This window comes from Schistocerca piceifrons, chromosome 6, assembly GCF_021461385.2.
Source record: "Schistocerca piceifrons isolate TAMUIC-IGC-003096 chromosome 6, iqSchPice1.1, whole genome shotgun sequence".
NCBI lineage: Eukaryota > Metazoa > Arthropoda > Insecta > Orthoptera > Acrididae > Schistocerca > Schistocerca piceifrons.
The window spans coordinates 417,989,299-418,061,387 of NC_060143.1; positions in this window are offsets into that span (position 1 = coordinate 417,989,299).

Genomic DNA, 72,089 nt, shown 5'->3' on the forward strand with positions numbered 1-72,089 from the left:
TTGCTGCTCTTGTGGGTCACAATGATAATTAAGAGTTCATTATTGCACGATACTGCAAAGCGCGTAGCTGTAACGGAACTAATGGTACATAAAATAATGAGTAAAACAACGAATTTAAAGATGAATGCAGTACAGAGGAAGTGTGCAGAAAATGATCATGTGGTGAGATTAATTTTCGATTACATGCAAAATGTTTACACTCCTAAACTCCCTTCACAGGAAGAATTTTATTTGCGTCAACTTAACGTTCATACACGTTGCATTACAGACCTAAAAAGCAACAAGTCCAATCTCCATCTGTATCACAACGTACTGCCCACAAAGAACTTAACGAAATATGTTCAGTTTTGCTTCAATACATTAACACAGAGATTCGTAAATGTGTTACTGAATTATACCTGTTCTCTGACGGGCGCCCAGCACAAAACAAGAGCAACGTAGTTGATCAGCTATTGATCTGCCTTGTAAGTTCTGGCAGATTCAAAGATGTGTTCCAGCACCTTTTTTTTGTGTGCGTGGTCATTCATTTTTGTCGTGTGATCGTACAAATCCTTCCATAAAACAGTTGATACGAAAACAAGACAGAAAATATTCTTTGAACGAATACGTCGAATATATGGTCATATGCAAGGTAAAGTTTGTTAACACATAAGGGCTTTTTGAATACAATGATTGGTGGCCCCGATTTCGTAACCGATCCTGTTTGTCTGACGACCGATATGAGAAGTGTGTGGACCGTAACAACAAAGCCAAATTCACAGTGTCCTCATTTATGAGTCTGCAACACAGTGGAATATTTGTATGAAAGCTGAGTGTCACTCTCATGTTGATACTCTCATAAAATACCGCTATTCATTGCGACAGTCTTTACAGACAGAATGAGGTATAATAAAAAAGCTGCACTCAATGTCAAAAAACTGAAAGATGTTGGACAACTAATTTAGTATATTCCTGAAGAACACAAAGCCTTTTATCTGGAACTGGCTCTGTGCCCTTCCGTGGGCATTCCTAGAGATGATTAACAGGCAAATATATTGTTTAAAATAACCTTTCTCTACTGTTCATCCATGTTATTCTGTTAAGTGAAATACGAAATTTAGGTCATAATATCGCGATTCGCATTGTGATATCTTCAGTTAATTCATACACTATGTGCGTGCATTAACTTTTTTGCCAATGCCTCTTTGTAAAAAAAAAAAAAAAAAATCACACGAAGTGTAAAGGCATCCTGGATGTAATATTGTATTTTAAATTTATATAATAAAGCACATTTTGCTGACGTAAACGAATTTTGGTATTAGAATGTTCGTTTAACATGTTCGTCCTGGAATAACGAGGTAAGTCCACAAAATTTTTTTAAATCGGACATGGTGCATTTACAACTACTTAAGGTATTGTAAAAATTTATCTAACAGGTATAGCTGATTTTAATATTAGTCTATGTATCCTACACTTCATCATGTAGTGTGTATACAGTATTTTTTTTCAAAAAATTACTTTTTTTCACTAATATTGTTTTTGCAGTTGCTAATTCACTTTAGAGTTTAGTTTATAATTAAAGTCCTTCTTTACTCTTCACTTAAATTGCATTGATATCGTGAATGATGGATTGTTTTTGTTGAAACTAAAAGATAGCATAACTTGCTAGAAGTCACCATTCTGGTTTCCGAAGATCTCATAGTTCAGCAGCAACTCCTCTCGATCACCTGTAATTTATAAATTTTCTTTACTTGTCCTCATAGAAGATTTGGACATTTTTCGTGACATCGCAGGATTTCATAAATCAGAAAGGGGGACTATAATGTTTCCCACAGAGTAAATGATGGTGCGTGCAGATTTGACATTTGAAGCACCTGGCAAACATCGTTCTGAAAACTCTATTGATGTAGTCTATAGCCACAATAGCAACGTCTCAGTCTATGGAAGTAAACTCTTTTATACCTTTTCGACTAAGAAAATATTGGGTTGGTGCATAAGTTAGCATCGGCTTTCCTAAAGTTTAATAACAGTAACAGTGCACCTAATAGAGACTTTAGTCATCAATAATACATTCTTCTTCACTATTTACAACAGTCTGCCGACACTGGGTAACGTTCTGACTTCGTAGCTCCAGAAATCACGTAGTTTTGAGTCGAAAAACTCATCGAGCCATTCAGAAAGGAGAACAGTTGTAAATCCGAGGGCACAAGATCAGGTGAATAAGGTGAATGCTTCCCAACCCAGTTCCTGAATAGTGTTTATTGTCAGAATAGCTGAATGCAGAGGGGATATCTCGTGAAGTAGCATCACTTCAAGCAGTCTTGCTGGTCGTTGTTCTTGGATTGCGCCTGCAAGACTTTTCGTTTGTTGACAATAAATGCCACCAGTGAATGTTACAACACGGGAAAACAATTCGTTGTACATCAAATATCGCTGTTTCCCCAGATGAGTAATGTCTTTTGTGGATGCGCACAGATATTTGCTGCTGTATTTGGGCTTAACCATTCCTTTCTTTTCCTTATGTTACCAGTAACGACACATGATAGGAATGGTCAGTGTTGTTCAAGAGCCGACGGATGACGAGCAAGCAATGATGAATAAGAACACCCGCTGGTTTTTGTGATTTTAGCTTAGAGGATGGGGTCTCCATAAACCAGATTTATGAACCATCCCCATTCCATGCAAATGTCGTACGGTGGTGGACTGAGTACTGAGGTGGATCATTGTCGATTAATGCCTTTAAACGATCGTCATCAGAGACTGATGGTCTTCCTGAACGTGAAGAGCCACAAACGTCAAAATGATCCTCATTAAAACGAGAAACTCATTTTCTTGCCTTCCTCTGTGCAGTGGCATTATCCCCGTACACGGTGGAATGTTTCCGGTGGCCTCAGCTGCTGTCCCCCCTCGATTGAACTCAAAGAGAAGAATTTGTCGGAAATTTTCAGATTTCTCCAGTTGGCACTCCATTTTCTAGCCTCCGCAGCATCTCTCACTCTCTCCAAACGACAAATTGACGATTCGTGAACTCAAGGTAAACAGTGAACTACAAATAAAAAAATAACAATCGATAAATAAACCCGCAGTAATTGAAATATCAACATGCAAAACAAAAGCGTTACGAACTTAGGCACCAACCTGATATATTCTTCATTTTATATCAGTTTGGAATGAAATATTAACTAAGACTGTATGCGTCGTTGAAAGCGAATTAACTTCCAACGATTAATGGCTGCCGGCAAGAAAAGCCATATTACACAGATTGAAACTAACTCTGGTACATGTACTCTCTCATCAAACTTAAGACAAAAGTGAGTCTCTTCATTACCTTACCATAACGCGAAAATTTAGTCTCCACAGAGTAGCGCCAGAGTTGTAATACCGTGGAGCTCTTTCGCAGGCGAATTCTACTTCTTGGGCTACAATTAGTAAAATCCGTTTAAGAAGAGCGAGAAATCATTGTGCACGCGTGAGTGTGGCCCAGTTCACGTTTAAAATATATAAATGACATCGACACGACGGATGAAATGCACTGGTGGCATTGTCGTGGAGCGAATACATCTTATCTTTCCGACGATGTTCCGCTATGCTCCAGCTGCACACCTCCCTAATAAAATCGTTCAAGGAAAGAGACACCATGAGCCATTTTCAAATATCTGGGATTGTTGAAAAAGATGTGTAAATAACCCTGATGCGACTAATTTGACGTAGAGCGAAGGACCTGACGCAGTGGTTAGCACACTGGGCTCCGATTCGCGACGACGACGGTTCAATCCCTGTCCGGCCATCCACATTTAGTTTTTTCGTGAGTTCCCTAAATCGCTCCAGGAAAACGCCAGGATGGTTTCCTGAAGAGGGCGTGGTCGATTTTCTTCCCCATCCTTTCGTAATCCAAGGTTGTATTCTATCTCTACTCACAGCACTGTTGGCGGGACGTTGAACTGTTATTTCCTTCTTCGTTCTCTTACAAGTCCTAGCATACTTCAATTTTTCCACACAAAACTGAGACCATAGTACTGAATCACATTAAATTTGGTTCATGTATTTTAATGTAACATGCAAACTGTTTTTCACCTGAATTTAGAAAAAAAGCCTTTAGGGAAATGAATTTCGGGCATTCGTAGGCTTTCCATGCGTCCGAAACTAGCCTGGACCGTCCTGGTTTTCTAGTGCTGTACTGGATAATGTCCGTGGTTGCAAAAATGTCCGGTGTTTCAGACTGTTACGATTGGTGAGAATTTTTTTTTAAATTTTAGAGCTATCTGCTAGACACAGCATTTTTAAACATTCTATTACGGGTGTGCCTCTCTGAGACGACTTTACAGCAAGCGCTGATGTCGACGGGGATGCGTGGCAACAGGCCGGCCGAAGTGGCCGTGCGGTTCTAGGCGCTGCAGTCTGGAACCGCGAGACCGCTACGGTCGCAGGTTCGAATCCTGCCTCGAGCATGGATGTGTGTGATGTCCTTAGGTTAGTTAGGTTTAACTAGTTCTAACTTCTAGGGGACTAATGACCTCAGCAGTTGAGTCCCATAGTGCTCAGAGCCATTTGAACCATTTTATGCGTGGCTACTGGTCCGCTCATAACTGTTTCACTTAGCACATGTAGAAGTACGAAACTGGAATTTGATTTCAATAATTACACGTCTGTCATTTTAAATTGATAAACAAAATTTTATTCACAATAATCTCAATTGTTTTCTATACATTTCTTCCATATTTTCGGCAGGCTATGAATGCCACGCGAAAAAGCAGTTCTCCTTTTGAAGCGGACCAGTCAGCGAGCCATGTTCTTTCATTTTCATACGAATTAAAGTGTTGTTCAGCGAGAGCGTGTCCCAGTGTTGCAAGTCTGGAGAATAAGCAAAGTCTGGACAACAAGCCGCGTGCCCTAGTATTTCCCAACTGAACGCCTCGATCGTTTCCATGACCCGCTTTGCTGTGTGTGATGGGGCGTTATCATGGAGCAATATGACTCTGTGTTGCCTTTATCCATATTCTGATCGTTTTTTATTTAAATCGATCATTTGCTATTGGTAGAGATCAGTGTTAACCATTTCGCCAGGTTTTAGCAGCTCATAGTAGATGACGTCCTTCTGATCCCACCAAACGAAGAGCATTGTCTTCTTTCCAAAGCGCTTTGATCTTGCAATCGATGTCGATGGTTTGCCAAGATTCACCCATGATTTACGACGCTTAGGATTCTCAAAATATAACCATTTTTCAACACCTGTCACTATTCGATGGAGAAACGACTTTCTTTTGCATCTGGCGAGCAGTATTTCACAAATGGTCTTTCGATCCGCTTGCTGTCTTTTGTTTAGTTCATGCGGAACCCATTTTCCCACTTTATGCACCTGTGACATAACTTTCAACCGAAGAGAAACGGCTTTGTGCGTTACATTAAATTTTTCCGCCAGTTCTTGTTGAGTTTGAGTATCATCTTCATTGAATAAGGCCTGTAATTCTTTGTCTTCGACCTTTTTCCATGGTTTCCCGCGCTCGTCGTTTCTCACTTCAAAATCATCACTTTTGAATTTTTTGAACCACTGTGTTTTCCCAAGAGCATATTCGCCGAAAGCTTCGACAAGCATTCGATGTGATTCTGCAGCAGTTTTCTTCAAATGATAACAGAAAACCAATGCTGTCCGTAAATTGTAGTTCGTAGGCATAAAACTCGACATGTTTACGGGTTTGAAATAGATACCGATGTATGGAACTTGAGTCATGCGCTGCAGACGTGGTCTCACGGGCCCTAAACTGACGGCTAGCGCGTTCTATAGCGAAATTCCGGTTTCATACTTCTATACCTGGAACCGTAAGTCGTTTGGCAACACAGAAGGGTCAATGCGATTATATTGTTCTCGAGTGAAATAACTCGTCTATACGTTTGTGATCATTTAATCTCTGTTTCTCGTCTCATCGTTTAGCAATGAAAAAGATAAATGTATGTTTAGTGTCAACCTGCTACCGGAATACAAATGTTTGAAATTGTCTAATGGCAGTAACGATGAATGCGTATATTGATCGCTATGTACTGGAGACCTTTCTGTTGCACATAAAGGAAAGGGTGACATTAAAGCTCACGTGAAACCAGAGAACCGTAAGTGCGCTATTAAAGTGACCACTTCAGCAAACATAAGACATTTTTTTAAAAATCAAAGTTGGAATAATAGTCATCTGCAGTGAGCAGCTGAGGAAGCTACATTTTCATATCACACTCATAGACAAGAACTCACTTTAAAACATCGGACTGCACATGTAAACTCGTTAAAAAGTGTACGACCAAAAATCCTCATCTGCTAGAATGTCAACTGAGGCATTTTTATTTCAGAATGTGTTGCGTTCTTTGCTAAACATAACTCAGAAATAAGTGAAGTAAAACTGGTTGCGATTGTTGTAAGATATTTCAGTCTCGAGGAGGTAGTTGTACTTGAACTTTTAAATTTCGATGAAGCGTCGGGAGAAACTGCTCAAATTTTGACGCAGCTTTTTATATAGCGCGTGAAAAAATACAAATGCGAAGAAAAGTTGGTTTGTTATGCTGCTGGAACATCAACATTAATTTTGGTAGTGTGAAGTCACGTGTAGTGGAAAATACAACTGTTTCAATAATGTTTAAAGGTTCAAAAATAGTTAAGACTTTTAAGTAATTATTTTCATTATGGCAGCGACAACAGCAACCGTTACAAATTGTCTTATATCATGTTAGCGCACTCACGCAATAGGGTGCTAGTCGCAGAACTAATGTGAACCATTGGCAGTGTGGCTATGTATAACGACTACGATTGGCTGGTAGAATCAGCCCTATAAGCTGTTACAGCGTATAATGTAAGCTGAAGTTATATTTGCATATGATAGTCTCGTTTCTGAATCATGCATCAAATTGTGATACGACAAACTTTGTTATATGGAAGTGTTAATATTCTACCACTCTAATGATCGTATGCAACAGTATTTTATCTGTTGGAAATTCTTATTAATAGTATATGCTCCTTTATTTGCACATGTAGGCTTGTTATTAATTTACTGTCGTACATATTCATTAGTTGTCTGATAAACGGTGCGACGTAGCTCACTGTGGTGAGCGCCACCTATGGTGCATGGGCTGCAGGGTATTTGACGACCGTTCGCCCAGTGTAACAGAGGTAGTGGCGGAGGACATACGCTGCCATATGTAATTTTACATATATTCGAAACAGGCTTATGTCTGTTATTTTATTGGTCTTGACGCAGACGCTGGGCTAAGACATTTGTCATTTCTTAGTTTGTATGTAAGTAATATGTTAACACGTACGTAGTTTTTATTTGTAGATTGTATCACTGGTCTAGATGGTTCTTTTGATAGTTTTTAGGACCTCTAAAGAAGGCTATATTATTATAGCACAAACCATAGTCAAGGTTTAAAACAAAAATAATTTAGTGCAACTGTGGGCTGTTTTTCATTCGAGATATTTAACTAATTTCAAAAATGGGTTTTGGGTTAGACCCAAAATATATCGTAGTGTGTCCTGTGTCGGCCATAAAAATTTGTAGCTAAGGCTAGCCATCGGGTTTCACTTGTTCGAGAAACTTACAGTTAGACGAGGTGTATTGCAGCGTGTTACCATCACCCGCAAAATTTAAATGGCTCTGAGCACTATGGGACTTAACACCTGAGGTCATCAGTCCCATAGAACTTAGAACTACTTAAACCTAACTAACATAAAGACATCACACACATCCATGCCCGAGGCAGGATTCGAACCTGCGACCATAGCAGCAGCGCGGTTCCGGACTAAAGCGCCTAGAACCGCTTGGCCACCCCGGTCGGCGCAAAATTTAAAACAGAGTCCTTTCTAGAATCGGTAAAAGAATGGCGTAATGATAATTGATGTTCAGGAAGGCTGAAAAATTTATGTCAGATTTTGATCAATAACTATCGGAAACGGTTTGTGGGAACCAAAGGAAAAGCTGAAACAATTACCTTTCCTTACAAGTTTACTCAGTTGAGTTCTTAAGTGCGATCTGTAGTGATTACTTAGGAGAACAACTTCTTAGCCGAGCTTGTACTCAGTTCGTCTCATGAATTGGCTATTGACAGTCTTGAGGCGCCCTGGTGGGCATGACATGATATGTTATGAGAACGATATTTTGGCGAATTGTGATGTACAAAGTAATTTTAATATTGACGTGCCAATGCATCGCTCATTTCACGTTTATGTATCTGGAAATTCAGTGGAAAGATATATAAATGTCAATAGATGTTTATAATAGTCTTTTTGAAGATGGTACTTAGTTTTACCGAAACCAGTTATCTACAATAAATTTTTTTATCGATCTCGGCTATATTTCTTCCTCCCCTAAGTAACTTGGTGATGGCATGTGTTTGCAGTCAACAGACATTGGATGGCTAGAGCTGTGACAGACAACAGAGCTGAAAATAAAAGGAAAACGTTATATCGTCGTTATGAGTCTGTATTGGGTATCTGTGCACAGTTATTCAGGCAATATTTAAGCATTCGTAAAATAAAAAAGAGCTCGAAAAGTAGAAGGGGCAATTTTTTCATAAACACACTTCAACACGCTGTAGTCATGTTTTCGGCCAGGCCGTTGTCATGTCCTGACGGAAACGTGATGGAAATTATCTTGGGCAGAGTGGCAGCTTGAGTGGTGCCCCGTAGGAGGAACGGCCGTCGGCATTGACTAAAACATGATACACGATTCGATAGTTAGGCTGGAAGCGAATTCCCGTGTTCACAGCGCCGCCATTATAAGCCTCCGGTGTCCAACATTGGAACTCGCGACGCGACGGACGCCACAGGTAAGCTGCTTGCTCGACGGCAGGAACAGCTGGTCGCACAAGTAAAAGCGCGCGTGCCAGTCTGGCGGTGTGTTAGCGTCAGCATAACGAAAAGCAAGAGCACTCCGTTAGCAAATGCTCAACTGGGTATCTGGAAAGCCCAGGCCAGGTAACAGCATATCCGTTCTGTTTAAACAGCCAGTTTCGAAATACAGCGTTCCACTGAACGCAAATTCCTTAACACTTTTCATCCAGGAAGCAGATAAAGTTTCGAAATAAAGCATTACACTGATTGCAAATTTCTTTTCAAATGAAACTGTGTAAAATGTAATATAGTACGGAAATTAACTGAGCTAAACTTAGTTTATTTGGACCAGTCAATTCAAACCTAGAGCTAAAATTGTTGTCTTAGTGCTAGGTTCGAGCTGTAGCATGTAATTATTTATTCCACTAGTTGTGGGCCCACGAGATTAGCCGGCCGGGGTGGCAGAGCGGTTCTAGGCGCTCAGTTCGGAACCGCGCGACTGCTACGGTCGCAGGTTCCAATCCTGCCTCGGGCATGGATGTGTGTCATGTCCTTAGGTTAGTTAGGTTTGCGTAGTTCTAAGTTCTAGGGGACTGATGACCACAGCTGTTAAATCCCATAGTGCTCAGAGCCATTTGAACCAACCCACACGATTAAACGCTTGGCAACATTGCCCGAACTTTTAATTCGCACACTGTAGTACCATCACGTGATCGAGTACATTATCTGAACACGTCATTAGTAGTGTTATGACAAAATTGAAGTCTTTAGCGAGTAAGAGCCTATACCGAGTATGAATTGGTCGTGTTATGTCGTCTCCTAAAATGATTTCGTAAGAATTGTGTTGTAGCCTGTTTCCAGCAGGTAGTCAACTACTGACGTACAACATGGTGTCGTAAATATGTAAATAATATAGGAACCTTCTGTTAGTTTTCCTGTGCAGTGATATTTACTTCGTGGAGGTGTTCAGTTCCATCTTTAATAGGAAAATATTTTTAATATCACTCTCCCGGAAAAGAATGTAAAACCATCAAGGACAAGGTAATTGTAGGCGTATATGATAAAAAAAATTCAGTCCAAATGAAAGATAATGAAATGGGGCCATGATTCTTGCAAGACTTGGAGAACGAGTAAGTTCTCGCTTCGTCATGTCCAATACGCATCCAACTGGCTAAATATCTGGTGTTCTTGGTGGCTTGAGCAGTTGTTCCATACCACCAAGAGCACATTGCGTCGCCCCAGGCACATGTGGCCATGCATTGTCTTGCTCAAGAACCACATCATCTTCCTGTCGAGTAAATAGCGCCAACACGGGGATAACAATCTGTCCAAATTATCAAGCACTGCTTACTTTCGTGGTCGTGCGGTAGCGTTCTCGCTTCCCACGCCCGGGTTCCCGCGTTCGATTCCCGGCGGGGTCAGGGATTTTCTCTGCCTCGTGATGGCTGGGTGTTGTGTGCTGTCCTTAGGTTAGTTAGGTTTAAGTAGTTCTAAGTTCTAGGGGACTGATGACCGTAGATGTTAAGTCCCATAGTGCTCAGAGCCATTTGAACCATTTGAACTGCTTACTTTGTATAAACACCAAATGTAGCCGCGAGTTATCACTGGAATGAGGTAGGGGGGGGGGGGGGACTTACCAGGTCAACGCCCTAGACGCTTAGGTCCATCACTCGCAAGCTGATGGGGCCTACTCTCATCACTGAAGCCAACGAAGCGCCTTTCGATTTCCCAGTCAACTCTTTCACAACACCAGAGTAGCCATGCGTTTCGATCTTATGGTGTCGACCACAGGCAAACCTGCTGCAAGCCTGTTGCAAGCGGACGGTTCCCAATGTTCCTGATGACACAGAACGTGCAGCATGTGCCCACACTTCGTCCCTGAGTAATGTTCGCTCGGCCACAGCTCCTCGCACAATGCGTCGATCCCGAGTGCGTCTGTATTACGTAGACATCGAGAACCTGGTCTGCAGGTACGGTAATGTCCCACAGACCACCGTTGAAAGCAGCGACACATTACTCATACACAGTGCCCAGCGTATGCACCAATCAGTCCGTACGTCTATCCAGCTTCCCGAAGGCCCACAGTGCGTCCCCGGTCAGATGGCTGAAGCTGCTCGTCAGGAGTACGTACTCATAGTGGGTCATGGTTGTAGTATAGAATGAATGGTGTCACTACTGTTCACCTCTAAACTCAGCACAGTTATTGCACGCAGAGCAAAAACAGAGAATGCACGGACAGGCCATCTGATCGCCAATGACGGTGACAAATGAATCACTAAGACTACAACCCTCAATATGCACGCATTATATCCTGCTACCACTGAACACAGTCCTCGAATGTGTTGTATCTCTTTCTGATAATGTATTTGGCTGTAAGGTAAATGGTTAGGACAAAACACGGGGCACCACACGTATGCTGCACTGTATGTTCATCCTGTTTCAATGTTTGGACTGCTGATTCTTCGGACGGATCCCATCAACTACAATAATGACTGTTATTTCTGTTTGGTTTCCCATGTAAACAAAGGAATCTCCATAAGGGAAAGACTAACAGTTCGACACATTATCTTTGTAGTTTTCGTCATACCTCATGACAAGAATTTGTAAGAAAGCTCAGTTTAGACGCCAAACTGTGACTGTGTTTCGACTGTGCACTCGCTAATAGCTCGTCTGATGAATCTTCGATAGCTAGTGCGTCATACCTACCAAACATCATTTGCCGTATAAGGACACACAAGCTGTTGGCTTTAACCAATTCCCAACTGACGATGAGAAATCTTCCACGAGAGATGCAGGCATATCCTCCCCGTTTAGCAAGGCTGCACAGGTTTGTGCTCTTGAGAATTGGAATATTTGTTTATAACTGAGGCTGATCTCACATGGTGCATAAACATGGCTCGTACTCTCGACATTGTCAGTATAATGAACAGTCCACATTAGCAACCGTGTATTAATCCTTCGTATGTTAAAAATAAAACTGGCAACCATTAGATTGGAGTGTGGAATGTTAGATCCCTTAATCGAACAGGTAGGTTACAAAATTTAAAATGCGAAATGTAGTGTGGACCAGTGAAGTTCTGTGGCAGAATGAACGGCACTTCCGATCAAGTGAGTACAGGGTTATACGTACAAAGTCAGATGCGAGTAATGGAGGTATCAGTCTAATAATGAATAAGAAAATAGGAATACGTGTATTCTGCTTTGAACAGAATAATAAACACCCTGTCGTAACGTGATGAGATAAAATAAATTAGTGAGATACTTAAGGAAGGGGAAAATTTAAATATGGTAGGCTGCTGGCATTAGGTAGTAGGAAAAGGGAGACAAGGAAAAATCATGGGTGAATACAGTTTGGGTGGAAAAGAGTGATAGAAGAAGCGCTGCACTGTGGAAGAATTGCAACCTACAAGTGTTGACGTAATTAGCCCTGTTGAAACGTTCAGGCAGCACCCCGTCCAAGTACTCAAGAAAAACGAGAAAAAATATGAACTAAATAAGTTTGGTAATTACCCGTGGGGAGGCGCAGTAGAATTCCATCCAACCTCTCACAAGAACACAGATTCCCAGAATCTGCGCACGAGCAACTATGTGGCCAATAAGTAGTCCTATGCTTGATCGAAAGCGTTGAAAAGTATATGAATTAAAGTATTTTCGTAACAGAATCTGCTCTTTGAAAATGACCATCTTTGATTTTAACAGTTCTTAGTTCGATTGTGTAGCTCTTATCGATGAGTTGAGCGTGCTTTCGCTACTTGCTGGATATCAAACTAGAACTTTTACTTTCTTTTTTAAATTCATTCCTTTTTTACAATTAGTCGTTGAAAGATCCTCATGGGTAAATGATAACCCGGGGACTAACATTTATTTTTAACGAATGAACTTATACTTTTCTTTCTTCTTTAAATGTAAATTCTGTACAATGACCGAATGCCAATTGCGAAGGTGCGACTGCAAAAAACTAACATCCCCACTCTGAGATTTTTCCCCAATGGTTACATGATCCACCCATCTAATCTTCAGCCTTCTTCTGGAGCATCACATTTCACAAACTTGTCTGAAATCTTTATGGTCTACTTTTCATTTTCATACAAGACCACACTACTGACAAATAACTTCAGATAAAACTTCTTCACACTTAAATCTATATCCGATGTCAAAAGTTCCTCTTCAGAAACCCTTTTCTTGACATTGCCAGGCTACATATTATACCCTCTTTACTTCGGCCATCGTCATTTATTTTACAGTCCAAATATCAAACACATCTACTAAATTTAATGTCTCGTTCCCTGATCTGCTTCCCTCTACATCGACTAATTTATTTCAAGTTCATACTGTTCCCCTTGCTTTCCTTTATTTATGTTTAGTATTATATCCTCCTTTCGAAGACGCTGTCCATTTGATACAACTGCCGTTCCAAGTCCTGTGCTACGTCTGGTGTCACCAGCACTGTCAAAATTTTTGTTTCCTCTCTCTGAACTTTAATTTCCTCTTCTAATTTTTCTTTAGTTCACTTTATTGGTTGCTTATTGTACAGATTGAGAAACATCGACGATACGCTATAATCCTGTATCACTTCCTTCTCAAACAGTGCTCCCCTTTTATACCACATTCTGGCTTCTGTACAAGTTGTATATAACCTTTTGATCCTAGTATTTTAAACCTGCTACATTCAGAACTTGAAAGAGTGTGTTCTACTCGACATTTCCAAAAGCTTTCTCCAAATCTACAAACACTATTATCGAAGGTTTGCCTTACCTTAGCCTATCTTCTAAAATAAGTCGTATGGTCAGTATAGCCTCGCGTATTCTTACATTTCTCCGAAATTCGAAGTGAACTTCATCAAGGTCGGCTTGTACCAGTTTTTTCATATTATTTAAATAATTCTTGTTAGTATACTGCAACCTAGTTCGCTAATATTCACACCTGTTGACACATACTTTCTTTGGAATTGGCATAACTACATTCATCTTGAAATCTAAGCGTATTTCGCCATTCTAATACATCTAGCGGACGTGGAGGAATAATTTATCCAGGTCCCATCTCCTTCATTTCTTACAGTCCTACAGTTTATTTAGTTTTAATGTACAGTGCATAAACCAAAACACCGGGCAAGGTTAAAATCTCCCCCATAAATGTCTTGCAAGTAGGCTGTTTAGGTTTTTATATTGGTAACGCCACGTATCGCTCTGTATGAAAATAGCTGGCTGTGCTGTGTGCAGTCTGTGGCTGGTTAGCATTGTAGTAATATTCGCTATTGTAGCGTTGGGCAGTTGGCTGTTAACAGCGCGTAGCGTTGCGCAGTTGGAGGTGAACCGCCAGCAGTGGTGGATGTGGGGAGTGAGATGGCGGAGTCTTGAGAGCGAATGATCTGGACGTGTGTCCATCAGAGAGAGTAAATTTGTAAGACTCGATGTCATGAACTGATATATATATTATGATTTTTGAACACTATTAAGGTAAATACATTGTTCGTTCCCTATCGAAATCTTTCATTTGCTAACTATGCCTATCAGTTGTTAGTGCCTTCGGTAGTCTGAATCTTTTATTTAGCTGGCAGTAATGGCGCTCGCTGTATTGTAGTAGTGCGAGTAACGAAGATTTTTGTGAGGTAAGTGATTTGTGAAAGGTATAGGTTATTGTTAGTCAGGGCCATTCTTTTGTAGGGATTTTTGAAAGTCAGATTGCGTTGCGCTAAAAATGTGTGTCAGTTTCAGCACAGTCATTTATAATTTTTCTAAGGGGACGTTTCATGTACAGTAAAACAGTTGTGACATGCATGTAGATTTGCACCAAGTATTTCGCATCTGCGCTTGCGATTAACTAGATATTATTTTCAGTGCTATGTTAATGTGTTTTCTTATTTTTGCTCTTCAAATTGTGCTTTTCTGTGTTATCCTGTAAAATATTGTGACAATTATGGCGAGTGAAAAACGTAACACTAGGCTCCAAAGTAAACTGAGAAATAATAGTGACGACAAGCGTAGCTTATCAGCACCACTGTGTAATGAATTAACAGACATTCAAAGTAGTAATTTGGTAATTGTGCATAGGGAAATGGAGCAGGCGGCAAATAATGGTGTAGACAGTGAAACAAGTAGTGAGCAGGGAAGCATTATCGATCGATCGGTCGGCAACAGCTCGCCTCAGGAATCGGAAATGACAGAACACAATCTGCCGGCCGAAGTGGCCGTGCGGTTAAAGGCGCTGCAGTCTGGAACCGCAGGACCGCTACGGTCGCAGGTTCGAATCCTGCCTCGGGCATGGATGTTTGTGATGTCCTTAGGTTAGTTAGGTTTAACTAGTTCTAAGTTCTAGGGGACTAATGACCTCAGAAGTTGAGTCCCATAGTGCTCAGAGCCATTAGAACACAATCTTGCAAATACTGCAGATTCAGGTTTTGGGTCCTCACCGCTTTCTCAAATGAGTCAAGACACATTTTCTGCTTGTCAAAATGTGATTGTTGACGGTGAAAATGCACTGCCAAAAAGCATAGACAAACAGATTCCAGACACTAATCCATTATTATTGCAATTAATGCAATTAATGCAACAAATGAAACAAAATCAGAGACAAACACAGCAACAGTTAGATACAATGGAACAACACCAGAGACAAACACAGCAACAGCTTCAAAAGTTAGACTCAATGGAGCAAACGCTTGAACCAACACGTGAAGATTAACTGCAGAGTTACTTAAAATCGAATATAAATGTCTAAAAGTCTGTAATGACGCAAAAACACAAATTCATGAGCATTTTCAACCTGTTTTTTCGCGTCATGAAAATGCATTACAAAATAACGAAGCAGCCATAGAAGAACTGCAAACTATTGTTCATGAAAATCACGACACCTTGCAAGCTAAATTTGACTCAGTTGCATCTACCGGTTCGATTACGCAACTTGCAAAAACTCAGGAAAACTTAAAGGACACAGTAGATACGATTTCAACACAAATGGACACTCTGAAACTTGGTTCAGAAAACACACTGAGGAAATAAGTTCACTATCGGAGAAAGTAGCCGAACTTTCGGATCAGTTCACTAACTTATCTACAAAGGTAGATGATGATCTGAATGACACAAGACCCATAGCCTTCACTGACACAGAAGAGTATGAACAAATTAGAAAATTCAAACAAAATCAAAATCAGATCAATACACAGTACAAAAGAGAAATCCGGGAAGTACAAGATCAGTTTACACAGGTAATACAAGAATTACATATTTCAGAGGACACTCGCGCTGCAATACGGGAAGAGGGACATAGAAATACGGAACAGCCACAAAATAATAACACAGGGCGCTTCAGAAATTATGAAAGAAATTGGCAAGGTACATCGAATTTTGACATGGAACGCCGAAACGAAGTAACAATGAGCGATATGCGACTCGCCAAAATGATGATTTTGACTATAAGCTGTTCATTACTACACGTAAATTCAAAACATTTAAGAATTGTGGCAACGACATTCATCCACAAGCATGGCTCCATCAGTTCTCTCATTGTTTTCCACCCAACTGAACATTGGAGCACAGGTTAGAATTTATGTGTGGCTACTTAGAAAATGAACCAGCTGTAAGAATGCGATCACTCATTCACGATTGCCACAGTGAAGGAGAATTTTATCATGCCTTTCTCTCAGCATCATAATGATGGAACATTTCGAACAATCTGAATTTTCCAGTCTTGCCAAATATTTCGAAGACATGTTACATAAGAATCAGTATCTTTCAAACCCATACAACCCCTCAGAACTCATCCGCATTTGTTTAATCAAATTGCCTGAACATTTACGACATATTATTTTGGCAGGACGTTGCAAAGACGACATTGAAGCTTTTCAGGGACTCTTACAAGAATTCGAAATCGACACTGACAATCGCGGGACGCGAAAACAGAAACACAACAATTACAGGTCACATCTGTCACAACTGCGCAATGACAGAAATAATAACTGGACACGACAAGGCTATTCTTACAACGGAAAGCGTGACCAAAACAGATACCACCCGTATGACAACCGTTGGCACAGTAGTAATAATTACAGGGAAAGATCATCTCTCCGTGGTAATGACTATCACAGAGACAATCAGAGAAACAGACAATATGGGAATCAAAATAATTATTATCAAGGGAGACAGAATAACTTCAGACGCAACGGTCCACCGTGCAGTTACGATTCCGGGAAAAATTCTCCACAACATGACCGACAAAAAAGAAACTATGTGAACTACCGACAAAACGATAGACCTGGATTTCATCAGAACTGGCAGGTTTCAAACAGGGCAGGGCCCTCTCGACAGGGTGAATTTGTAGAAGTTAGGTCTCCAAATCCCAGTAACGACGCTCGCCAACAAAGAGACAGACAATGAATGACTCGCACCGCAACAGCCATGTGCGCCGGCTGGCTCCGAGAAAAATAACATAGACGCTAACCTTGAGAAAAATTTTAGCATTCCTTCCAGACGTATACCACATGATAATTGCGATGAAGTTGAAACTCTGCGTACTAGGATGAGTAAAGGTTTACACCAGATTTCACATCTAAAACCGTTTATTGAAAGATAATCTGCTTTTTAACTTAGACTTTGCTATAAAACTTTTTACCTCACATTACTAGTACTCTTTGCCAGACTTAGAAACTATTAACATGCAACAGTATTTAAAATTAACTATCCAATCTAGAACCTAGGGAACATATTTAGACAGTAATTACGAATGGATTGTTATAGGGAACAGACGATACAGTGTTATTGTGTGTGTACATTCTTTCTTGTTAGTTGCACGATAATGTAACGACTATAAGGCTTACATACTTAACATATACTGCTAATGAGATTTTAGTGCAACATCTTGGTTTACTTGAAAAGACATTCTTTATTTGAAGTACTTTCTGTGAGATTAAAGATGACTTAGTATTTGGTTTCTTTGATAGCTTCACAATTATATCACGACGCTACTAATGTGTGACATAATTTACATTGTTGCTTTTGCGGTGTATCTGTTTTATATCTGCACAGCTTTTCTGAATTCTTCTGGAAAGGAAAACATGTTTTAGTAGTAACTTTTGTGGTATAGCTACTATGAGACAGCCTTTTCTGTAGCACAACAATACGTTGCAGTACAGCACTTACTTCATCATGGCAATAAGCGTAACAACTACGATATCTATACGCAAAGCATTTAACTTTTGTTTATGATGAGGTGAGTACATTGATTTCTACAGAACATTGATTATGGACGACTATAATTGCGACACTAGGCACATTTGTTACCCTTAAGTAATGAGAGAGATTGTCTTACAACAAGACGCACAGTTTCGCGCTACAGTAAACGTATTTGAGTGAGTGATTTTGTACTTAAAACATTTATGTTTAAAGATTTTTGATTTACAATGATACAAAGGTGTTCCGTGATACATTTCATTCCATTTCTGTAATCTGTAACACCTGAGGGTATAGTTACATTAATCCTCAGGGGGGTACACGCTTACTTTGTGTACCATGTGTTTGGCAAACACAAGGAACCCTAGCTAATATGGTATTTGCTTATACAACTTTACTCATCGGTACCATATTTCTCTAACACAGAATTACACAGCTATTTAATTATTTAACAGTGTGACACTTGTTTATGCAATTACACAGTTGGATAATTTTACACTTATGAAATTGTATTTTGTCTGTACTGTGTGAACTCTTCATATTTTTTTGGAACCATTGTGATACTACGAGAGCTTTGAATGATATGTGGTATGGGATCATGATTTTTAAAGTACATTTGAGGTAGATGACACTACTGAAATGAGCTGAGAATGTTTTAGGTTTTGAAATTATTGCAGAAAGCTATGACATTTTTGAGATTTGACTTGAGGTGTTAATATGTTAGTATTACGAAGACGATGTGTATTATGCTTTGAGGTATGTTTATGATCAATACACTGATGCTGTATGAGGAATTTGATTATGCTACATATTTATTATGATGAAATATTGAAGAAGTGTCGACGAATATGTATATGTGTAATAAGGTAAGGAATAATGAGTAGTGGTTAGGGACTTTGATTTGTGAAAAAGGATGTTGGAAACCAAGAATCGTACTTTAAGAGTTATGAAATGTGTGTAAATGTGTGAACATATTACAAAACAAGCTATTCATGAGATTTCGTTTCTACACATTTCTACTGAAATTTTTCGATCTGTGAAATTTTTTTATGAGACTGTCACTGTAGCATAAACTGCTGTCGTAAATATTTCGGTAAGAAAGCTAAGTAACCTTGAGGTAATGCGCTGTGGAAACCCAGCTGTGCCAATCGCTTGAAAAAAGAAAGCCATTAGGTGGGGGAAAAAAAAGAGGCCATTATCCTCGCTATTGACATTTCTTTGTAGAAAGCATCGAAAATACGACACGCTCAAACTTGAAAACATATGATTACACTGTGGAGCTCTTAATTTATGATATTTACTGAAATGCCTATTGAAATGACGAGAAACATTTTACATCTATTGTCTTTCTAGTTGAGAGATTTTTTTACTGCCTTATGAAATGCAATATGGCTAGTGAATGATGTTTCATGCCTTCCTTTGTACATATTTGCCTATTTTGTTTAATATCTAGTTTCTAGCTGCACTGCAGCATTGGTTAATATAAAATTTAATAGATGTAATAATGTAAATGTTTTCTGTCTACAGATCCATTAAACAATAATTTTATAATCTACTTTCTTAAAAAGAGAGAACACAAATAGACGTTTCCCTTCACAGGAATTGCATAAATAATTTTTTTACGATTTGGTAACTTGTCTGCTAGAGTAAATTATCATGATGCATCACTCCAGTGTTAAGTTTTGATGTAGGTGTTAGACATTTCCTATTTTTACTGTAATATTTTTTCTGCTTGAGCTTTGTCATGTTTAGATATAAGCTATTTCATTTGCTGCCAGGCATAGTGCTACTGAATTTCACTTTGTATTACTCTGTTAAGCCAGTTTTACTACTGAGTTATTTTTCTTGTTTGCTGCACAGTGCCTTATATTAGTTGTAATATTGCAATTGCTTTGCTAATTTAGATATACTGCTGCTTGCTTTGCCAATTTGCATTTTTTTGTCATTGCTCTTTGCATTAATTGTTTTGTAATGCTGCATTACCTCATCCCTTAGTTTAGCATCTGAGCTCGGTAGATTTAAGTTAGCTGAAGAGGGGGTAGGCTATATAAGAGAATGAGTTGTGATGAATTTGAAGAAATGCATTGACAAGGTATAAAAAAAAGTGAAACAATAGGGAACATCTATGAAATGAAGTTTTCGGTTGGACTGCAGTACCAAATGTCACACTGTAAACAAACCCTGACCTGTCCTTTGTGTCTTTCCACTACGTGTCTGTGTACCTTGTGTATTTGTGTTCTTCCTGTCTTTATGTGTTTATCTGATAAGACTTATGTTGTAGAATTTTTCTAATACTCAGCTACATTCACTATGGTGAGGAATACTGTTATCCTCAAATATAATTTGCATTTATATGTTATTTACTTTGTAAAGATGTTTAGGCATTATTTATTCTGTTTTGTTTTTATGCTCATGTGTGAAGTTGATGTTTCGAAAGTTATTCTTACCTTTCATGTATTTACTTATGTCATAATTCCTGTAACACCGATGTATATGTTTATTTCTATCCTGTTGTAAAGCCTGTATTACTACAAATGTTATCTGTATTGTTATGTTCTTTAATGATGTATTTTGTACACTTGCAGTTGTAGTCTTCAGTTGTATATTTATAATTGTATAGACGCCAGTTCTTCAAATTAAGTTTCATTTCACTGCACACGTTTCTGTTGGTCATAATATATGCACAGTTTGTGAGAAGTTGGGACTGTTAGTGCTTGCACGTGTGTTAATAATTCAGCAAGGGACTGGTTAACAGCATTGCTAGATCTAAGGACAATACCAAAAACTTTGTCAGTGCACAAGTGGTGGTTATGGACTTGCTATATTATCCGCAAGACGCTTCGATGGTGATCGTGCATCTGCACAGTCGCCAAATATGGCTGCTGGCCATCTCTACAAGGACTACAGTGGGTCTGCATCTTTGATGGCCCACCAATACCGTAATCTCTAACAGGACTACTGCAGTCTGCTCTGTGATGACCTACCTACCAATACTCTGCAACTTCGACTGACTCTGCTGTGGGTTTGCTCTGTTGTGGCCCGTTACCTGTCTGCATGTCAAGAGTCAGCATTGTTTCTCCGTTGGAAGGACAACACTACTTCTTCAGGACTGCATGGAAATCCACTACTTCCATGTGCATTTTCTTTTACTGCTCAGACTTTGTGCATAAAATTGTAATTAATACTGTGATGAATGATCAAGACTCTCTTTATGTACTGTGAGAAAATCTTTGCTTTTGACCAACAGTGAATCAATAAGTATGTGCAATTGATATCTTTGTTATTGTAATTATGAAAAATTTTTTTCAAACCTGCGTTGGCCAATGCCCAAACCAATTTGTAAAATTTTCTGTGGGGAGCATGGTGGCTGTGTAAGTAGGCTGTTTAGGTTTTCATATTGGTAACGCCACGTAGCGCTCTGTATGAAAATCACTGGCTGTGCTGTGTGCAGTCTGTGGCTGGTTAGCATTGTTGTAATTTCGCTATTGTAGCGTTGGGCAGTTGGCTGTTAACAGCACGTAGCATTGCGCAGTTGGAGGTGAGCCGCCAGCAGTGGTGGATGTGGGGAGTGAGATGGCGGAGTTTTCAGAGCGGATAATCTGGACGTGTGTGCATCAGACAGAGTAAATTTGTAAGACTGGATGTCATGAACTGATATATATATTATCATTTTTGAACACTGTTAAGGTAAATACATTGTGCGCTTTCTATCAAAATCTTTCATTTGCTAACTATGCCTATCAGTTGTTAGTGCCTTCAGTAGTTAGAATCTTACAATTAAGAATCTCGTTCCAAAATCTCTCTCTTACCATTATATAATCAGTGTGAAACCTTCCTGTGTCTCCAGGTGTCTTCCATTTACACAGCCTTTTTCCACCGTTCATAAACGAAGTGTTAAAAGATGATGAAACTGTGCTCTGCAAAATTCTTGTAGGAGGTGCGACGGATCGCGTATGAGCCGTGGTGCACCTTTTCTGGCACACCAGCTCTTTGGCACGACACTATCGATTACCCGGCTGTACTAGGATCTTTGCCCCTGTTGTGATCTCGCGGGTGTTTCGCGCTCGCCGCAGTTGGTGCTGGACTCTCTGCGGGGCGCAAGGACGTGCTTGATTGGACGAAAGAGGAAAACACGCTTGCGCGGCTAGCAGCGGCACGCTGGGTCTACCTCGTAAGACGGTCGCGAGTTTGTGGTGGACCTGCCTGATGACAACTCCGGCAGCTGTTCGTCGCATTGCCTTGGTACCTGTTTTCTCGGAGAGACCCATCCCAGGAGACCATCTCGAACAAAGCTCTCCATCGAAGGTGTAAGTGATTTTGGTGCCTTCGTTTCGTTGAACCATTTGCGTTGCAGCGAGTGTACTTGTTGCTTGGTTGCCCTAATGTACGCGTTGTTGAAGTAAGAGCAGGCGGCAAGGTGTGTGACGGCATGGGGACCAGCAGTTACTACTACCTTTTAAAAATGTACTGGTTGGATTACTATTGGGAAGCTGATTAGCACGAAAGTGTGTGTGCTATATTTTGGGTTTTCGGGACAGTATCCCGAAGTTTATGTATTGTCTGTATGAGATTTTCAGTGTATTTTGATTGCCATCAAGTCGACGTCCTTTGCTTATTGCTGCAAAATTTGGTTCACGTATATACGTGCATTTATTTGAATGCACTCACTCAGCATTAGAGCAATTCCTTCTTTATTTATATTTTTATTTATTGGCCGCTTATACTAACTGTTTGGTTGCCGTTTGCCGTGTCTTCTGCGGTCTATTTTTGTTCCAGTTTTCTGCGAGGTGGGGTGTGTGGGAGCGGCGCCACGTTTCGCTTCGGTGCACAGAAGATGTGACGTGAAGTCTAATGAGAATGGGCTGGGCCCCGGCGTTTAGGTGTTGTATTGGATGGCTTGTCTGCTGCTTCAGGCATTTTAAGTTACGTCATCTTTTGCCCAGGGCAGCCTGGCGTCACTGCCCGTTTGGTAAACATATAACGTGTTTCCTGTATATTTTTTTTTAAAAAATGTAAGGTTTTGTTAATTTGCTTGGGAATGACTTGTATTAATTGTTCTGCTGCGTGTGTTATTTGGGTTCTTAATGATGTGGTGTGCGTTTCATAAATCGCTTTCATATTGCAAATTATTGCTCTTTAAAGAAAGAATTTTCTGTGTCACATTTCTTTAAATCACCTCGAGACTGTAAATTGTTGTTCCTTTAACTACTGAAATCCTTGTGGTTCATCTCTTTAAGTCAGTTTTGGTTGTTATATTTTGCTGCCATGCTTAAGAAGCAAGCTAACTGTGATATTTTGGTATTGTCTTTAAGATGGCGAAGTGTTGATTGTCTCTTAGCTGTTTTAAATATTGTCTTGCATAAATTGTTAATTTATTGATTTGGTAGTTGTTGTGTTTAAGGAGTGACATTATAGGAGCCTTGACCTTCAGTGCTGAGTGTACCCCTCATCCCAACTTCCTCAGTCACAGCGTCGACACGATTTAATTTTTTCGTTTCAGTCTACTGTAATAGCAGTCAATAAAGTAAGGTAAGTCAAGGAAAACGGAGTGATACCTATCCTTTCATCATAACTAAAGTCTATTTTGACGAATATGTTCTAGAAAAAATCCGTATTGTGCCCAGCCATGCAAGTATTTGTACAGAGACATCAAAGATCATCCTTGCATCGTTGGCTGGCAGCACTGCCTGGGCGCGCCAGAGATTATTCTGGGCGAGATGGCAATTAGAAGAGCAACCAGTGGCCATGAGATCCTCTATTCTAATTGTTAAGAAATAACTGTAGCACCCTACATTTGTCTGAAGTAATGGTTTGTCTTTGGTACCGAGGAGTTTTTGAGTAAGCTGCTGTTGAGAAGCTCAGAAGATAGTGAGCGTCAGTCGGTAAGATGACATATGAGTTATTGCATGTGAGTTAGGACACGTTTAAAAGAGTCGTATTCGATACCTACCTGGATCAAATTGCGTCAGCTATTTGGTTAGAGTGGAATTCTCCACGATTTTGCTGAAAATGGATAGGAAAATTTTCTTGGACTGAGTTGTGTTTGCAATGCAAGGTTTGAAGAATGCAGTAACCGCCATAGGGCATTATGAATATACTCATTTTCTGAAGCTAATCAGAATCGGGCTCCTCCTGTTTTGTGCGATATGTGACGAAAGGTCAAGCGATTTTAAATCGGCACGGGCGTAGTCAAGAGCAGCTTGTACGCTGTGTCACTATTTGATAGTAGAATTCATCAATCATTAAAATACGATGACACTAAAGTTTCGACTTCAGTAATTTTGCCTAAAGTAGCCGTGTTGTCTGTGATATTTGTTGGTGCACACGCCAATGGTATTAGGTATGGCAACTGCACTGAAGAACCAAAGAAACTGGTACGCTGGCCTAATACCGCGTAGGGCCCCCGCGAGCACGCAGAAGTGCCGCAACACGACGTGGCATGGACTCGATTGATGCTTGAAGTACTGCTGACACCATGGTTCCTGCCGGGCTGTCGGGGTGAATCCGAGGGGGTGGTAGCTCTCTTCTGAACAGCACGCTGCAAAGAATCCCAGGTATGCTCAATAACGTTCATGCCTGGGAGTTTGGTGGCCAGCGGTAGTGTTTGAACTAAAAAGAGCGTTTGATTTGACACACTCTGAGATATCGAAGTTTAGAATGGGAAAACCTAGGAGGGGACTAGAAATGAATTTAGTAAGCAGGTTCAACAGGAAGTAACTACAAATAATCACTCGGAGATGAGCAGGCCTTGACAGGATAGACTAGTGTCTCCAGCTTCATCACACCAATCTTCAGACCGAAGACCATAGCAACAACTATAACATACATATCTGAAATCAATAATATTACAGAATGATAAATATTTTCCTTTTATTTCCGTGGCGTATGACAACAGATATTAGAAATGTCCTGATAGTAGAGTCAACTAGATAGTACATGACAACTTGTGAGGCGGTTTTAAAGCGATATCCCTACTGAAGGATTGTAGTCAGGTAACTTCTAAGCTCATGAAGCCATTCGGCTGCAGATACGAAATGTCATAAACACCGGTACCCATTACGCCTGGGAAACAACCTGCCAACAAACTGCGCGCCCACATGTTCCCAATACTATTTCGAGTACACTGTAGATATTTCGCTGGAAAGCCATTACACATCTTCCATGCAGTTCCGATTCCTCCCCACGAGATTTCCGTCCTTTTGGAGATAACTATGACTCTGTAACTAGTCTTACACCAAAATATTTAGAAAATATACTGAATAATATCGAAAATAGAAAAAGTTCTGGTTCACAAAGGCCATGATACAATTTAAAGAAGTTAATAATGAGTGGTTTTCTATCTTTAATATCATAACTCATCTGTTTCACCAATTATGTATAAATATCAATGGTACAACTCCTGATTAGCTGAAATATAAAACTGCAATGCTCAAGCATGTGAAAGGAGATAAAGAAATAGCATAACATTTAGACCCAGTTTCACTGTTAAAGCCACTCCCAAAATTTTTACTTTATTTGATATACAGGATGAAAATTATTTAAACCGGAGAATTTCGGAAGCTTGCATTGTGTATCAAAACAAATAGTTTTTCTCTGATGTCATGTTTTATGTCTAACACGGTCAAAGAATGCAGGAGTGTTCATAATTTCTCCTGCTGCTGCTGCTATCTGGGCAGCCACATCCTCTTACGATTCAACAGACGTTTTGTAAACGTGGTTTCACATCTCATTCCACACCAAATAAGTCCAAAGCAGACCATGGTACAGCAACACCTCTGCCAATCCACTTTTCTGGAAACCGTCGTTTCAAGAATGGACGCGTACAAGGCCTGAATACGCCAGCACCCCGTCATGCTGGAACCACAAGCGCTGTCTTTAAGACAGTGACACGGCGTCCAGCAACTATGGTAACGCTCTGGCTAGGAAGTTGTAATAATGACTGTCATTTAATGGCCTAGATAGGAGATATGGGCCAGTTGAACAGTAACAGTTACCAGCAGCACCCTGCCACAAATTCACCTAGATCAGCAATTGATGAGCGCGAGTAGATGTGGCAGACGGACTAAACTCATTTCATGTAAACCATGGATGTAGTAGACGTAGTAAGCACTAACGACATCAGTGTACTCACTCCAGGAGTATCACTCCATCGGTAAACAAGTGCTGCTATAGATCAAGATCAACAAGAAAATGTGAGTGTGAAATAGCTACTACAAATGAAGAGTGAAGTATGTTCTCTAACGGTGCAACAGGAACCGTTAGAACAACAAGTCAGTCATTACAACTGAAGAGTGAATATGCCCTCAACCGGATGAAATAATGCTCACAGGAGATCAAACCGAGCGAGGTGGCGCAGTGGTTAGACACTGGACTCGCATTCGGGAGGACGACGATTCAATCCCGCGACCGGCCATCCTGATTTAGGTTTTCCGTGATTTCCCTAAATCGCTCCAGACAAATGCCGGGATGGTTCCTTTCGAAGGGCACGGCCGAATTCCTTCCCCGTCCTTCCTCAATCCGATGAGACCGATGACCTCGCTGTCTGGTCTCCTACTCCAAAAACAACCAACCAACCAACAGGAGATCATAAAATTAGAGATAAATATTTGTTCTTGTGTCACGTGCAGCCTCGCAGAGTTTGTCAGTTCAAATGATTTTCAGCGTGTATAAGTGTCATACAGATGAAGTGGCTACAGATAAACTGTGAAGGGAGATTCGATCCATAAGGAAAATGTACGTGAGTTATTAAATAATTAACTGTAGGTTTGTTCTATATTTTGTGCTGTATCAAAAGCTTTTGACTCAGACAATCAGAGTATCCTTCTGAATTAATTAGAAATTTACGGGTTTCACGAGAATATCTGCAAAATGTTACAACTGACATTCACTGCGCAAAACATTTAAAGGATCAGTTTTTCATAACGCCTTAATTGTCTCTCATTGTGTTTGAAATTTGGCTCAAAGGTGCCTAAAAGCTTCCTCTGTAACGGTAGAAAAGCATGGCGCCCTGCGACATCACTCTCGAGCTCGGTGGTGCTTTACGTTTCAAGATGTGGACACGTGAGGAAAAAAGGTCAGAGTTTAGAAGTTCATGTGAGGTGTATGTTGGATTAATGGTGTCACATTAGCGCCATATTTTACCACAGTTCTTCCCCCCGCCACCGTAGACATTTCATAAAAAGCGAAGGTCGTCACATCCTCCCTCAGCCACATGTCGCCCTTTTTATGACGTCTCTGCTGTGGAGGTAAGTACAACGACGCCCACCGTTGATACCACACGGTTTTCTTATGGGTGGTCGAGGAAAACATTCCAGACACACCTTCACTCGTAACCGACACAAAAAGGTTTCTGGGGTTAGCGTACAGGGCTTCAAGAAAATCACCCCTTTCCTGGAGCGTTCGAAAGCGGTCGAAAACGAATTCCACGAAATATGAACGTGGTTGGAAGTAGCAAACGGTGCTTAAGTTCTTACAGCTTTCCTGTTCTGCGTCCTCTTGTTCTGCGCCGTTCTGTGGTGTGATCATCGAGGGGTGCCACAATGACATGTTCGTGAATAAAATGTCAAAGCGTTCGTCTAAGACCCCTCAGTTCGGCAACGTCTTCGGTGATACCTGCCCGCCTTTATTAAACACTTAAAACTGTACCTGGACAGACAACCTGTGAAAAGAGTCCTTGGCATCTGCAGGCAGTTCCTTGACAACCCTCCGATATTGTATGCCAACTGTCAGGAGCAAGAGCAGCTGCGTGCAGCTGCATCTCAGCTTCTTGAAGAGAGTCCGCTGCGCCCTCAGTCGGAGACTGCCGACTGTGGTCCAGGATATCGGTTGCCGTGAAGACCTGGCCTTGGTCGTCCTCGAAGATGGCACCAGATACTCAGGGGCCGGCCAGGAGACTGCGTGGTCGCGCCGCACATGTTCACTGAAAAGGTGGCGGCTTGCAGATCATCCACGGTGACCAGTAGAGTAGGAGGGTTGTACGCACAGCAGTCCTCTCATCCGCGATAATGTAATAGGCCACACCTTCGCCTGTACGCACATAGCACCATCACCTGCCATCATAAAAAGACGCTTAGCAAAGCTTTCATTGCCTACCGATCACTGCCTCGCAAGCGACACAATTTTTTCATAGCCCTACTGCTATTTGGGGAGCAAAATAACTGATGATGGTCGAAGTAGAGAGGATATAAAATGTAGACTGGCAATGGCAAGGAAAGCGTTTCTGAAGAAGAAAAATTTGTTATCATCGAGTGTAGATTTAAGTGTCAGGAAGTCGTTTCTGAAAGTATTTGTATAGAGTGTAGCCATGTATGGAAGTGAACATGGACAATAAATAGTATGGACAAGAACAGAATAGAAGCTTTTGAAATGTGGTGCTACAGAATAATGATGAAGATTAGATGGGTAGATCACATAACTAACGAGGAGGTATTGAATAGAATTGGGGAGAAGAAGAGCTTGTGGCACAACTTGACTAGAAGAAGGGATCGGTTGGTAGGACATGTTCTGAGACATCGAGGGATCACCAATTTAGTACTGGAGGACAGCGTGGAGGGTAAAAATCGTAGAGGGAGACCAAGAGATGAATACACTAAGCTGATTCAGAAGGATGTAGGCTGCAGTAGGTACTGGGAGATGAAGAAGCTTGCACAGGATAGAGTAGCATGGAGAGCTACATCAAACCAGTCTCAGGACTGAAGACCACAACAACAACAACTGCTTAAACGGTTTTCTTGCGGTTCTGGATATCGTACGACCTCTTTACATCTTCTTCACCTAATAACTGTAATGTGGCAATCATTAAGCCCCTCGACAGTTTAATCGTGTCCATCCCGAAGTTATTCAAGTTTTTTTCCAGTCATCAGTCTTACGAATGGTCTGATGCGACCCGTCCGCTCCTGTGCCAAACTCTTCATCTCAGAGTAGCCTTTGGAACCTATGTCCTCAATTATTTGCTGGGTGTATTCCAATCTCTCTACTCCTCTACAGTTTTTACCCCTACAGCTCCCTCTAGTACCATTTAAGTTATTCCTTGATGTCTTAACAGATGTCCTACCATCCTGTCTCTTCTTTTTGTCAGTGTTTTCATTTATCCCTTTCCTCTCCGATTCTGTTGAGAACCTTTCATTGCTTACTTTAACTGTCCACTTAATTTTCAACATTCTTCTCTAGCACCATATCTCAGATGCTTAGATTCTCATCTTTTCTGGTCCATATTTCACTACCGCCAAATGCTCTGCTCCAAACGTACGTTCCAAGAGCTTCTTTTCTCAAATTAATGCCTATGTTCGATACCAGTAGACTTCTCTTGGCTAGGAATGCCTTTTTTCCAGTGCTAGTCTGCTCTTTATTACCCCTTGCTCCGTCCGTCAGGGATTATTTTGCTGCCTAGGTAGCAGGATTCCTTAACATCAGGATTGGTGAAGCAAATAAAGCTAAGTTTCTCGCTTTTCTCGTCTCTACTGCTTCTCATTACTTTCGTCTTTCTCCGATTTTCTCTCAGTAGTTCTCGTCTGAGGATAGCAATGTTATCAGCGAATCTTGTCATTTATATCCTTCCATTTTGAATTACACTCTTGAAACATTCTGTTATTTCCATCATTGCTTCTTCTACGTATAGACTGAAGGACTACATCCCTGTCTCACACTCTTTTTAATCTGAGAAGTTGGTTCTTGATCTTCCACTCTTATTGTTCCCTCTTGGTTCTTGTACATATTGTTTATTACCAGTCTCTCCCCACGACTTATTCTTAATTTTTTTCAGAATTTCGAACTTCTTGAACCATTTGGCATTTTCCAGGTCGACAAATCCTATGAACGTCTCTTGATTTCGTATTAGTCTTGCTTCCATATTCAAGTTTACATAAACCATAAATTCACCATTAATATTACTTATGCACGCTACGCTTCTATGGATGAATTCTTCATTCTCCTTCAATGGCTGCAGCACATATAACGCTTCCCGTGTTAAATCGGTAACAACAGAAACCCGTGCCAAATTCCCGAACCAGCTGACATTTTATCACGGGAGCCAATCCTTAGTTTATGTGTTCGCGATATAGTCAGCAACTGGTTCATGAGGGGTGCACCTTGGGACATTGCCTCGCTTTTGGCTGTTTACCCGGTGAAAACAAAGTCCCAGTGAGTTCCACAGAGCAGCGAAAGATTGTCGAGAAAATCTATCCCCAGCCTTACTGTATACCCTTCACCCACATGTGATAACTCTGCTATATACTCCAGAAAATCTGTAATTCCGACACTGAGAAACGCCGTACCCAACGACTCTACGTTTTTATCACACAATCCGCGCTATTGATAACTTGGGGGCCCCTGTTTCCAACTGGATATGAGTTCGAGACTGACGATTGAGATGTGCGCACTTGTGTCCACCAAAAATTTATATTCCTTGCCTTTTACACAGGCTGACCAGCAGCATTCTGTCTGTGCTTCTATTTGCGCTAAGTTACGTCGGATCAGGAATCCCTTCCGACGATTGTAGCACTCCTTTTGTGCTTAACGCCGGAATTTGCTGACGTTGTTTTCCCTTCCAATGCTTCCCACAGTCCTGGCTCGGTGCCCTACTAGGCCACACTTATAGCATTCGGGCTGTTAACACTGCTACTGTACATGACCTTTAAGTCTGTTTCTATAACACTTTACTTCAGCAGAAAACACACACTGGTCCGAACGTATTCTAGCAGTAATGTCATCCTCCTGAAACAGCGTATCGACGCTGAGAGCTGCTGCTAAATACCCGGAATTTTCCATGCTTCCCTACGTGGCATCTCTCTGGGAATAACACGTACAGAAACGTTAGAATCCCCGTTCTCAGCTTCCTTCGCATTTTGCATCAGCTGGTGTCTTTACGCACTGATCATCAAGATTCTATCCGAAAATGTTCCTACCGATTCCCTGTGTTTGTGTTAAGGTACTCAATTTGTGCCGGAAAGGCCTTGTGCTGTTTTGTTTCGGATAACCTTGCCGTAGCCCATCAGCACACAGCTGGAATATTTCTGCTTTACGGAGAACTTCGTGGCACATCTTTGCTTCGCTGCCGATCGTAAATTAGCCGAATGGAGAGTAATCTCTTCTAACCAGCCTCTCATTGTGGTGGTAGCCCTTCACGGTGCGTCCTCTGTTGACTTACCAGATAATGTAATTATTATCGAGCTGCCGAATGATTGTAATTAATAAGCTTCTACCTGCCTATATAGAACCTCCTTTCCTGCTGTTGCTAGTAATTTAACCACAACAATACCTGTACCTGTTCCGTCAGAGCGGCAAAAGTCTCACTCATAGTAGTGTCTGGTTGGTACGGAGGGAAGGAGGGGGTGGTGGTTTGGGGGTAGGGGACCAAACAATGAGCTCATAGATCAGACAGTGTGTCTGGCATTTTGCGTAACTTACGATTGCCGTTCATAACAAAAGATAAAAATAGAAGAACTAAGCCTCCGATACATGCGCGACAATTACACGCTAATCTTTCATCCGTATCATCCCCAAGCGAGACTCCCGACTATGCTGAACCACTTGCCCAAACCAGCTACAAGCATTACACGTGAATAGTACAGACTTGGTACATGGAAACACACGCGCTCAGAGGTTACCAGACTTACAGGATGATGATTATTGAACTATACGAAAAAAAACTTAAATTAGTTACAAACTAGGGCGCGCACACACTTTATTCAACAGGTAAACGTCATTAGAGATAATCGTATTTAGGTTATGACATGTTCATATGCCTGCCATCATTGACGATGATGTGGAGCAGGCGAATAGCAAAATTCTACATGACCAGCTGAAGTGTCAGAACTTCGATGCTGTCGATGATCTCCTGAATGGTTGTTTTCAGCTCAGCAATGGTTTAGGAGTTATTGCTCTACAGTTAATATAGCCCCACAGAAAGAAGCCTCATGTGTTCAGTTTCGGAGAAAACGGCGGCCAATCGAGGCCCATGACAGTGGCCTCTGGGTATCCCAGAGTCAGAAAAGTCCCCAAAGACCTCCTCCAGTTCATCAAACACTCTTCTGCTTCGATGAGGTCGATCTCCGTCTTGCATGAACCACATCTCGTCGAAATCAGGGTCATTATGGGTAATGGGAATGAAATCACCTTCAAAGCCTTCACTTAGCGTTCGGTAGTTGCTGTGTCAACAAGGAATATCGTACCGATTATTCCGCGACTGGACATTGCACAACACACAGTCGCCCGTTGAAGATGAAGAGACTTCTCGATCGCGAAATGCGGGTTCTCAGTCTCCCAAATGCACCAATTCTGCTTGTTGACGAACTCATCGAAATGGAAGTGGGCTTCGTTGCTAAACCAAAGCATGCATGCACATACTAATTCCCATCAGGCCCCGTGGCCAGCTGCGCTGTTTCAACGTTCTAACGCAAATCATTCAGATGTAATGACGATTTTATTTCACATAGGTCAATAACTGTCTCCCTATACTCCAAATTAGGCTCTCGTGGTTTAACAGTTGACAACCTCAGGGTGGCTCTACATTTGACATAGAAACCAAAGAAGTACAGATATGAAATCCTGTCTGCAGAAATGGAGCAAGTCCCCTTTATAAATTTTATAAGAAACATAAAAAACTGGTTTATACAAAAATTGTAAAGCAAAATTACTGTATATTTTTCCTAAAAGCTTATGGTTGTATGGTGCTTCACAGTACAAAATTTGTACACAAATTTGCTATCTGTACTTTACAAAATTTTTTTGCACCTGGACATGTTCCCTTCTTGCAGTAAACAATTTGGAATGGAAATTAAAAACTTTAAATTTCGAGGAAAATAATTTATTTGATATACTTTTCTCGAACTAAATACGGTTTAAATATTATTGCATCAAAATAAGTTCATGCAGGTAAACATTCTCTTCGGTTTCACCTCTGACTCTTGTCACATACGTCAAAATTTAATTCCTGAGTTGCATCTTTTCTTCCGGAATGAAATTATGCTTTTTTAATATCATCCATTTTAAGATGGTTATGGGCAGTTTGGTTTTGTAGACAGGTTTCTTGGGAAGCTCTAGACTCATCTGAGTATTCCTTAAATGAAAGCTATTAGCTCACAGGTCACTGATGTTTATCTTCCGGGTACGTTGTGCTACGTGTATTTTTGCTAAAACTACATTCGCGACACTTTGACAGGACAAAAGAAGTACTTTGCGTCTTTGGAACTCAATTTCCATGAGATCGTAACTAAAGGAAGTATTTTGTGAAATTTTTGCCACCAAGTATTACAATTTGTAAAGTTATCTGTTTTCATCCGAACAACCGTAAATTTGTCTTTCTTCTGCGAAGAATGCAATATGATATCATTCACTTCACTACCATTGTAATATCGTTTCTGTTTTACAGTTTCCTTCTGATGATACCTAAATCCCTATCATTACTTTCCCTTCCTGCAGTAAGCAATGAATTACACCTGTTGCCAGATGTGTTCTACAGACTGTGGACAAGTCAGATATATGCAGTAAACGATGAGCTTACAGAGTTGGACATCTTTGATGCAATAAAACGAATGTTGATAACTTTGGTCATGTTTCCTTTCTGCAGCTGACGATTCATATACACTCAACAAGCCATCAACATCACTCAGCACACAACAATGCGATAATGTAGTGCTGTGTTATCCTGAAAACGTTGCAGACTGCCTTTGGACATCCATGCATGCATGCATGTCCAGAGGAACTTTGCATCGTATTCAGAATAACACAGGCAGTGCGATATTGTATTTATCCACCGACATCGAGCAAGCGGCTTTCAAGTAAAATGCCCCACCTATATGGGAATATGCATGATGGATGTATGAGTGCAGATATACTGTATGTCGTATTAAAGTTTGGGTCTGGCCGTGAGTTGTGTATGTGTAGTGAAATCGTAAAGCCACCTCCCGCGATATGCGGGAAATCCGGGTTCGAGTCTTCGTTCGGCACAAATTTCCATTGTCGTCATTCAATTCTGCAGCTGATGGTTGTCCATATTCTCAGTTACGAATACATTTAATGTATTCCTGCTGGACTACAATCGACCCTGTAGATGTAGCTTTACTGCCACAAAAATCTTGAGCTGATAGCCAATTCTAACACCAATGTTGCAGTGTCAGAGTATCAGAAGTGGTGCTGATGCCAATGTTGTGACTGGTGACCCACTACGGCTACCACACCAGCGCTCTCGAAGACGTCCCATTGCGTGCTCAGTTGAAGACTGCCGACTGTGGTCTAGGATGGATATCTGTTATCCTGAAGACTTGGTCCTGAGCATCCACCATATACGGACCAAGACGGCGGCAGTTGCTCAGAAGTCGGCCAGGAGGATGCGCGGACGCGCCACGGCTGGTTGGAATGAAGAAGGCAGCATGCAGATCATCCGCGATGAACCGATAGACAGCAACGGCAGACGACGGATTTGGTGCGCATCAGGTTGTCTACATCTCGGTGTTGAAATCAGCAAGGAGGTAGCAGATCGCTCATCATCGATCAACTTGTTGCGGTTTCATTGGAACTCAGACCAATATTATCTCAAGGTCTAGCGAAATGGACAGAATAGCAGCACGGCAGAACGTGTTCTTGAGCTCCGAAAACCGCACTTTTTAAAGATGCGATCCCGCGTCTATGATGCAGTGGCTCTGAGTGTATGAGTGCATTTCCCTTCATTTATCGGACCCATCAACACCTCCTGGTTCACTGTGATTATTCAGTAATTATTCTTGGTTGCCGAGCTCGGTTCTTTCTGTCTGCGTTTGGTTTTATAGTGGCACTCGGACGGTGAACTTGCGTAGCGGTACCTCAAAGTGCGTCGTTAAGTAGCACTGCAGCGCATGCTCTGAGGTCGGTCGCATTGGCGGTATGCATTGCTGACATACCGACTGACATACCACCACATTGCTAACTTTTCCTGTTCTGAACTTACCTGGTAGAACGTCTTAAAAAATTTACACAATGCAGCAAAATTATTCAGCTGCGTAAAAGCATATATGGCACAATGATATGTGGGGACTTGTATCGCCAATTGATGCCATCACAAGTAAAGAGAGAGAAAAAAGAAAGAAGGAAAGGTATTCCTGCGTTTTCTGAGTAGTTCATGAACACAACGCCTAAAAATATGTACGGGTGGAAGCTGTACACTGTATCACATGCATAGCACAAGCGTCTAATTGTCATAACGTCAATAGGCTAAGTATTCAACTCTGGACGAAACATCTAACAGTTTTCGAACGAAATAGTGTAATGATTATTTAGCTGGAATATCGATCACATGTGTTCACGCTAACTTGAACAGTTTTAAAAAAAAAATTCTTTGATAAATTACAGCTTTGATCGATTTTCCGTGTGAAGCATTTCAGTATACTCGGTTTCTATCAATAGATAATGAACCGTGCTTTGTTCTTTGACATGTATCAGAAAATGTACGGCCGTCAAAACTTGTGCAAGAGAGCTTTATTTGTTTTGGTTTATAAGTTACATCCCGTGAAATGGCTTTCAGTCTCTCTGGAAATATAATAAGTGAGGTGTAAAAGCATTGAGTCTGACCTCCTTTCCTCGGAATAGTGCAGCAACTCCAGATAGCATCGACTCAACAAGTCGTTGGAATTGCCCTACAGAGATGTTGAGCCGTGCTGCCTCTGTAGTTGTTAGTAACTGCGAAAGCGTTGCAGGTGCAGTATCTTTAGCATGAAATGGCCTCTCGATTATGTCCCATAAATGTTCGATGAATGGCCAGTTCATTCGTTCGAATTGTCGATGATACAGCGTGCGTGTTGTCATCCACAAAAATTCCACCATTGTTTATGAACATGATGTCCACGAATGTGCGAAAATGGTCTGCACGCAGTAGAACAGAACAATTTGCTGTCAATGGTCGATTCAATTGGACCAGTTCATTCCATGTAAACAGAGTCCACACCAGCACCAGCTTGCGCAGTGTCCTGTTGACAGTTTCAGCCCAAGGCTTTGTGGGGTCTCCGCCAAACTCTAAGCATACCATCAGCTCTTATCAGCTGGTAACGAAACTCATCTGACCAGATCGCGGTTCTGCAATCGTCTAGGGTCCAGCCGATATGGTCACGAGTCCAGGAGAGGCGCTGCAGGCGATGTCGTGCTGCTAGCAAAGGCACTCGCGTCCGTCGTGAGCTGCCATAGACCATTAACGCGATCGTGTGAGTCCCAACTCGCTTTATTTGTTCATGAGACCCAGAAAATATTAGATACAGGCTCCCAGGTAGATGCTATTTTTCTTGACTTCCGGAAGGCGTTCGATACAGTTCCGCACTGTCGCCTGATAAACAAAGAAAGAGCCTACGGAATATTAGACCAGCTGTGTGGCTGGATTGAAGAATTTTTAGCAAACAGAACACAGCATGTTGTTATCAATGGAGAGACGTCTACAGACGTTTAAGTAACCTCTGGCGTGCCACAGGGGAGTGTTATGGGACCATTGCTTTTCACAATATATATAAATGACCTAGTGGATAGTGTCGGAAGTCCCATGCGGCTTTTCGCGGATGATGCTGTAGTACACAGAGAAGTTGCAGCATTAGAAAATTGTAGCGAAATGCAGGAAGATCTGCAGCGGGTAGGCACTTGGTGCAGGGAGTGGCAAATGACCCTTAACATAGACAAATGTAATGTATTGCGAATACATAGAAAGAAGGATTCTTTATTGTATGATTATGTGATAGCGGAACAAACACTGGTAGCAGTTACTTCTGTAAAATATCTGGGAGTATTCGTGCGGAACGATTTGAAGTGGAATGATCATATAAAATTGATTGTTGGTAAGGCGGGTACCAGGTTGAGATTCATTGGGAGAGTCCTTAGAAAATGTAGTCCAGCAACAAAGGAGGTGGCTTACAAAACACTCGTTCGACCTATACTTGAGTATTGCTCATCAGTGTGGGATCCGTACCAGATCGGGTTGACGGAGGAGATAGAGAAGATCCTAAAAAGAGCGGCGCGTTTCGTCACAGGGTTATTTGGTAACCGTGATAGCGTTACGGAGATGTTTAACAAACTCAAGTGGCAGACTCTGCAAGAGAGGCGCTCTGCATCGCGGTGTAGCTTGCTCGCCAGGTTTCGAGAGGGTGCGTTTCTGGATGAGGTATCGAATATATTGCTTCCCCCTACTTATACCTCCCGAGGAGATCACGAATGTAAAATTAGAGAGATTAGAGCGCGCACGGAGGCTTGCAGGCAGTCGTTCTTCCCGCGAACCATACGCGACTGAAACAGGAAAGGGAGGTAATGACAGTGGCACGTAAAGTGCCCTCCGCCACACACCGTTGGGTGGCTTGCGGAGTATAAATGTAGATGTAGATGTAGAATTTCGCAGCACTTTCCCAAGGGATACGTTGGTCGTTCACCTTATATCGATTTTTGCGGTTGTTTCACGCAGTGTTGCTTGTCTGTTGTCATTAACAACCCCATGCAGATGCTGCTGCTCTCGGTTGTTAGCGAAGACAGCCGACTACTGCGTTGCCCTTGGTGAGAGGTAATGCCTGAAATTCGGCGTACTCTTGACGCTATAGACCTCGGACAGTTGAATTCCCCAACGATTACCGAAATGGAATGTCCAATGCGTCTACCTCCAATTACCATACTGCGTTCAAAGTCTGATAATTTCCGTCGTGTGGCGATAATCATGACGAAAACCTTTCTACGTTAATCACCTGACAACAAATGACAACTCCGGAAATTCACTCCCGTTTAATGCCTTGTATACGCAACACTACAGCCGTCTGTGTATGTGGGATCGCTATTCCATGACTTTCGTCGCCTCACTGTAGACTGTTCTATGCTCACAATCGTCGCAGACCACTCTGGTCGGCAATGGAAGAATATCCACTGCACAAAGAGACAAACATTTAAAGGCTATCACTGTTTCAATGCGGGCTACAGTTGACAGTCTGAAACTTTCAGCGAGAGATGAGTTAGAGCATCTCTAGAAAAGATGAGCAAATTGTTAACGAGTTCCAGAGGGGAAGAGAGTAAAGGGAAAGATATGTTAGCTGTAGCGGAATGAACCAGAATAGCTGCAGGTGTCAGGGCGACTTAATTTTCGAAGCGAGTCCTTCCGCGCGCCGTATATAATTCCGCGGCGGCAACTCGCTTAGGCAGAGTCCTGCGAGTTGTCCCTGACTCATTCGGCGCACCTCGGGGTCCCAGTTAATTACGGCTGGGCGATGAACAATGCACCTCGCGGCGGCGCCCTAATTAAAAACTTCCTTTTGAACAAGTAATTGTTTTCTGCACACCCTCCTCGGTCCGGTCGCCGCAGCCGTCACCGGCTTGGAAGTTTAATTAGCTGACGTTTCGCAGCCGGAGGATATCGCCTGCCGTCACATTCAGTGGAACTGCTTCCTACAGCCACCTGAGGGCAGCAACGAACCGGAGTCGAGAGGTTAAACGAAGTAAAAGGTTGGAGGTTAAGGGCTGTGACATTCAATACATATTCTGGAATCATTCGTGTCAAGCAGATGCTTTTATTTTATTCATTTATTTAACCAGATCTGACTAGGGCCATCAGGCCTTTACTTACATTGAACCAGGGTTTCACATATACAGTACCTTTTTCTTTACATCGTAGATATCACAGAAATAACATTTTTACTGTGACAGACAATATCGAAATAATCCGAATGTCTAGTGACAATGACTATGAATTAGTAAAATTAATACTGGCAGTACTTGTACTATTGCTGCTGCTACTAATAATGATAATAATAATAATAATGACAATAATTACAGTAATGACAGTGCCAGAAATAAAAAGAATGTATAGGTACACAAAATACATGTATTCTGATATAGCGATTTCTACATCTACATCCACATCCATACTCCGCAAGCCACCTGACGGTGTGTGGCGGAGGGTACTTTGAGTACCTCTATCGGTTCTCCCTCGTATTGTTCGTGGAAAGAAAGATTGTCGGTATGCCTCTGTGTGGGCTCTAATCTCTCTGATTTTATCCTCGTGGTCTCTTCGCGAGATATACGTAGGAGGGAGCAATATACTGCTTGACTCCTCGGTGAAGGTACGTTCTCGAAACTTCTACAAAAGCCCGTACCGAGCTACTGAGCGTCTCTCCTGCAGAGTCTTCCACTGGAGTTTATCTATCATCTCTGTAACGCTTTCGCGATTACTAAATGATCCTGTAACGAAGTGCGCTGCTCTCCGTTGGATCTTCTCTATCTCTTTCATCAACCCTATCTGGTACGGATCCCACACTGGTGAACAATATTCAAACAGTGGGCGAAAAAGTGTACTGTAATCTACTTCCTTTGTTTTCGGATTGCATTTCCTTAGGATTCTTCCAATGAATCTCAGTCTGCCATATGCTTTCTACATCTACATCTACATTTATACTCCGCAAGCCACCCAACGGTGTGTGGCGGAGGGCACTTTACGTGCCACTGTCATTACCTCCCTTTCCAGTTCCAGTCGCGTATGGTTCGCGGGAAGAACGACTGTCTGAAAGCCTCCGTGCGCGCTCTAATCTCTCTAATTTTACATTCGTGATCTCCTCGGGAGGTATAAGTAGGGGGAAGCAATATATTCGATACCTCATCCAGAAACGCACCCTCTCGAAACCTGGCGAGCAAGCTACACCGCGATGCAGAGCGCCTCTCTTGCAGAGTCTGCCACTTAAGTTTGTTAAACATCTCCGTAAAGCTATCATGGTTACCAAATAACCCTGTGACGAAACGCGCCGCTCATCTTTGGATCTTCTCTATCTCCTCCGTCAACCCGATCTGGTACGGAACCCACACTGATGAGCACTACTCAAGTATAGGTCGAACGAGTGTTTTGTAAGCCACCACCTTTGTTGATGGACTACATTTTCTAAGGACTCTCCCAATGAATCTCAACCTGGTACCCGCCTTACCAACAATTAATTTTATATGATCATTCCACTTCAAATCGTTCCGCACGCATACTCCCAGATATTTTACAGAAGTAACTGCTACCAGCGTTTGTTCCGCTATCATATAATTATACAATAAAGGATCCTTCTTTCTATGTATTCGCAATACATTACATTTGTCTATGTTAAGGGTCAGTTGCCACTCCCTGCACCAAGTGCCTATCCGCTGCAGATCTTCCTGCATTTCGCTATAATTTTCTAATGCTGTAACTTCTCTGTATACTACAGCATCATCCGCGAAAAGCCGCATGGGACTTCAGACACTATCTACTAGGTCATTTATATATATTGTGAAAAGCAATGGTCCCATAACACTCCCCTGTGGCACGCCAGAGGTTACTTTAACGTCTGTAGACGTCTCTCCATTGATAACAACATGCTGTGTTCTGTTTGCTAAAAACTCTTCAATCCAGCCACACAGCTGGTCTGATATTCCGTAGGCTCTTACTTCGTTTATCAGGCGACAGTGCGGAACTGTATCGAACGCCTTCCGGAAGTCAAGGAAAATAGCATCTACCTGGGAGCCTGTATCTAATATTTTCTGGGTCTCAGGAACAAATAAAGCGAGTTGGGTCTCACACGATCGCTGTTTCCGGAATCCATGTTGATTCCTACATAGTAGATTCTGGGTTTCCAAAAACGACATGATACTCGAGCAAAAAACATGTTCTAAAATTCTACAACAGATCGACGTCAGAGATATAGGTCTATAGTTTTGCGCATCTGCTCGACGACCCTTCTTGAAGACTGGGACTACCTGTGCTCTTTTCCTATCATTCGGAACCTTCCGTTCCTCTAGAGACTTGCGGTACACGGCTGTTAGAAGGGGGGCAAGTTCTTTCGCGTACTCTGTGTAGAATCGAATTGGTATCCCGTCAGGTCCAGTGGACTTTCCTCTGTTGAGTGATTCCAGTTGCTTTTCTATTCCTTGGACACTTATTTCAATGTCAGCCATTTTTTCGCTTGTGCGAGGATTTAGAGAAGGATCAACTTTATATGATCATTCCATTTGTAAATCACTCCTAATGCCTACTCCCACATAATATATGGAATTAACTGCTTCGAGTTGCTGACCTGCTATATTGTAGCTAAATAATAAAGGATCTTTCTGTCTATGTATTCGCAGCACATAACTCTTGTCTACATTGAGATTCAATTGCCATTCTCTGCACCATGCGTCAATTCGTTGCAGATCCTCCTGCATTTTAGTACAATTTTCCATTGTTACAAGCTCTCGTTATACTACAGCATCATCCGCAAAAAGCCTCAGTGAACTACCGATGTTATCCACAAGGATGATTTCTGGGAAAAGGAAATTTAAGTTGACTGCATCATTTAAGAATATTGGCAAACGAGAAGATCTGGTTGGAAAGAACGAGGTACAAGGGTAACGGGTGTGTAGAGGGGTAATTGTAATCACTATTATTGCTTTAGTACATATGTCATTAACCGCGTTCTCAAGCTAGATGTGTTGGTTCTCTAATACATTGCGGAAGGCTGTTCCAGTTCAGGTTCCTACTACTGAGAAGGCCTTCGAGAAAGGGTCTGAACGACAAAGTGGAACAGGAAGTATTTTGCTCTCAGATTGGAAAGGATGTTTCTACCGTGTTGTTCAGGACAGAACGTTAAGGTCGAGGAGAGGCACGGGAAAAGTTTACATCGATAACACAGCAGAGAAGACAGAAGGTATGTAAATCTCTGCGTTTGTGTGCACGCAGCTAAGATAGCTGTGCGTATGGTGGTGAAATATGATCCAAGAGTAGAACTTCACAGATATATTGAACACAGGTATTCACAACCAGTTCCAGGCGCTGGAGGCTTTCCTGAGAAAGGCTTTCCAGGGTAACATCGCTGTAATCAATAATTGGACACTTAAGTGTTTGTACAAGTTTCTTTCATGCCAAGAGGGAAGATCTTATACATATTTGTAATGCATGGAGAGATGCTGGTGCCTTCTTGCACATTACTGTTATGTGCTCGGTCCAATTTAGATTGTCGTGTGTCATTACTCTTAGATTCTTTGCTGAAGGAGAGAACTTGATACTTGTCGCATGTAGGGTTAAAGATCGTAGGGATTCCCGATAGTTCGGGCTATTGAGTCTAAAATCACCAACCAGTACCACTTGGGTTTTGTACGGGACGAGCCTTAACCCTGCATCTTGTACCAATTTTGATAGTGCTCACAGGTCGGTATCGAAATTCTCGATACCTGTCTTCAGGTTTATTGGACAGATACAACTGTAGGTTTTCAGCGTATATGAAGTATCTACAGTGGGGAAAAACTGAGGACCCATCATTGACATACAATGAGAAGAGTGTAGGTCCTAATACCTAGTCCTAGTGGACGCCTGGCACTATCTACATTTTGACTTCATCGTCCCGGATATGACGCACTGCTGGCGAGATGTAGTAAGCAGGTTGTCCCCAGTTTCGAATCTGTGAGTTTCTAGAACATTCTCAACAGTAGATCTCTAGAAACACTTTAGTTTCACATTCTAAAAGATTCAGTTGTCTTCGGTTGTATTACTACTCAATAGCCGGCCGGAGTGGCCGTGCGGTCCTGGGCGCTACAGTCTGGAGCCGATCGACCGTTACGGCCGCAGGTTCGAATCCTGCCTCAGGCATGGATGTGTGTGATGTCCTTAGGTTAGTTAGGTTTAATTAGTTCTAAGTTCTAGGCGACTGATGACCTCAGAAGTTAAGTCGCATAGTGCTCAGAGCCATTTCAACCACTACTGTGGCGAGGGGGGGGGCGGCGGGGGGGGGGGGGGGGGGAAGAGACCAGGTTAGTTGCACACGCAGGTTGGTTCTCCTGAATCTCAGTTCTCAGTTTCCTGGTGGACTTAGCTCTGATAACGGTATGACCACAATATTCTGAGTTGGGTGTGCGTAGTTTCTAGTTTCTGACAACGTTTTCTGGACTTTAATCGTATTTTAGACGCTCTGAATTTGATGAAGCATGTACCCCAACTATTCTCTATTATTTTATAGCTATTGCATATGTTACTCTGTATTAACACCGAGGTTAGGTTCACGGTCTTTTTCCCAGCTCATATTTTTTACTAAAATGTCTGTACAGGGACGATTGTCACAAAAATTTCGGAATGTCTGTCATCCCAGTAGGTAATTTCAGCAGTTTTTTGTTTGTAGTAGTTTTTTGCTTGTTATAGATAATTTTTGTGAGATAACCTAAGTAAAGGAAAACCGAGAAGAAGTTACTCCAGGCATCATAGTTGCAGCATTGACGTAGATAGAACAGGACGAGTTATCAATATGCAAGCTGCAGCAGATTAGCAAATGAGTTATCGAACTTTAACAATTTCCCCAGGATGAAACTGAAGATGAAAATATCGTTCAGCCTTCCATCATCTTTCTTTATTTCTCATGTAGAAAAAGTTTTTTCTGATGACAATGATAAGTAATTAAATCTACCGATGTTTCTTACGTCAAAAGAAATCATGAAGTTGGCCTTATATCTTTGCGTGGAAAACTTCATTAAATATCGTAAGCCTTTGCAGGATTAAGGATATGCCAGAAATGAATGGTTCGCTGATTTCTTTAAATTAATGATTTCTTTTCAGTTATCGAAATAAGGCACGACAACCAATCCCGATGTCTGTTACAACAATCCCGTAGTCTAGGCGCGTTGACATGAAGATTTTCTTCGACAGAAGTCTTCTCCCGGAAAAGTATATCAAATGCAGCTAGAGCCTCAAGTTTGCAGGAAAGTATAGTCAAGAATACATATTACTAGAAGCAAAAATGACGTAAATGCTGCTTAATTTTAATTTTAATAATCAACAGCCTCAGTTGCACCGTTTACCTAGAATTTACCTAGGTTTCAGTCGGGATAACCCAACCTTCTTCAGAATAACAGTACAGCACTCGTGGCTGCCGCATCGCGGTCGCGAAGTGGGACCGACCAGTTCCAGATACGTTTTATAGTCTGACGATAATTTATGGATTTGTAGTTTTAGTTTGACGATGTCCACTATGGACAAACGGTAGTTACCGTTGATTACTAAAATTAAAATTAATATTTATACAATTGCTGACAGGGCCGCGAAATGTTGAAGATATTTAAATCCTGCTTCACAATTTAAAAATCAGAAATACTGAGAGCCTTTGCCAGCCTCCCAATTACTGAGTGAGATGGTATTGTCAAGATTTCGGAAGGCTCTCTTGGTAATGTCGAAGGGGATCGCTATTCAAATCAAATGGCTCCAAGCACTACGTGACTTAACATCTGAGGTTATCAGTTCCCTAGACTTAGAACTACTTAAACCTAACTAACCTAAGGACATCACACACATCCATGCCCGAGGAAGGATTCGAACCTGCGACCGTAGCAGATGGTTCCGGACTGAAGCGCCTAGAACCGTTCGACCACAGCGACTGGAATTACATAACAGAATATTAACACTAATCCACTTTATATTCATTGACAATCTCTAATAGTCCGTGTTACACCAAGTATGAAGCATGACCCTATAAATGATCAAGTGTCGTGGAATGATCGCTGGCTCTTCCTCACACGTCGCTCCTTAAATGCTGCCTGGGTCCCGTCGAAGGATGACCTCGCCAACATGGCTTTCCGGGTATTTTCCCATGGTGCCCAAACATATTTCATACCGAAGTGCAACTCGGAAAACCGTTTTGCGCAAGTGGGTAAACTGGCACAGTAGCTACGTGAGGTTTATTAATATGAGAATACGCAAGAACTTAGTGCGAAGCACGCCGGTGTGGGCACCTTTCAACAGTATGACGATAGTCATTTTGCCCCATTCTGACTCTCACCGAGTAAGGTGGCGCATTGCTGAGACACTGGAGAAGGTTGGTTAAATCACTATTTACTGTTCAGGTCTAGGCTATCCGCGATTTCCCCTAAACGTGAATGACATGATGTTTCCTATAAAATCGTAGATTATCTCTCCTACTCTTCCCCTAGGTGGAACTTTCATATCTCTAATGCCCGCTTCCTGGGAGGAACCCTGATCTTCGTTCCATGATTCCTCCGGTTCGAACACGCTGAAGTGATAGCTTGGCGTCCTATGCTGTCGACAAAGGACACTGTCAGCTACATCTACATCTGCAACTACACATACTATATATCACATCTACAGTTTTTCGTCCCGTTCGGATCATTCGTGCGTCGTTTTAATTAATTTACTCTACTGGTCATTAAAATTGCTACACTACGAAGATGACGTGCTACAGACGGGAAATTTAACCGACAGAAGAAGATGCTGTGATATGCAAATGATTGGCTTTTCGAGCTTCAACACAAGGTGGGTGCTGGGGGTGACACCTACAACGTGCTGACACGAGGAAAGTTTCCAACCGATTTCTCATACACAAACAGTAGCTGACCGGCGTTGCCTGGTGAAACGTTGTTGTGATGCCCCGTGTAAGGAGGAGAAATGCGTGCCATCACGACTATGATAAAGGTCGGATTGCAGCCTATCGCGATTGCGGTTTATCGTATCGGGACATTTCTGCTCACGTTGGTCGAGATCCAATGACTGTTAGCAGAATATCGAATCGGTGGGTTCAGGAGGATAACACGGAACGCCGTGCTGGATCCCAACGGCCTCGTATCACTAGCAGTCGACATGACAGGCATCTCGTCCGCATGGCAGTAACGGGTCGTGCAGCGACGTCTAGATCACTGAGTCAACAGATGGGGCCGTTGCAAGACAACAACCATCTGCACGAACAGTTCGACGACGTTTGCAGTAGTATGGAATATTAGCTCGGAGACCATGGCTGCGGTTACCCTTGACGCTGCGTCACAGACAGGAGCTGCTGCGATGGTGTACTCAACGACGAACCTGGGTGCACAATTGGCAAAACGTCATTTTTTCGGATGAATCCAGGTTCTGTTTACAGCATCATGATGGTCGCATCCGTGTTTGGGGACATCGCGGTGAACGCACAGTGGAAGCGTGTATTCGTCATCGCCATACTGGCGTATCACCCGGTGTGATAATATGGGGTGCCATTGGTTACACGTCTCGGTCACCTCTTGTTCGCAGCACTTTGAACAGTGGACGTTACATTTCAGATGTGTTACGACCCGTGGCTCTACCCTTCATTGGATCCCTACTAAACCCTACTTTTCAGCAGGATAATGCACGAAGGCATGTTGCAGGTCCTGTATGGGCTTTTCTGGATACAGAAAATGTTCGACTCCTGCCCTGGCCAGTACATTCTCCAGATCCCTTACCAATTGAAAACATCTGGTCAATGGAGAGCGAGCAACTGGCTCGTCACAATACGCCAGTCACTACTCTTGATGAACTGTGGTATCGTGTTGAAGCTGCATGGGCAGCTGTAACTTTACACGCAATCCACGATGTGTTTGACTCAATGCCCAGGCGTATGAAGGCCGTTATTACGGCCACAGGTGGTTGTTCTAGGTACTGATTTCTCAGGATCTATGCACCCAAATTGCGTGAAAATGTAATCACATGTCAGTTCTAGTATAATATATTTGTGCAATGAATACCGGTTTATCATCTGCATTCCTTCTTGGTGTAGAAATTTTAATGGCCAGTTGAGTATTTATTTTTGTCTTAGAATGTAACACTAGCGGTATATCAACAGCGCGATAATGCAATAAACAGGAATTGCTGTTTTTAAAAAAAACTATTTTTTCCTACGTTTCTGCTTGTCCACTGTCGGGTTCCCGTAGACGGAATCTGATGTTGCCGCTTACCTCGTATATTCTAAACAGATGGTTGGTGTATGGGGATGGTTCGAGTAGCAGGTAGCTCAGACAGCCTAGTAGCCGGTGTTCTGCTGTTAATTCCGGAACGTCTTGTCGCGTGCTGTACGTCGGGCGGCGGCGGCTGGATTATCTTAATTATTTAACGAGGGACTGCCGCGGCCGGCGCGTAATCTGGCGTACCGGCCTCCGCCGTGTATGGTCGGCTCACATGTCAGACGGCGGGCGGATGGCGGCCCACTCCGCGCTGGTTAAACATTAACCCCGCCGCCCTGACGCAGCACCGCCGCGCTCGTAGCCTCCGCCGAGCATCTCACTTATGAATATATGAAAGGCTACAAGGCGGTGTAACGCAAAGAAAACAGGAAATCGCAAACGTTTCCAAAAACTGTAAAACACAAAAAGAATGGCGCAAGTAAATGAATTACTCGGAAAGCATTCAGAATGTGTACTACCAATTACTTGCACACAATGAAAGGGCTAGCTTTGTGTCTATGAAAGAGCGGCGGGACAAAGCTGAAATGTGGAAACAAGTACTGACGAGGAGGACACGCCAAAAGCTATTTTCCCAGTAACTTCGCTCAGTGGAAGAGGGGTCAAAATAAGCGAAAACTTGTTTCGGCCTACTCGTGGATGCTTGACCGTTTCTGAGAAAACAACCGGCAAAAGTTTCGATGTACTTTATCTGCCTTTTACCGAGTAAATAGGTCGATGGAAGCGGTGGCAGAGTGGCTAGCATCTCGGCTTCACACTTTTGCGTCCCATAATTGTAACCAAATTATTATGTTTACTTCTGTTTTCATTTATATACCCATGTTCGTAAGAGATTATTACACGTGTGTTTATCAGTGTACAGCATGATTATAATTGAAGGTAAGCTTTCAAGCCGCTGTATAAATAACACCACTGATCAGAATGACGTTAAATTGTAAGGGAATATTATCGGAGAAGGGGAAAACGTACAGCAGAAGAAAAATAAATAGTTACAAAATGTAGCAATAGATCGCGCTAAAAGCATCATAATTTAATAGTTGTCGACTACAAATGACAAATGAATCTTACGACAATGCCTAAGGTGTACGTTTGACGTTAAACATATTACCCAGTGTGCATGGGTGTACAGGTGTGATACTGTTAGTTACGTAAGCCCATCCACCACGGCAAGGTCATTTCACATCGGATGGGAAAAATCGGTTTTTTATTGTGCTGAGGCCAAAAACAGCATAAAAAGCATAATTGACAAAGGTATTTAATTTTTCTGAGACCTAAAACCGTATAAAAAGCATCAATCAAAATCAAATCGGATCTTTAATTTCCGTGTGACTGGCGCGAAACGTGTTCAATATGCTGTCTACCGTTTTCTGCAACGAGCTGAAATAGCGTGTTCCACAACTGTTCGAAGTGTTTCCGGGGTTACGTTCAGAATGTGATGCGGAATGCGTGCTTACAATGCAACTAAGTTTGCAATCGGAACACTGAACACAACATCTTTCAGATAGCCCCACAGCCAGAAGTCACAAGGATTAAGATCAGGTGATCGGGACGGCCAGGCTGTAGCGAAATGGCGGCTAATAATTCTAGCATTTACGAAATGGCACTTCAGCAGCTGCTTAACTAGATTTGCAATGTGCGGAGGTGCGCCATCCGTCTTATCCACACATCCATGCTGTTGGAGAGCTGGAACGACGTGGTTGCGCAAAAGACACTCATAGCGCTTACCACTGACGACAGAGGACCGGAAGCATCTGTCTCTTCGAAAAAATATCGTCCTATGGTAAATGATGTCGTAAACCCGAACCACTCAGTGATCTTTTCAGGATGAAGTGGTACTGGTTGCTTTGCGTGTGGGTTTTCCGTTGCCCATACTCCACAATTCTGTGTATTGACATATCCTGTCAGATGGAAGTGGGCTTCGTTTGTCCACAAAACCTTCCACGGCCAGTCATTTTCCACTTCCATGAGAGCAAGAAATTCTAAAGCGATGGTCGCTCTTCCTGGCGTGTCAACAGGAAGCAACTCGTGCACATGGGTAATTTTGAAGGGATAGCAAAGAAGGATGTTTCGTAGGATTTTACTCACCGCGCTCACGCGTATGTCCAGTGTTCGGGCAATGCTCCGTGCACTATACGTTTGCACACCACTACTCGTCTCCTCCTGCACTGCTGTGGCCTCTGCTTCCACTGCCGCCGAATCAATTGGTTTCCTCACTCTACCAGGTTGCGTACCAGCAGAACCAGTCTTTTCAAATCATTTTCTCCAGACGCACGACAGTCATCAGACGAACGCCTTTTTTTCGAACCTTGCAGTGTCCTGAGCTTCTGCAGAGCGACTTGTGCACAGTCATCATTCTTGTAATACAGCTTCACAAGCAGAGCGCGATCCTGCATTGAGACAGTCATGTCGAACGTCGCAGACGCGATAGGATGAAAAGCCGTGTACCCTGCGTGTGTATACCAACTCCAATGGGTCGTGCGCATGACAGGCGTTTCCATTTACGTAGACACACACAGCGCCATCTATTGATCCATTTTCACACAATTGCAATTTGACGTGATTCTGACCAGTGGTATTATTTCTACAGCGTTTTGAAACTTTAACTTTAATCATAATCACCCTGTACATGTACGGATAAACTAATCATTACAATTTCAGAATCATTCAATGATTTATTGAAGAGAAGGAGCACCCCAGATGAAGCAGCAAACCTATTTAAACCGAGCAAGTAAATACCACGTTGGTCCACCTCTGGCCCTTATGCAAGGGCTTGGCACTGACTTACGCGGTTGTTGGATTACCTCCTGAGGAATATAGTGCCAAATTCTGTCCAAATGGCTCATTAGATTATCAAAATACGGAGCTGGTTGGGGGGCCCTGCCAGTAATACTTCAAACGTTCTTATTTTCGAAAAGATGCGGTGGCCTTGCTGGTCAAGGTAGGATTTGACAAGCCCGAAGGCAAGCAGTAGAACTCTCAACATATGGGGTGGGCAGTGTGTCTCTGAAATGTTGGGTTACCATGAAGGAAAGAAATCGCTGCTATTACATCGGCGACGTAGCGTTGTGCTGTAAGGGTGCTCGGATAGCAACCAAAAGGATGCTACTAGAAATGAAGCGACTCTCCAGACCGCTACTCCTGGTTGTCGGGCTGTACGGTTGGAGAGTCAGGCTGGCATCCCAGTGCCTTCTGGGGCGCCTGCAGACTCATCTTCGTTGGCCAACAGCGCTCAATTGAAAGCGGGGCTCATCACTGGTTCTACTCCACTCAATGAGATACCAGGTCGCAGACGTGTCTGGACACAGCCAGCTTTACTGTCGCATGCCATAAGCCTCGACAACCAGTACTAGTCTGGGTTGCCACTTCTTTTCATAACAGGACAACTTTAGTTGCGGCACTCTTACAGTACAGTGATAAGTCGACGATATAATAGCCTCGTTTTCTTTCCCTTCGTGGCAAGCTCTCTTGGGCTTACATTACAGCGTTATAATGCCCTCCTGCACAAGAAGCGTGTTCCTACTGCTTGTCTTCGTGTTTGTCAAACCCTACCTCGGCCAGCAAGATAACCGGACCTCTACTCAACTGAGAATGTTTGGAGCATTATAGCAGAGCCGTCCAGCCTTTTCAGGATTTAGACGATCAAACGTGCGAAGTGTACTGATGTGACACGATACCCCTCAAGACGACATGCTACAACTCCATCAACCAACGCTAAACCGAATAACTGTTTGCATAGAGGCCAGACGTGGATCAAAGCGTTACTGACTTGCCCAGTTTGTTTAGCTCTTTTTCTTGAATAAGGCATTCAGCTTTTCTGATATATTTATTTTTGTCTCTACATGTATATCACATGTACATATTTCAGTCCCATTCGGATCATTCCTTCTTGCTGCGTCGTTTTTCCTTTTGTTTATTTATGTATTTATTCTTGCCTTAGAGTGTGACAGTAGGACATGGGTTCCTGTATAGAACTTGATCTACTAAATTCCCTCTACAATCTCTAGAAAAGTCTAACATTAATTGTGATACGTGTACTGGATGGTCGAGGAATGTCTGAAACATTGAGACATAATTGTATTGAGATATAAATGTTAAGGAAAAATGCGAGTTATTTAATTTATTGAAATCAGCCAAGCGGGGTGTCGCGTGCTCACATTCAAGCGGCCTTCCAGGGGCTGTGTTGCCCAACGAGTGCTTTGTTTGGTTAGCTGACACTTGAATACATGCGAGCGACGACCTCATTGGCAGTTCGGGCGAGGGTACTCCCTTACTACCGGTCATGTAAATGACATTTTTCGTCCCTTTCTCTATTTCTAAAGTCTCATTTCTTTGCTCTTGCAGAGCCGTGCTATGCTATTCCGTCACCTAGGCACGCAGTTGCTATATTCCACTCGTTGATCCATAAGCTTTCACTTGCAGTGATTCAGAAACCGATCCAATCGAGTCGGCGCTATGCAAACCTTGGACTTTGTATACGTAATGGATTGCACACAGTCTAATTCCACCCAACTGCGCACGCGAAGGCTCAGTCCCTTCAAGAAACGACACTAAAAATATAAGTTGGGCTGACCGCATGCAGTACTGGAGGCGACACTATTCACCTCGTTTGCCGCTGCCTGCCACAGCTATCGCAACTCAGCTGCGTTTGTCTGCCTTCTGATATCCTGTAATATCAAGTTCATAACGAAGCTTGTCCTTGTATAACTCCATGACGCCGGGCGCCACCCTCGTTATCATCTTAGAACATCACCTAAAACTTGAAAAGCACCAAAAATAAAATAAAAAAAAGAAAATGAAATGAGCGTATGGCATTGCTGGCGGGGAGGCCCCTTCCGGGGAAGTTCGGCCACGAAGTGCAAGTCTTATTTTAGTCGACGCCACATTGGGCGACTTGCGCGTCGGTGATGAGGATGAAATGTTGATGAGGACAACTCAACACTCATTCCCCGAGCAAAGAAAATCCCCAACCCGTCCGCGAATCGAAGCCGGGTCCGCTTGCATGGGAGGCGAGCGCGTTACCACTCAGCTGAGCAGGCGGACACTTGCAAAGCAAAAATTGTGCAAATGGAAAGTCAAATTAATGTGTGATTTTCACAGAATGGATTGGCAGTCAGGGGTTTCGCATTGTTAGCTAATCAACAAATTCTAATGATACTTAGAAAGTGTATTTTTTGTGCAAGTATACACGTTTTTAAATAGAACAATACACTGGTTTTAATAATACTAAAAGCAGGGTGAATTAGGATGTCAGCGGTGTTTATTGCACGATTCTATTTCGAGTCGTCTACGAGATATCGTATTTTGAGAAGCTTCCACACTGACGCCTATTTGTGCCATTCTACCAGCGTAGTTGCCAGGTACGATGACATTATGTTTACTTACAGTGTACTTGTGTGTTCCTTGAGAGCATTGCGACTTCATAGTCAAAGTGTGTCAGTTCAAGAAGTAGGTCAAGAATAGGTGATGTTATTTACCAATGCAGAAAAAGCCGATATGCTCATGGTGTATGGAGAGTGTAGGAAGAACACAGTCTGGTCTTGTACCGTGATGCGGTAGGATATCCCAATAGACATATACCATCTCGTCAATTATTTATCAACCTCTTCAATCAGTTACCTAAAAGTGGTAGTGGAACACGTAGACAACGCAACAGAAGGAAAAAAGTGACGACAGAAGTGGGAGAAATGAATGCTGTTGCTGCAATTGCAATGTTAGCTCCCGTGCAATCGTACGAGGACGAGGCATGAGTCAGGCAAGAGTACTATTTCTCCATCGATGTAGCTCCCATCCATTTTACATCTACCTCAATGAAGAGCTGCATGGAAACGGTTATGAAAATCGTGTAAACTTGTGTATGTGGGCATTAAGGCAGGATACTTCAGATGTATCACGTATCTTGTTCGTTACTTTAGGTGTATTCATGTATCTTGTTCAGTGATAAAGCCACGTTTACCAAATCTTCGCCAGGTAAACCGCCAAAATATGCACTGTGGGTCTGTTGACAATCGCTGTTGGTTTTGTAAGGTGGGGCATCAGTGTCCATCAAGAATAAACATTTGGTGTGGGGTAGTGAACCATGAGCTCATAGGGATGTTCTTCATAGACGGAAGACTGAAAGCGCACAAGTATCAGAGCTTCCTAGCAGATCATCATCATCCACGGATATTAGAAGACATTCTTCTGCAGACTAGAAGAAACATTTGGTATTAACATGATGGATGTCAAGTCCATAGTGCACTAAGTACCGCAGCATGTTTTTACAAATTGTTTCCAAATCGTTGGATTGGACTACAGGACCTGTACCTTGACCGGCCAATTCCCCAGATTTGACACCGATAGACTCTTTTCTGTGGGGAGAGCGGAAAGACCCCGTCTACAAGAACATGATACGTAACGATGTCTTATTGTAACCTGCTCGGACATTTCCGCTGAAACACTAGCACGTGTACAGCAGTTGTTCCATACCAGAATGAAAGCGTGTACAGCCGCTGCCGATAGTCATTTTGAACACAACTAGCGATGGCCAGTTGTTTCATTACTGGTCAGAATCTAAAAAAACAATGTATGCACTTGTGTTGTTCTTTAGTGAACGCTACCACAGGTTTTGTACAAGCGTCGGTGTGGGAACTTCTCAAAATACATCTCGTAAATGACTCGCACGCAACTGACATTTTAATTTAGCCGAATTTTAGTATATTAATGTCCATAGGCATTGTTCCGTTTAAAAACGTGTGATTACCAAAAAATACACTTTCTATGTATTATTACAATCTGTTTGTTGGCTGACAATACAAGCCCCTCGACCTTAATCAAGCATATCAGATCCATTTGGCCGAAACCTCGGAGTTGGGATAGTTTGGATAGGGTGCTGTCTTATACTTTGCCATATTTAGTGAAAGCTTTCATGAGCATCTAGTCCATGTTAGGGAGGTGCTATAGTACTCGGGGAGTCTGGGTTCATAGTCAAACCGTCAAAAGATTAAGTCCGCTCAGCCAGATGTATCCTTCCTCTGACACGTAGTTACTAATTGGGGGATCAGTGCTGACCGGCCACTCACTGAGGCCATCCACTTATGCCGTCCCCTGAAAATGTAGAAGAGGTAGCGCGGTTAATCGGAGAGACGAACTTTTTCATACGGTTCGTGCCAAATTCCGCCCAGCTGGTGGCATCACTTCACGAGTTGAGAAGGAAAGGGAAGGATTTTGAACGCTTTGCCTCTCAACAAGCTGCCCTTGAACGACTTAAATCAGCTTTAGCGTGAGAGCCAGTATTGGCTGCAACAGGTTTAAATCGTGAATTCATGGCACAAACTGGTTCTTAGATGCCGGGTGTGGCTGCGGTGCTGCTACAGAAGCATGTTTGGGGAGGCGTCCTGTCATGTATGCTTCAACGGTACTGACGGCTCTTGAAGAAAAATATTCGGTATGCGAACTCGAGGTGTTGGATGCTTTATTGGCCAGGGAAAAAGCCCGTATGTACTTAGAGCATCACCTCTTCCAGATGGGGACCAATAACCAGGCCCTCGGCTGGATGCAGGCTAGGCTACAACACACTGGCTGTAGTGCTGTGAGATGTCTGGCTGTCAGCCTCTAAACTTCCAGTCAAGAATATTTGTGGGAACGAGAATGTTGTAGCCGGCACACTCAGTTCGATGTTTGGTGAAATGGAGAAGGCCATTGCAGGCAAGGAAGAACTGTCGCCGCCAGAAGAGCATGTGGGCGCTATTTTGCCTGAATGCCCCCTCTTGTTCAAAGACGTATGGAAACAAAAGGATGTTGATCCCGTCCTTAGTCAGCTGAAAGAGCGGATCTGAAAAGCGAAAATTTTAGCCCGTAGGAAGTAAACGCCAATGTCTTCTGCTATTTGGCCAGAGGAGGCCATGGAGAAGGTGTGGCATTGCATGAGGATTCAGTCTCTCTTGTTTTTATGTACCACTAAGAGACACTTGTAAGATAGCAGCTTAGCGTCTTTAAAACCAAAGTGAAGCTAAGAGAAAACTTCACATGGGGTATGGTCACTGAGTGTAAATCTTATGGCATGAGCAAACCAGCTACTGGGACTCGCTAAGAACTGCTGGCGTCGGATGTTACAGTCCAGCCTATGGAGAGGTAGTGTAATGATCATGTAGGTCCGTTCCCGTGGTCATGAAAGGACAGCCGCTACATATTATCATGCGTTGACCCTTTTAAGCGGTTTAGTTGGTTGATCTCAACACCTGGGATGACGTCACAAATTACCACCAAGGCCTTCCAGACGACCTTTGGTACATTTGGGGCCTACAGAGTATTGGTCACCCAGAATGCACCGAATTTTACCGCTGTGAACTTTCAGATGTTTTGTTTTGAGGCAGGCATTTGCCATATCACCACCACCTCTTTTTATCCGAATCCAAATCCATCATTCACAGAGAATTAATCACATCCTTCAGGCTGCTCTCAGGTATACCACCACACGGATCATACACGATGGGACTCTTTATTGTCATTATTGGGATACGACTTCAACGCGGCAGTGCACGAATCCCGTAAGGAAGCCCTCATCGTCCTGTTGTTTACCTTTAAGCCCAACAGCTTCCTGTCCAATTTATGGTCGCTGAACGATATCTATCTGAGCTGATGGCCGCTGCACAAATTATTTCAAAGCGCGCATAAACATTTGAAGCACGCCCATGAAACGATGGTGCAAAGGTATAACACTGGTAGGCAAACAACCTCATGGACAATGAGTGGATTAAAAACTTCGTTGGTGCTACTAGGTCAGCAGAAGAGGTAATCGGAACTCTCTTATCTAGGTTTGTGGGTCCGGCGCAGATTTTGTACTTCGTGACTCCCGTCACCTTGCTCGTCACGGTCCCGCATACTAAGCGGATATTAAGGGTGCACTGGTCTCAAGTGAAACAATGCCAGAATTTGTTGGAGCCTGAAATGATGGGAATTGGGAAAATCTGTGGTAAATTCTTATGGGACCGAACTGCTGAGGTCATCGGTCACAGGAATTGGGTTTGTACGACAAGAACCAGTATCGGGTACCATAGTTGTGAACGTCCCTCTCTTGGTGACGTATCCTTGGTAATTTCAGTTACTGTCGTAAGTAAGTATGAAGAAACTTTTGGTATGTCGTTAGACCAGAGCCTGATAACGTCGGCTTCTGATCTGCCTACGTATCGAAATTCCGAAACATCCTTCATAGTTGCTTCGCAATTGCATACGTAAGGCTTTCGGCTTTCACCCTTCTCCCGAACTTCAGTGTCTAAGGAGGGGGAGAAGTTCACGATAAAGGCCGTCATCACGCGCATGGCGAATTGAAGTACCCGCTTCCGCGACTGCCTGCTGCGTCTGAAGAGCGCGTGACTGCTGATAGCGCTGTGGCGTGACCTGGAGTAGCGTTGCTTGGAGCTGAGTTCTTTGGTATGGCCAGCGACTTAAAACATCGCTTCTGAGACGCAGGTCGGGCGTAAACAGCCTGCTGGAGCAGCGACGAGGTGCATGTCATCAGCTGTTCAGGGAGCTCTTCCGTCACTACCGTTTTAAGAAGAAGCATTAAGATTCCTCGCGAGGTCGGTTGTGGCTAACTAATGAAGATTGTGGCATGTGGGGGGGGGGGGGGGGCTGGCAATGTGCACCTGTTCTTTGAGCAAGTGGGGTAGTATGAGCTGCGAGAAGTGATGCTGCGGTGGTCTCCGTACCACTTTCGCCCTTCAGTCGCGATCTGGTGAGGGAGGGCTTATTACTACCTGACAGAACGTTTCCCACATTTATACACGGGAATCCCGCCCTCCAGGTGACGTTACTCTGACGAAATAATTCCCAGAACCGTCACCCGAGGATCTTAAACGCCACTGTAAAGGAGAAGGACTTTGCTCCCAGCAGGCAGTTATCTCCTGACGAAGAATCTGATGAATATTTTCGAAACCTAGAATTCTGTTTTATGTGATCTAACCACCAAAGAAGAATTCATATAATGATGCCGCTGGGAAAAGCTTCCATGCCATGTGTATCGGAGGGTCTATAGCTGCAAGCAGAATTCGTGGACGTGACAGATCTGCTTCATTTCGGAGTGAGTCAACAGTCTCTTTCGAGTAAGGTAAAATGATGCAGGCACACAGATTTAAACTTCCATTTCAAGAGATTTCACGCTGCAGGAAGGAGTAAAGTGAAAAAATAGGAAGTTCAAACAAATAATATTCATTGCAAAGCGACCATAGATGATGTTGGTTTTAGCAGTTTAGTAGAGCTCAGAAGATGAGAGCTAGCTACAAGAAGATGGTAAACCAATATAAAGATTGATAACTTGAGAAAAAATGAAGTATTTGACCACACTAACTGTCTGCGATGTCACTGTGAATTCCACAGGGAAGCAGCAAACTAAGTAGTTTCCCGGACATACTAAGAAGAGGACCATACGATCTTCCCTCACCAGTTTGACTTATATTGATAGAATAAACTTGTTGTAGCTGGGATTCACAGTCATAAAATTTTTTTTAAGTACATCATCTTAACGCCAGTGACTGTTATAAGTTTTTATTACACTATTATCAAATGCTGATATTATGTCTTTAAGCCATAATAATAGCACTTGATGATGGCCTAAGGCCGAAATTGCAACAGTGTAATAAGAAATTCACTGGCGTAAAGATGATGTACTTCAAAAAATAATGTTGATAGGATGTGCGGGGCACAAGTAATATTTCCACATGTGTAAACAGGAGGACAATCCTCCACTGTTTTCGAGACAATTAAGCCTGAAAATTTTAGGAGTTCTTCTATACTTCATGGCGTCGCTACTATTCAACAATGGCGCAAATGGGAGAGTAGGAGCTTAGTTTAACAAATTCAAGGTCTGTGGACAGAATATCTCTGCTGGTACATTATTTTTTTATTCCTATGTAATTATAAGAATAGATGCGCGGCACGAAATGAAATTGTGTGTTGTTCGAGAATGGTTTATGAATTAAAACCAAGTTTGTTCCGCAATACACACATTGAAAAAACACGCAAAGAAGTATGCGTTCATTAAAAGTACTGTACATCACAATAATTATTATGTATATGTTTCTATAGTCAGTATCATCCTGATTCACGCGGTGCTCCACAAGTTACACATTATACTTGTTACAGATGATACAATGGTATAAAGAAATTGACTATACTGACTTAACTGAAAGTTCTTGTGTATCGTACGAAAACTACTTGCCGGCCGGGGTGGCCGAGCGGTTCTACGCGCTACAGTCTGGAACCGCGCGACCGCTACGATCGCAGGTTCGAATCCTGCCTCGGGCATGGATGTGTGTGATGTCCTTAGGTTAGTTAGGTTTAAGTAGTTCTAAGTTTTAGGGGATTGATGACCTCAGCAGTTAAGTGTCATAGTGCTCAGAGCCATTTTGAAAACTAATTCTCATTGTTCAGAATAATGATTACGAAAGTAGCAAATCAATCATCAGATACTGATTACCTGTGAACCTGTTGATAGAACTACGTGGGAATGAAAGAATGTGGGAGTGAAAGAAAGTGCAGGTAGAGAAATTCGATCGAAAGTCTTCCCGGTTTTGAAAATAAGCGCTTCACGCACGGCGACCAAGCAAAGTATATACAGGGTGTTACAAAAAGGTACGGCCAAACTTTCAGGAAACATTCCTCACACACAAAGAAAGAAAATATGTTATGTGGACATGTGTCCGGAAACGCCTAATTTCCATGTTAGAGCTCATTTTAGTTTCGTCAGTATGTACTGTACTTCCTCGATTCACCGCCAGTTGGCCCAATTGAAGGAAGGTAATGTTGACTTCGGTGCTTGTGTTGACATGCGACTCATTGCTCTACAGTACTAGCATCAAGCACAGCAGTACGTAGCCTCAACAGGTTAGTGTTCATCACGAACGTGGTTTTGCAGTCAGTGCAATGTTTACAAATGCGGAGTTGGCAGATGCCCATTTGATTTATGGATTAGCACGGGGCAATACCCGTGGCGCAGTACGTTTGTATCGAGACAGATTTCCAGAACGAAGGTGTCCCGACAGGAAGACATTCTAAGCAATTGATCGGCGTCTTAGGGAGCACAGAACATTCCAGCCTATGACTCGCGACTGGGGAAGACCTAGAACGACGAGAACACCTGCAATGGACGAGGCAATTCTTCGTGCAGTTGACGATAACCCTAATGTCAGCGTCAGAGAAGTTACTGCTGTACAAGGTAACGTTGACCACGTCACTGTATGGAGAACCAGTTGTTTCCGCACCATGTACAGCGTGTGCAGGCACTATCAGCAGCTGATTGGCCTCCACGGGTACACTTCTGCGAATGGTTCATCCAACAAAGTGTCAATCCTCATTTCAGTGCAAATGTTCTCTTTACGGATGAGGCTTCATTCCAACGTGATCAAATTGTAAATTTTCGCAATCAACATGTGTTGGCTGACGAGAATCCGCACAGATTTTCTGTGAACGTTTGGTCATGCATTGTTGGTGATGTCTTGATTGGGCCCCATGTTCTTCCACCTACGCTCAATGGAGCACGTTATCATGATTTCATACGGGATACTCTACCTGTGCTGTTAGAATACGTGTCTTTACAAGTACGACACAACATGTGGTTCATGCACGATGGAGCTCCTGCACATTTCAGTCGAAGTGTTCGTACACTTCTCAACAACAGATTCGGTGACCGGTGGATTGGTAGAGGCGGACCAATTCCATGGCCTCCACGCACTCCTGACCTCAACCCTCTTGACTTTCATTTATGGGGGCATTTGAAAGCTCTTGTCTACGCAACCCCGGTACCAAATGTAGAGACTCTTCGTGCTCGTATTGTGGACGGCTGTGATACAATACGCCATTCTCCAGGGCTGCATCAGCGCATCAGGGATTCCATGCGATGGAGGGTGGATGCATGTATCCTCGCTAACGGAGGTCATTTTGAACATTTCCTGTAACAAAGTGTTTGAAGTCACGCTGGTATGTTCTGTTGCTGTGTGTTTCCATTCCATGATTAATGTGATTTGAAGAGAAGTAATAAAATGAGTTCTAACATGGAAAGTAAGCGTTTCCGGACACATGTCCACATAACATATTTTCTTTCTTTGTGTGTGAGGAATGTTTCCTGATAGTTTGGCCGTACCTTTTTGTAACACCCTGTATGCATGAGTGAAACTTTACAACTTGATTTTCTCGAAAACGTCTCAGAGATGAATCTTCTTGTTACATATGTTGAAGTCCAAGTCGTGTCCTACACATTCTGCTAATATGTATCAATTCGGTGATAGAAAGTTCGTAACATCCCCTTCTGAGAAACTTACTGGCATGCACCGCTGAGATGCAAGCTGCTGTGGAAAATTTTATTGCCACTCCGGCAGAGTATTTGGAGTCTAGAGCTATCAAAACTATGGCAGCGATCGGCGTAACATCTCACTTCCGAAGCTACGAATACTGCTGCTTTTGTAGAACGTTCTGCTCGGTGGGACTTCGCGCAAAATGCAGATTTCCTCAGGTGTCTTCGGCAATTTGATCAGGACCTCTCACATGAAGGGAGAGACAGTGATGGGAGCCTGTCGAAGAAAGATATGTGCATCATATGTATTCGGAATAGGTTCATTCATTTTACTGTCGCCCAGTCCTGCTGGTCCCGGCTAAGTAAAGATTAATCGGCGTGAGCCATCATACATCACTCCTCTGAATTTCGCTGCTATTACATCACGACACAGGTTGCCACGCATCTTCCACTTCCTAAAACCACTTTCCTCTGCTACACAGAGCAAATCCGTCTTAACGAGTAGCGTTCGAAGCGACTTCTCTCCTTCGTTCTTGTAATGAAGAGTTTCTCGAAAAGCATTGGGTTATCGGGGCGTTCATGGCGTGCCTAACGATTTTATCACTGGTCTTAGGTCACACTTCCGGCGTCAGGTTACACACTTGGGCGACATGTACTAAAAGTCACCCACCAATCCCCTCTATTTGGCAACCATATGGAATTGATGAAGATCAATCTGGGGAACCCCAAACCCTTCACATCTCCCCGTATGCCCATCCACCCAACATCGTGGACCAATGAGACTGACGCAACCCCTCCCAATCTTCATCTTTTGTAACTGGGGCACTTGCGTGGGTGGGAGTCAGTTCGGAGTTGCATATCATCGGGAGAGGATCAGATTATGTCTATTTGCTACAAACAAATTTCGTTAAACCACGCACTTGGGCTCTATTTGTTAACAGCAATTTAATATTACGTGATTTTCATTATTTTAGACACTAGCAGAGGACAGTTCCAGGGAAATATCTAAGAACTGTCAGTTTTCAGCGATTTCACGAATTTTTCTAAGCCATTTTCGTATTTTTCCCACATTCTTCACAATTTATCATATTTTTCAACGTTCTAAATATTTTTACAAAGTTTTATCCACCTATGTGTGTCCCATCACATTACTCTGAATATCACATCATCGCTTACAGCTGCATGGTGTCGTGCTGCATTGTGTTGACATTATGATGCTGTCAGCCAATCACAGTGCAGAATGTGCCCCAATTATTTATTATTTCTAAGAGTCCACATCAACACTGGTGTGTGTGTGTGTGTGTGTGTGTGTGTGTGTGTGTGTGTGATTTCAGTGTACGATTTAGAAATGAACCCACTGGTGGAAATAATTATGCCATAACGAATTCTGCAACCACTGTAGTTTGACCAACTTCCAACCAACGACAGCAGTAGGTATAGGAAACACCACACCGCAGAAGCTAAACCCCTGCTGAGGCATTACTACATTACTAGACTGTGTGATACACAGAAAATTCTGTTGCTTCCAACCAAAGACAGTGTGGATGTAAGACTTAGCACAGCACTGCAAAAGACACATCTACAGATCACGACAGCGTTTCTAAATATGATTATTGTGATTTATCAGATATTTTGCAAATTGTTGCTCTGGCCATGCATCTAAGTGAAATTTGTGGGTGGAAATGAGATCGTTCTCTTATTTGTGGATACAGTGAAGTCATATCAAAAGTCTGACGCTTCCAATCAAAGATACTGTGTGTATAAAGAAAGTACGGATCTGGAGAGGTGAAAAGTATCTCAAACAACTCCTCTCAGCGGGACTCATCAGCAGAAGTAGCATTTCCTGAAGATGGCGAACAGTTGGATCGCCGAAATATCGAGTCAAGTTGATTTTAGGATCCGGCAGCAAACCCGAAGAGACTTTCAAGACTTATTACGCGACAGCCAACGTAATCACAACTCCTCATATAACTTCCAGGGTACTGGTGTCTTCGAACTCCGACGTGTTGATTACAGTCGCAATTTTCTGTGAAATATTCTCTGTCTTATTGGAGGGTTTAAAAGGCACTACTACAAAATCACGAATCAGGGAGGCAGCAGCCCATCAAGGCAAATCGGCCATAACTCACAGATGTCTACACGTTAACCAGGAGAAATCTGTTGGCGTCTTTGTAGATACGTGTTGCTAACGGTTTAAGCGCCAAGCATATACTCGCCTCCCCCATTGTCTCTGGACAGTAAGAAACATGATTCCTCTCCACAATTACTCTTTTTTGATACAAGAGCATAAGCGAGGGTGGCATCTTCCTGATTGTCTACACCGCAGGGGGTGGGCGTCCGTGAAACACAAGCAACAGCAGGGATCAACACGTGAAAAGAAGACGCCTAACACGATATGAACTGTCTCATTATTATTATTAGAGAGTGGGTGATATTGCTAGAACACAAGTAGAAATGTCGATTAGATGAGCTACCAATCCTTTTGTATCCATCACAATGGGATGTTAATCTGGAGTTTCCTTCCAGTACGGAAATGACTGATGCTACTGCTATATTCCTCACTCTTAAATGCGAACCATACTGGGCATCTCGAAAAATTTTGCAACAAAATACAATCCTGCAAGCACACTCAGGGTGGGCAAGGGTTCTGCCAGGGCTCTCTGGCAGAATAAAACGACGTTCCAATATTAGTGTGTGACTCGTAAATATATACATCCCTTCCATTCACATGAGACTGTGCAATAGCCACAGTGCAGTAAAAATAAACAAAAAATGGTTCAAATGGCTCTGAGTACTATGGGACTCAACTGCTGAGGTCATTAGTCCCCTATAACTTAGAACTAGTTAAACATAACTAACCTAAGGACATCACAAACATCCATGACCGAGGCAGGATTCGAACCTGCGACCGTAGCGGTCTTGCGGTTCCAGACTGTAGCGCCTAGAACCGCTCGGCCACTCCGGCTGGCTGTCGCAAAACATCTTACCCAGAGTGAGAAATGAGGGAATCATTGATTTCTATAAGCCCCTTGAGTAACGGAAAATAAATTACTTCATTCCCCACACAATCACGGCCTCCGGTACACCTGGTCCACTCTATGACCATTAAAGAAAGGGGGTCTGAAGAGAGCCCATGTACAGGGCGCCTCTGAACCTGTCACCGGGCATTGCGCAGCAGCTCGACGTGGCATGTACTCAAGTCCTTCGAAGTCCCCTGCAGAAATATTTAACCGTGCTGCCTGTATTGCCGTCAATAATTGCGGAAGTGTTGCCGGTGCAGGATTTTGTGCACGAACTGACCTCTCAATTATGTCCCATACATGTTCGATAAGATTCATGTCGGACGGTGAGGGTGGCGAAATCATTTGCTTGAATTGCCCAGAACGTTCCTATAAAGCAATCGCGAGCAATGTGGCCCAGTGAAGTGTTTGGACGCTCGAAGTCCTTGAATGGCTACGAATCTTCTCTAAGTACTCTTCCAGCCAATGATCGGTTCATATGGACAGGAGGAGCCAGTCTATTCCATGTAAACACAGCCCACACCATTATAGAGTCACCATCGGCTTGCACAGTGCCTTGTTGACAACTTGGATCCCTAGCTTTATGGGATCTGTGCCACACTCGAACCCTACCATCAGCGCTTACCAATTGTAATCAAGACTCATCTGATCAGGCCACTGTTTTCTAAACGTGTAGGGTCCAATCGATAGGGTCACTACCCCAGGAGGTGCGCTGCGGCAGTGCCTCACTGTTAGCAAGGGCACTCACGTCGGTCGTCTGATGCCCTAGCCCATTAAAGCCCAATGTCGCCTCACTGTCCTAAAGGATACATTCGTATTACTTCACACACTGATTTATGCGGTTATTTCAGGCAGTGCTGTTGGTCTGCTAGCACTGACGTTTATACACAAACGCCGCTAATCTCGTTCGCTAAATGAAGGTGTCCAGGCGCTGTGTTGTCGTGGTGAGAGATAATGCCCGAAATGTGATATTCTCGGCACACTCTTGACAGCATGTACCTCGTAATACACTCCTGGAAATGGAAAAAAGAACACATTGACACCGGTGTGTCAGACCCACCATACTTGCTCCGGACACTGCGAGAGGGCTGTACAAGCAATGATCACACGCACGACACAGCGGACACACCAGGAACCGCGGTGTTGGCCGTCGAATGGCGCTAGCTGCGCAGCATTTGTGCACCGCCGCCGTCAGTGTCAGCCAGTTTGCCGTGGCGTACGGAGCTCCATCGCAGTCTTTAACACTGGTAGCATGCCGCGACAGCGTGGACGTGAACCGTATGTGCAGTTGACGGACTTTGAGCGAGAGCGTATAGTGGGCATGCGGGAGGCCGGGTGGACGTACCGCCGAATTGCTCAACACGTGGGGCGTGAGGTCTCCACAGTACATCGATGTTGTCGCCAGTGGTTGGCGGAAGGTGCACATGCCCGTCGACCTGGGACCGGACCGCAGCGACGCACGGATGCACGACAAGACCGTAGGATCCTACGCAGTGCCGTAGGGGACCGCACCGCCACTTCCCAGCAAATTAGGGACACTGTTGCTCCTGGGGTATCGGCGAGGACCACTCGCAACCGTCTCCATGAAGCTGGGCTACGGTCCCGCACACCGTTAGGCCGTCTTCCGCTCACGCCCCAACATCGTGCAGCCCGCCTCCAGTGGTGTCGCGACAGGCGTGAATGGAGGGACGAATGGAGACGTGTCGTCTTCAGCGATGAGAGTCGCTTCTGCCTTGGTGCCAATGATGGTCGTATGCGTGTTTGGCGCCGTGCAGGTGAGCGCCACAATCAGGACTGCATACGACCGAGGCACACAGGGCCAACACCCGGCATCATGGTGTGGGGAGCGATCTCCTACACTGGCCGTACACCACTGGTGATCGTCGAGGGGACACTGAATAGTGCACGGTACAGCCAAACCGTCATCGAACCCATCGTTCTACCATTCCTAGACCGGCAAGGGAACTTGCTGTTCCAACAGGACAATGCACGTCGGCATGTATCCCGTGCCACCCAACGTGCTCTAGAAGGTGTAAGTCAACTACCCTGGCCAGCAAGATCTCCGGATCTGTCCCCCATTGAGCATGTTTGGGACTGGATGAAGCGTCGTCTCATGCGGTCTGCACGTCCAGCACGAACGCTGGTCCAACTGAGGCGCCAGGTGGAAATGGCATGGCAAGCCGTTCCACAGGACTACATCCAGCATCTCTACGATCGTCTCCATGGGAGAATAGCAGCCTGCATTGCTGCGAAAGGTGGATATACACTGTACTAGTGCCGACATTGTGCATGCTCTGTTGCCTGTGTCTATGTGCCTGTGGTTCTGTCACTGTGATCATGTGATGTATCCGACCCCAGGAATGTGTCAATAAAGTTTCCCCTTCCTGGGGCAATGAATTCACGGTGTTCTTATTTCAATTTCCAGGAGTGTATTTAATTCGCTGTTTCCGAAATGGAATGTCCCATGGGCCTAGCTCCAACCAGCATACCAAGTTCAAAGTCTATTAATGACCGTCCTGCGGCCGTAAACAGGTCGGACTCCTTTTCACATGAATCATCTGAGTGTAAATCACAGCTCTGTCAATGCTCCGTTCTTTTATACCTTGAGTAAGCTATATTACCGCCATCTGTATATATGGATACAGCTATCCCATGACTCTTGTCACTTCAGTGCATAGTTCTTTGCGTTCTTTGATTTCTGTCACCAAAAGTTTACGTTTGCTCAATAACCTCTGGGAAGATATTGTGTCCCATACCGATTTGCTTGTAAGGATTGGCGACCTAGAGATTGTCGACAGCCGGCCGGAGTGGCCGAGCGGTTCTAGGCGCTACAGTCTGGAACCGCGCGACCGCTACGGTCGCAGGTTCGAATCCTGCCTCGGGCGTGGATGTGTGTGATGTCCTTAGGTTAATTAGGTTTAAGTAGTTCCAAGTTCTAGGGGACTGATGACCTGAGAAGTTAAGTCCCATAGTGCTGAGAGTCATTTGAACTATTTGATTGTCGACAATAGCACTGTAAGCATAGCTGTTTGGTAGCTCATCTAATCGACTTCCGGGATAAATGATCAAAACTACGCATACGTAACATAGTTTTAAAGCCAATTTTCGGTCATCGTTACCTCCACACACGTAAACACTGTTTTGTTTAGTTCTGTGTGAAGATGCTAGTTTAGATCCCATGTCAGACGGTATTAATAATCATAACTGTATAGCACAAACATCGGAATGCGTGTTGTGTACCAACGGTATCACATTGACGAGCAGCCACAAATACGTTTTTTACTGTTCTTTGTGATTATTTATATTCGTAGCAAAACCTTCCAGTTAACATCATGACGACATTAACTTGATTTTCTCATCATACCTTTTAATTCTGATTTGTCTTGCAATCTAATAAGATTATATCTGCATCTACATAGACACTCTGCAAGCCACCGTACGGTGCGTGGCTGAGGGTTCCCTGTACCACTACTAGTCACTTCCTTTCCTGTTCCACTCGCAAATAGAGAGAGGGAAAAACGACTGTCTCTATGCCTATGTATAAGCACTAAATTCCTCGTATCTTATCTTCGTGTCCTTACGCCCAATGTATGTTGGAGGCAGTAGAATCGTTTGACAGTCACCTTCAAATGCCTGTACTCCAAATTTTCTCAACAGTGTTTCTTGAAAAGAACGTCGCCTTCCCTCCAGCGAAACCTATTTGATTTTCCGAAGCATTTGCGTAACAGTTACTTGTTGTCCGAACCTACCGGTAACAAATCTAGCAGCCCACCTCTGAATTGCGTCGATGACTTCCTTCAGTCGATATGATACGGATCCGAAACACTCGTGCAGTATTTAACGATTGGTCGCTGTAGCGTCCTATATGCGGTCTCCTTTACAGGTCAACAACCTTTTCCCAAAATTTCTTCTAATAAACCGAAGTCGAACATTCACCTTCCCTATCACAGTTCTCACAAGCTCGTTGCATTTCATATCGCTTTGTAACGCTACGCCCAGATTTGTAAACGACTTAACTGTCTCCAACAAGTCACTAGTAATACTGTATCCGAACATTACAGGTTTCATATTCCTACTGATCCGCATTAACTTACATTTTTCGACATTCAGAGCCAGCTGCCATTGATCACATCAACTGGAGATTTTGTCTAACTCATCTTGTATCTTCCTATCGTCACTCAACTTCGACATCTTACCGTCCACCACTTCACCACTTTATCACCAGCAAACAACCGAGGATTGATGCCCACCCTATCCGCAAAAAGAAAAAAATAATGGCTGGGACTTAGCATCTGAGGTCATCAGTCCCCTTGACTTAGAACTACCCCGAGGCAGGATTCAAACCTGCGACCATAGCAGCAGCGCGGTTACGGACTGAAGGGCATAGAACCGCTCGGCCAGAGCGGCCGGCTGTCCGCCAAATGATTTATGTACATAGAGAACAACAGCGCTCCTATTACACTTCCCTGGAGCACTCCTGACGATACCATGGTCTCTGATGAACATTCACCGTCGACTACAACACACTGGGTTCTATTATTTAAGAAACATTTGAGCCACTCACGTATCTGTGAACGTATTCCACATGCACGTACGTTCGTTAGTAGCCTGCAATGGGGCACCATTCAAATGCTTTCCGGTGATCTAGAAGTATGGAATCTGCCTGTTGCCTTTCATCCACTGTTCGCAGTATATAACGTGAGAAAAGGGCAAGCTGAGTTTCACACGAGTGACGCTTTCTAAAATCATGCTGATTTGTGGACATAGGTTTCTCAGTCTAAAGAAAGTTTATTATATTTTAAATGAGAATATGTTCAAGGATTCTGCAGATGACAGAAGTTAGAGATACTAGTCTGTAATATTATGGGTCCATTCTTTTACCCTTCTTATATACTGCAGTAACCTGGACTTTTTTCCAGTCGCTTGGGACTTCGTGCTGTGCGAGAGATTCACGATAAATGCAGGATAGGTAAGGGGCCAATGCTGTACTCTTTGTATAATCTAACATGAATTCCATCTGGACCTCGTAATTTACTTGCTTTCAAACCCCTCAGTTGTTTTTCTATGCCAGATATGCTTATTACTATGTCGTTCATAAGTGAATCTGTCCGATGGTCAATTGACGATATGTTTGTACGATTCTTCAGTGTCAACTATTTCTTGAACGTGAAATTTAAAACTTCATATTTCGTTTTGCTACCTTTAACTGTCACACCAGACTGGTCAACGAGGGCTGAATGGAAGCCTTAGATCCGCTTAGAGATTTTACATAAGACCAGAATTTTCTCCGGTTCTCTGCCAGATCTTCTACTAAGGTGTGGCGGTGGTAGCTGTTGTATGCTCCACACATAGATCTTTTCACAAACGAACGAATCTCTAGTGATCTTCAACTGTTGTCATTCGTGCGTTCCCTTTTGAACCGAGAGTGCAACAGGCTCTGCTTCTACAGCATCCACCGAATTTCGTTACTAAACCATGGTGAGTCTTTACCACCCTTTGTCCACTAACTAGGCACTTAACTCTCCAGACCGCAATTTACGATCTGCTTGAACTTTGCCCATAATTCCCCTACATCTACCTTACTGTAACTAAGTGATGTCAATTCACTGCCTAAGTGAGATGCGAACAACTACTTATCTGCCCTATCTGGCAGAAACACTCTCTTAGCTTTCTCGACTGATTTATTTATTGCTACAAAGTCTAACATATTTCAGTTGCGTGCCGAGCCAGCTGCTCAAGATAGTTTTCAGAAAACTTGTACAAAAGTATGTCGTATGACTCTGTGTCTGTCCCCCTCGCAATGAATTCATAGACGTTCCAGTCTATACCCGAGAGGTTGAAGACGCCTAGTATTGCGTCATATTTACGCGCCATTGTCCTAAGACTTTCTTGAATGACTCTAGAGCAGTCACAGCAGAATCGGGTGACCGGTAAAAACATCGAACAATTAACTTGGTTTCACCTACACTTGTTATACGCGAACTGATAACTTCACTGCATACTCAACTTCCACCACATTAGAGACCATTTTTTGTCAGCTGCAGTGAACACTCTCGCTCCTACGGCCTCTAATCTGTCTTTCCAACGTACGTTCCACGACTCACTAAATATCTCATTGCTTAACACGTTGGGTTTCAGCAGCTCTCGGTCCAAAGACTAATTTTAGCGCGAGAACTGTCCTGGAGGGCAGTAGATTCGGGAACCTTATTACGAATACTTCGACAGTTCGCTCATAAAATTATGAGAGTCGAAGCGTCATTGTTCTGAAGGCCGTTTAACTTCCCTTGGTGCATATCGACTGGCGAATGTTCATCAGAGTACCTCGAACTACCGCCTAGCCTAAAAACCTCATGTGCACTCCTCAAGTACTCTGCTACCCGAGTAGCTGCTTCCTTTGTGTAGTGCACCCCTGACCTATCAAGGAGAGTCATACAAATCCCCACACGATGTCGCAGGTCTAGAAATCTGCAGCCAAGACCTTCACAGAGTCGACGAAGCCTTTGGCTGAGGCCCTCCACTCTACTCTAAACCAAAGAAACCCGATAAGCTCAGCAAATTGCGAGCTTTGCTTGTAGCATGCGCACGAGTCGTTCAGCACCGCAGCCAACCACAGTAGTTGTACGAGCTGAGAATAGCCTTAGTACCCTTGCGCGTCGTTGCTGCTGACGTGGGCCATGACTGCACCCTGCACTCTCGATAAGCGCCTCCATCTTGGATGACAACTTGCAAGCCCAACAGAAATTGGTAAAAACATATGCCCAGTGACTACATTTGGTGATAGCAAGCTATCAGTACATGTAACTCAAGAATGAGCTATGGAAACCTTAAAAACTGGATAACACCGGAATTACATTAGTAGGGAACGAGACAAGGCCTTCAACATCCCAAAATTATTTTAAAAAATGACTGCCCGTAATAATTAAACGGAAAGGAATAGGTATTATTAATATAAACTTCGCTATTTTAGCTAACAGGCCAGGCAAAGCTTCAAAATTTAAGAAATACTTTACTGATGCTTGCCCATAAAAATTGCAATCAAAAGGGCAGCTCTCATTATAATAAACTTCGCTGTTTCTAAATAGCAGACGAGACAAAACTTCCACCCCCCAGAATGATTCTACAGATAACTGCCCATAATAATTTCAATGAAAGGAACACCACTTATTAAAGTAAGCTTCACCAGTGATATATGCTTTATTTCTTTTGGAATGAACTACAACAAATACTGCAATACATTAAGGAGAAACTGACTGAAGTATCACGACATTGACGTGGCAAACACACAATTTACAGCAACAAGCTCACCAAAATATTTTAAGAATCAATAGCGAAAGGGCACTCTAGATCTTCAGAAGCTCGGCTTGGGCAAATCTACAGAGTGTACCATCGCCCCACAATTGGCCAGAATACCGTCCGAATACAGAGGTCTCCATGTGCCGAGACACTGTTTAATATATCGGGGATGAACGGCGGTAGACCGCCCTCGCGCCCTCAGGCGCCCTTTCCGCTTTCGGTAACACTTTCCAACTGCCTACACACGTGCCGGCATAAGTGCCTGGCGCGACAAACCGTCGAAGATCCCGTACAGCTATCCCGATCCAGCGATCGATCCGAGCTGGCACGGCTCAACCTGCCTCAAACTGCAAACCCCCAATCCACGAAGAATGGGGACAGGGCAGGGTGTAATTGAACATCCTATCTTCTCTTTTTAATCAGTGAAACGTACTACCTGGAAACTTAGCCAATGATGAGGTTGTGACCAAGAAGCTGATGGAGTTCACCACTGGGATGAACTCTCATGGACCTACAAAGCGGGGACCGACTTAGCAGATATGGCTGTGTCACACTGACCATGACCGCAAAAATTTAAAATAAATGCTCGATCACCATCCCTCACCCTGCAAACATGGCGACACTTATTACAGCGCTATGCCTGCCTCTTGTGTGTGAGCTTGATGTTGTTTCTGGCCCCCTTCCAATTTTGCTGAGTGGCTCGGGGGTGACTTTGTCAGGCAAAAGATAGTTCATTAACCATATATTAGCCAGTGGTAAATTCAGAGGGTAACTATACATCAACGAAGCAGGTGTTGCCTTAAGGATCTCGTGATTATTCGAATTAAAGGCTAAGTTCAAATCATGGAGTAGGCATATCCTGCTTGGGATGAGACGCGGCGAGAAGGATGATCAGATCAGATTTCAAATTACGATTCACCCTTCTGGCAAACGATGGCTGAAGGTAGTATGAAATCGTGGTGAAATGTGCGATAGCCTTCTCGAAACAGAAACGCTTAAATTTGCGGGAAAAAAGGACTGCAATCTTCTCGCTAACCAATGACTGGGAAGGGTCGACGGTGGAGAATATAAGAGGTAAATAGCGAATGGTTAAGGCCATAATCACTCCACTGCTCGGGACAAACCATACGAACCTAGTAAAGGTGTCCACTATCACAAAAACGTAACGTTTCCCATCCATTGCGCAAGAGACTGGTCCGACAGTCAATGAACATTTTGCCTATGGGATTACTTTCTCGTATGGACTTAAGTAAACCTTGTCTATAATTGGGGATGGGCTTGGCGATCTTCTAATCTTGGCATTCCCCCACTAATTTACGCACATCTTCACGCATTGTGGGCCACGTCAGGTGTTGTTTATTTTTAATTATTTTATCACGCACAAATGCTCGTCAATATGGGAGTTGTGAAAATATTTAAAAACGGCTTGAACTAGTTCCTCGGGTAGACAAATCCTCAAGGATTTGTCGCCATTAGTCTCGTAACATATAATCCCTTTTCCCGATTCATAACCAGCACCTGTTCCCCAGTTAGAAGCCTTTGTTTGATGCCTTGAATGAATGTATCTTGGCTCTATTTGTCCTTTGCGTTCCCAAAGAGCCCAGTTACCTCAGTCAACACGACTGAAAACCACTTAGAGCCCAGTAAATACTGAACGTATGGCTAAGGAGTCTATTACCTACATTTCGGATATGCCTCACGGACAAGCAAAGGGTGGAAATATGTGCGACCCACCTCATGATGCATCCAGCCTTACTGGGTCTGGCGACCACCCAACTCAAAGTGACTGTCGGTTTCGAGGCAAATTGGTGTTCCAAGTAAAGCTTAAATTTTTCTGAGTCAAACAAGACCGCGATGACCTGTACTCGTGCGGGCGACATGGCTCAGGAAACATACCATCGTGCTCTTGT